This window comes from Brugia malayi, assembly GCF_000002995.4.
Source record: "Brugia malayi strain FR3 genome assembly, contig: Bm_v4_Chr4_scaffold_001, whole genome shotgun sequence".
In the NCBI taxonomy this organism is placed as follows: domain Eukaryota; kingdom Metazoa; phylum Nematoda; class Chromadorea; order Rhabditida; family Onchocercidae; genus Brugia; species Brugia malayi.
In genome coordinates, this window is record NW_025062478.1 from 628545 (window position 1) to 692439 (window position 63895).

General features: G+C 25.4%; 8 protein-coding genes across 8 annotated transcripts; 3 read left to right on the forward strand and 5 right to left on the reverse strand.

The window, feature by feature from the left end:
• Positions 1-1454: 1454 nt before the first annotated feature.
• On the forward strand, positions 1455-5794 carry Bma-fut-8 (Variant SH3 domain containing protein; the record flags this gene model as incomplete). The annotated part of the gene is made up of 11 exons (XM_043081199.1): positions 1455-1575; positions 1899-2182; positions 2397-2510; positions 2584-2729; positions 3021-3219; positions 3518-3700; positions 4002-4083; positions 4347-4539; positions 4818-4934; positions 5263-5396; positions 5598-5794. The coding sequence occupies 11 exons, from the start codon at positions 1455-1457 to the stop codon at positions 5792-5794; spliced, it is 1770 nt and encodes a 589-aa protein (XP_042937133.1).
• Positions 5795-14091: 8297 nt separating this feature from the next.
• Bm2312 (Uncharacterized protein) lies at positions 14092-17110 on the reverse strand (the record flags this gene model as incomplete). Its single annotated transcript, XM_043081200.1, has 7 exons — positions 14092-14206; positions 14333-14550; positions 14784-15045; positions 15219-15385; positions 15758-15850; positions 16184-16327; positions 16841-17110. The coding sequence occupies 7 exons, from the start codon at positions 17108-17110 to the stop codon at positions 14092-14094; spliced, it is 1269 nt and encodes a 422-aa protein (XP_042937134.1).
• A 7786-nt stretch (positions 17111-24896) lies between these two features.
• Positions 24897-28577, reverse strand: Bma-hif-1.2 (Uncharacterized protein; the record flags this gene model as incomplete). The annotated part of the gene is made up of 4 exons (XM_043081201.1): positions 24897-24935; positions 25116-25267; positions 25735-25925; positions 28561-28577. 4 exons carry the CDS (start codon positions 28575-28577, stop codon positions 24897-24899), a joined length of 399 nt encoding a protein of 132 aa, XP_042937135.1.
• A 2905-nt stretch (positions 28578-31482) lies between these two features.
• Bm9032 (Uncharacterized protein) lies at positions 31483-34108 on the forward strand (the record flags this gene model as incomplete). The annotated part of the gene is made up of 10 exons (XM_043081202.1): positions 31483-31575; positions 31660-31779; positions 31907-32053; positions 32171-32245; positions 32583-32676; positions 32918-33024; positions 33101-33240; positions 33530-33597; positions 33684-33757; positions 34004-34108. 10 exons carry the CDS (start codon positions 31483-31485, stop codon positions 34106-34108), a joined length of 1023 nt encoding a protein of 340 aa, XP_042937136.1.
• A 773-nt stretch (positions 34109-34881) lies between these two features.
• Positions 34882-35416, reverse strand: Bm9059 (Uncharacterized protein; the record flags this gene model as incomplete). The annotated part of the gene is made up of 2 exons (XM_043081203.1): positions 34882-35091; positions 35411-35416. The coding sequence occupies 2 exons, from the start codon at positions 35414-35416 to the stop codon at positions 34882-34884; spliced, it is 216 nt and encodes a 71-aa protein (XP_042937137.1).
• Positions 35417-41034: 5618 nt separating this feature from the next.
• Positions 41035-46547, forward strand: Bma-jmjc-1 (LD40453p, putative; the record flags this gene model as incomplete). Its single annotated transcript, XM_043081204.1, has 16 exons — positions 41035-41164; positions 41460-41554; positions 42034-42193; positions 42673-42869; positions 43173-43326; positions 43419-43608; positions 43687-43786; positions 43872-43985; positions 44113-44219; positions 44552-44694; positions 44764-44864; positions 45131-45345; positions 45557-45684; positions 45931-46042; positions 46211-46313; positions 46392-46547. The coding sequence occupies 16 exons, from the start codon at positions 41035-41037 to the stop codon at positions 46545-46547; spliced, it is 2205 nt and encodes a 734-aa protein (XP_042937138.1).
• Positions 46548-47069: 522 nt separating this feature from the next.
• On the reverse strand, positions 47070-48866 carry Bm6504 (O-methyltransferase, putative; the record flags this gene model as incomplete). The annotated part of the gene is made up of 5 exons (XM_043081205.1): positions 47070-47252; positions 47352-47485; positions 47700-47879; positions 48113-48260; positions 48759-48866. The coding sequence occupies 5 exons, from the start codon at positions 48864-48866 to the stop codon at positions 47070-47072; spliced, it is 753 nt and encodes a 250-aa protein (XP_042937139.1).
• Positions 48867-50293: 1427 nt separating this feature from the next.
• On the reverse strand, positions 50294-54146 carry Bm5575 (Phospholipase D. Active site motif family protein; the record flags this gene model as incomplete). Its single annotated transcript, XM_001902206.2, has 10 exons — positions 50294-50508; positions 50830-50976; positions 51184-51353; positions 51501-51640; positions 51916-52116; positions 52409-52494; positions 52731-52887; positions 53064-53247; positions 53804-53907; positions 54126-54146. The coding sequence occupies 10 exons, from the start codon at positions 54144-54146 to the stop codon at positions 50294-50296; spliced, it is 1425 nt and encodes a 474-aa protein (XP_001902241.2).
• Between the last annotated feature and the right edge of the window lie 9749 nt (positions 54147-63895).

A 63895-nucleotide genomic window follows, 5' to 3' on the forward strand; every position in this document is an offset into this window, starting at 1 on the left:
TGCTAACTAAAAAAAAAAAAGAAAAGAATAGCAAACAGATATAGTATAATAATAATAATAATAATCATAATTTTATCATAATCATTTTAAGGTGAAGAACCAAGAATTTTCATCTTAAAGAATATTTTTAAGTTTGGGTAATTCCTTTAAATAAATAATGAAGCTGTTAATTTAAATTTAAATGTATTGAAATTTTATGTTTGCATAATTCATATCTTTTGAAATGATAGTGGAAAGGCGAAAAAGAAAGGTTCATACTATCATATTTCCTTTTTTTAAACTTCAAAAAAAAAAAAATAAATAAATATATAAATAATAACTAAAAAAGGGAAGGATTCAATCTGTTTTGAATTATTTCAAATTTTGCAAAATAAATATGTTTATAATATGTTGCTATTAATATTTAATCCTCTTTCTCTATTCTCATATCAAAAGCGTAATGAACACAGTGATGAATATAATAATAATGAACAGTGATGACTGTCCATTATTATTATATTATTCATGACAAGTAACAATGAACTTTTTTTAAAAAAAAAATGAACTAAATTTCACCTTTATTCTTTTTTTTCCAAATATCCACCATTAATTTTGTTAATCTACATCGATGATTTTTTTTTTTTTTTTTTTACTTTTTAATTTAGTTTTTATTTTTTGATCCCAATAATTTTTTTAAAGATTAATTTTAATTAAAGAATAAAGGAAAATTTGAAGTTGGTAATGATTTTAGATTAGCATAAATAGATAATTTGGTTGTAGTGATGGGAAAAAGTCATTGTTTAAATGACTAATTTTTTTTGCCCGAAAAATTTTTAAATTTTTTTGCGAAGTTTTATTTTTTTAAACAAAATTTGCATATATATTATGAATAGGTGAAAAGTTTTCATGTTAATGTATTATACTTAGAAATGAAAAAATCATTGCTTGAACATTCTGGAGAATTCTGGAAAATCTATCTAATATTGATAATTTAATTTGCAGAAAATAAAATTGCTTAATTTTAAAACTTTATAGATCCCTACATTACTAGTTAGCCATCGCTATGCTAGAAAGTAAGTTGTATAAGAGGAAGTATTATAAAATTCTTCACACGTTTATTTCAATAATTTGCATAAAGCAAATAAACCAATTAAAATTGAACAATTTGCAGAATCAAACTGATATCAAACTTACATTAAACTCTCATCAACAATGACAATTTATAATTTGTAAGGCTTATATTCCATTACTTCAATGATATTATTTCATGTTAATGTATTATACTTAGATTCAGACAATTTTCATATTTATCAGAGAATTCTGTTATAGGAAAAACAATTAGAATAATTGACTAATCATTTATTCATATCATTTCTTTCTCTAGCTAAAATGTTTAAGTATATAAGAGAGTCATAGTTTAAAATGATTTATTAAATTTATAAAAATTTATAGACATTCGTGAGGACAATAAAATGATGAAACTGCGACGAACAGTATGTCCGTGTTCGATGCATTGTATTTTAATTAGTGCAGTGGTCATTTGGTCATCAATTTTCTTTTATCTTTCATTCAATCTATATGGTTTACAATCAAAAGGTTGGCTTACTCTATATCAAAAGAACGAAATGATAAAGCAAAGCAAAAATTTACATACAAATAATAAGCAGAGAGTAAAAAATTTTTGTAAAAAAAATACAAATAACAAGTTAAAAAAAAAAAAAAAAAATGTTGATTTCAAATTTTATCCAAACAAAGCTAATAGTCTTCTTCCATTTGTAAATTTCCACCAAAACAGATGACTATTTCTTGTTTGCAAAATTTTGAAAACAATTCTTACTTACTTTCCACATGAATAACAACCTTTCTCTCTCTCTCTCTCTTTCTCTTTCTTTCTTACTATCAAATTAATTATATTTCAGGAAAAGATATTAATGAGGAGCGAATTTTGGCATTGAATTATGAACGAGCTTTGTTGGATTTAGCAGAATTAAAGCATGAAAATGAAATGCTTCGAGAATTATTAAAAGATGAAAAGATTGAAATTGTTAAGAGAAAGAAATTAATTATGAAGAAACAGAATGATAGTAATGCAACGCGTATAAAAATAAACAACAAATTTGGGAAAGGGACGAAACGGATTGAAAGAGGAAAGAGTGAAATTTTGAATCTTTTGCAATCGAATGGTTTTTCTATGAAACATGAAGTAAGTACTTTGCCGGATTTTTGATGTAAATTTCACTCACAAAATCTTTGATGCATAATTCAGTTAGTAGTTGAAATTTAATTTTCATTATTTATTCCTCTACATTTCGATATGTTTTTAGTTTGCTTTTTCTTTTCTCTTCCTTTTTTTTTTTTTTTTGAAAACTTTCGCTGTAATTGTTCAAAGCATGTTGGTTAGATGAAAATATTTTCAGATAGCGAGACGTGAATTGCATAATTCAATATGGGAATTATATTACTATCTCGATAGTCAACTTATATCAACTCACAATAACAATTCCAAATTTATAAATCATATACGAAATCAAGTAGAATTCTTTTTTTTTTCTGTTTTTCTTTTGTTTTCTTTTAGAATATTCTTTGTAGAGTTAATCATTGCAGTTACTTTCTTTACTTGGTCAAGCAGCAGCTTTCAAAAATATCGATTCAGCGGAAAGTTGGCGAGCAAACGCACTTGCAAATATTTCGGCAATATTTCAAAATCATTTCAACAAAATGCAAAATCCCGATGATTGTAAAACTGCAAGGTTTGAAGTTACTGTTCATTAATTTTTCAGCTCGCATCGAAATTAAATATGCTATTGGATTTGAAAAAAAAAAAATTTTTTTTAAATATAAATCATATCTCAAAAATATCCGTATGAAACCATTATTATCACAAATTTGATAATTATGCATTAACTTTTCAAATATTCGTAACTGCTATTAAGTGCATATCTTTAAAAATGAATTCATATATATTTATTCCATTTTAAAATAACCTTCTGTTTTTTATATATTTATATTTGATGTATTATCTTTTAATTTTGATGTTTCAGAATTTTAACATGTGATTTGAATAAGCAATGTGGTTTTGGTTGCCAGTTGCATCACGTTACGTACTGTTTTATTGTTGCATATGGCTCAAATCGTACACTTGTCTTAACGGATGATGGTCGTACGTGGAATTACGCTGCAAACGGTTGGAATGCTGCATTCCTTCCAATTACCAAATGTTCATTTTCGGAAATTTTCAAGGTTACAGTAAGATTTCTAAGAGATTTCTCAGTTTTTGCATATCCTTTTCATTTAGAAAGTATTCAAAGTTGCTGATCTAAGAGAATTTTACTTCTTCTACTGTCTACCTACATTTATATTATTTTAGTATGTAAGTAGAAGGGATTTCAAATTAAAATATAAAGTGTGGTCTTAATTAATGACCGACATCATTAATGAAATAAATGGTGAGCAAATGAAAAAATATAATTTTCATTTCGATTAGAATTTCAGTATGTTTTTGGAATTTTGAGAGCTTCTTTAAAAATTGAATTTTCAGCTGAATGAAAACGCTGATGATTGGGGTATTGGTGAACATTACAAGGATAAACGGATAGTGAAATTACCGATTATTGATTCACTCTCCCAGCGACCGGCCTATCTTCCTCTTGCTATTCCGCAATTATACAGTGCTGAACTACAGAAGTTGCATTCTAATTCTCCAGCATTCTTCATTTCACAGGTTTATTTTTGCTTATTTAATATTATGCTTTAAAAAAATTCGATTAACTGATTCAGTGTCTTGATTTCTTTTGATTTGAAAGATTGCTTTCATTACTTATTTCTCCTTTACTTGATAAGTTTGAATTTTTTGAGGATAAGATAGTGAATTAATGCTGAGGTTAAGAGCTTTTGTTATGTTTTGAGTTATGTTGAAGTTGATTTCATTATAAATTAAAAAAGTTTGTATGATTGATGAAGTCGTCTCTTCAGAGTCATTTTGATAAGAACTCATTGAATGCAATGATTAAATCTGTTTGCAGTTCATACGATATCTAATGCGTCCATCAGCAGTATTTGCGAAAGAAATTGATCTAGCCGTAAAGAAAGTACCATTTGATAAAGGTTTGAAAATTACTTGAGGAATGATTTGTGAGTTGTTTAGCATTATTTGTATGTGTCCTAAAGATGTACAATTTGCAGAAGCTTTTTGTTATTCTTTACCAAAAGTTTTTTCATGTGTACACACACTGTATGCCGAGGTAGATTATTATCTGAACTAGTTTATTTACTGAATGAAATTCAAATTTATGGCTCAGAGGCTGATTTATTATCATGAATCGTAAGTTTGAAGTCAATTCATGATATCAAGTTACAGTTTCATTTAGGACCAATCGTTGGTTTGCAAATTCGTCGAACGGATAAAATTCACACGGAAGCATCTTTTCATGATTTGGATGAATACATGAAATGGGCAGAAGATTGGTTTCAAATCGAAGAATATCGCACACGCTTATCAGTTAAGAGGCGAATTTATATTGCAACTGATGATCCGGAAGTTTTCGATGAAGTTTTGATGAAGTTGGTTTCTTTATTTTATCCACTGGGTTTTTGTATTGATTATTGTTTGCAGTGTTAATAATCGGTGATACTTGAAAATGACGATTGTTGATGCCTTATTTTAACATGAGATTTCATATGTTGATAAAGAAAAATCCAGCATATATGTGACAGAGAAAAGAAATCAAGCTATTGTTTGAAATAAGCTAGATGTGAATGTATTATATTAAATTAATTTGGTATTAAAAGATCAAATTCAAATTAATTAAGAAATAAAATATAAGAAAAGAAAGTTTTAGATATCCAAATTATGAGATATATGGTGATCCAAAAATATCAAATATGGCTCAGGTTCATTCTCGCTACACTGTAGAATCATTAATTGGTATTGTGATTGATATTGAATTATTATCAAGGTATATTTTACTCAGTTTTTTCATTCCTGTACTTGACAAATTAATAAATTCTATGGTTTCATATATTCGTACTATGAAGAAACTAGAGGATGTATCAATTGAATAAAGCAATTGCATAGATGAAAGGAACTAGTTGGATGATTTATGTTGTTCCCAAAATTAATGGTAAGGGATATTGCCAGCTATTGTTCTCTATCAAGACAAACCTTGAATTGCAGATCTAAATTGATTTGATTTGTTGATCTACATCAGATTATTGTAGTTCAACTCAAAAAACGTATGCACACTGATGATAACTCTTTTTATCTTATCTATGCTTTGATTTCAGATGTATATATCTTGTCTGCACGTTCAGTTCGCAGGTTTGTCGTATGGGTTACGAATTAATGCAGGTTCGTTTTGGTGACGCAGGTGATCGATTTCATTCCTTGGATGATATTTACTATTTTGGCGGCCAACAAGGTAATTTTTTTATAGTGTCAAAAGTCATTTGTAATTGAAGATATTACACTGAGGGTGTTGTAGAGTAAAGAAAGAATTTAACAAAGTATTAAAAATATGTATCCGTTTTGTTTGTATGAATGTATGTTTAGCTAAACTGCTTAATGCTCAGTTATTACACAGCTACAGCATTTCAACCAAATTGGGAAATATAAATTTCAGCTCACGAGCAAGTAGCAGTTGAGTCATATCGTGCTGAAAATGATAATGAAATAGACCTAAAAATTGGTGACATTATCGGAATTGCTGGTAACCATTGGGATGGTTTCTCGAAAGGTACTAATAGGCGAACAGGCAAAAAAGGTCTTTATCCATCTTACAAAGCTCGTGAAAAGTATATCACCTTAGACTTTCCTTAATTTGCATACTTCTAGTTTAGAAATTTTCATGTAAAACGACAAATTTGATTGAAATTGTTATTTTTCCATGGAAATTTTCTCCAGAAATATTTGATCTCTTATTTTCTTAAAAATAATAAATGATAACATTAAATTTCTAATAATTTGGTGCTTATGATCTTCCATTTCAGATTTATTTTATTTTTTGATGACGATTTTACTATGTTTTTTGTTTAATATTTAAACGCTATTTTTTCATGCATGTCTTTTATTATTCAAATCGAACTATTCTCAATGGAAAATAATCTACTACAAGTTTTGGAGTTATTTCAACTCCTGGGATAGTGAGTTCAAACTGTTGCATTTACGCTTGTCCAAGTGGAAAGTATTGAATTTCTTAAAATTGATAAGTTAACATATTAGCTTTTCAGTTCGTATAAATGCAGCATTTAGCTTTCTTCTATTTTCTACCTGAATTGTTGAATTGACTTTGTTTTCTCTCCTAATTCTTCCTTTACTTCATTGGTTTTCACTCACCCAATTATGTAATTATTGCTCAAGGCTATACTTTCATGATAGCCATAATAATATTATGTCTTTTTTATTGTGAAACTAATTCCTTCTTCTTTTGCATTTCACTTTTATTTAACTTCAATATGCTCTTGAAATGATCGAATTTTAGCTTTGTTGATAGCTATTTTTTATGGTTCAATAATGATTCTAATTATAAATGGCTGAACATTTGATTTTTTTTCTAAAAAAAATTTGTTTAGTCTACTAAAACGTTGTATAAAAATTTAATGCTCTTCGAGGAATTAAATTAGATAATCATATAGACTAAGAGTTAGAATTAGAAGTAAAGCAATCTCAATTTTCTGAATTCATTTTGTTACAAATCAGGTCATATATCAGCTATTGTACTTGCCATATTTTTGACTTCAACTGGTTGAATATAGATTTCTCTAGTCAGTTCGGTTCATCCGTTCCATTCTTTTTTACTTTGCTTGTTTATTATGAATGTTTTTTTACGCGTACATAGTTTCCCAGTGATAATATTAACTTACAGCAATCCGTTATTGCCAATTTTCGTGTTTTTGTTATCGTTATTACTGCAAAACTGATTTGCTGCAATGTAATTGAAGAATTAATGCTGTGATTTTTAGTTTAATAAAAATGTATGATTCAACTTTTTCGTGATTGATCATGTTGAACAGTAATTGTGGTCGACAAAAGCAGAGTAACTTTAAATAATGAATGATATTTGTGATTCTTCGTTGCAACCAATTATAACTCAGAGATACCGATCGAGTCAGTTGAAAGCTGCTTGAAATAAAAAATAAAATGAAATAAACGAAATTCGAATGTAAGATATTTTGTAAGAAATAGCAATAAATACTACCTAAGTTACTTGCATCCGACATCCTTGTTTTGCTACTACTGAAACTTCGAGACATGGTTTTGATCACTTTATCATTTTATCACTATTAATTTACGTATAGATGTTTGACGGAAAATTCTCAAGTAACAATTCGAACCATTTCTCAAATCATTATTTATTTAAGAAATTTCGACAATTTTTAAAAGTTTTTATATATTACTTAATTCTGTTTCAGTTAAATTCTGCCAATGCTGAAAATTATAATTCATTTAAAAATGAACATTTATTGAGCTTAATTGATTACTTTTATTTGCATTACACTTGATCTGCTGACATTTTATCGATCATTTTTGTCATTTTATGCAGAAGAAAAGTTTTAAAAATTAACTTCAAAGCAAACTCTCAATGCAGAAACTAATTAAATTTGCAATTATAAATGATTTCGATTATTTTTTAAACATCAAAATTAATTTTAATCACAATTCAAGATAGGGTTATTTAAGAAATTTCGGTATAGTTTTTTTTTTTTTTTTTTTTTTTTTTTTTAAATATAATTTTATGTGATTTAATTCGATATTCATAGCATACTTTATGGTATTTTATTAGACATTCATAAAAAGAAGAGCAAAAAAAAAAAAAAAAAAGAAACAAATGAAAGTAAACGAAAATAAAAGAAAGTTTCTTTTCATTGTTTGATATCTGATAAAGATTGTAAGAAAGTAGAGAATGAAGGATAATTTGTAAATATGATCCATGGAGATAAGATAAACTACTGCTGTCGAACAAATGAGGAAGAGGAAGTTTCAAAGTCCAAATTCAATTTTGTTCATTTCAAAATTTTGAAGTTCATTTTCTTTCTTTATACACATACAGCTAGAATATTTAACTTAACAAAACATTTTCCCTTTTCTCTCTCTCTCTCTCTCTCTCTCTCCGTTTTTTCGTTTTTAATAAGCCGAAATTTTTTATCATGTTTCATGATAAAAATGAATATCCTTTAATCAATGATTTGATAAGGTTATTAATGGGTTAAAGTATATCTGAAGAAGATTTGAGACAGAGCTTTTAAACAGAAATGTATTGTTAACTGCTAATGATATAATAAAATATCCCGAAAATTTCATGTGTTAACTGTTGTAAAGTATTTTTGAAATGTATTAATTGTCAAATGTCAAATGTTTATAAGTTATTACTTTAATTATATAAAGAATTAAATTAAAACACTTCTATTAGTTATACTTTGAAATGATAATATAATAAATGCTAAAGATAAATTAGCTTAAGTTACTACTTAGCTTTTTGTCTTCTCATCTTGGCTTCTTTTTTTGTATTCCTCAATAACAAAGAAATTGACAAAAAATAGGTAGATAAAAGAATAAAACTAAGAGAAATGCTGATGGAATATTCATGGCAGTATGAAAAAGATAAGTGAAACTAAGAATCAATAACTGAGTAGCAGAAAGATATCAAAAAAATGAAGCACTTAAGGACATTTTTAAAAAAAAAAGCTGTTTCTTGATGTTTAAAATGAACAAATCTTAAATTTAAGTTTTGAAATTGCGAAAAAAAAAATGGAAATATATCTTATTGGATAAAAGAAAAGAGAAAAAAATTTGCTTTTACGAAAATCTTTTCTGCAATTTATTCATTTTTTCACATTTTTTTTTTCTTGCAGAAAGAATCTTGGCTGGAGAATTTCTTGTTATATTTCAACAATATTCTAGCATTATTATTTTAAGTTTTGTAATTTTAAAATTAAAATTACAACTTGTTTTAGGATTACAATAGAATTATAATCACATTTTATTGAAATGAAAAAGAAAAAATATTACTGTGAAATTAAAATTATCACTCTCAAAATTTTGTGAAAGCAAAAGAAAAAAAAAAAAAGAAATGTTGAATATTTATCAGAGATAAAAATTTTCATTGTCAAAGAGAACTTTCATTAAAATGGTTAATATGAAAATATCTTTTCATTTCATTTTTCTTTTCTTTTTATCTTTCCATTTGTCTGTCTCATTAGCTTGCTTACATTATTATTAAGCATTTTTTGTTAGCTAACATTTTCTTAATTTGTATTTTATTTTATTTTATTTATATATTTTACATATTTATCATTGCTTGATTTAAATTGAATTCCACAATAAAATAAAAAAAAAAAAAGGAAAGTATGGGTACTTGAAAAAAAGAAAATTGCAAAAATTTGACTAAACGGAAAGAAAAAGTGAAGAAATCATGGAAACTGTTTAATATTTGTAACTTTAACCATTCATTTTGTAGGTAGTAAATGAAAAAAAAACTAGATTTTATTTGTACACCATGGAAACATATTAGTTTAGTGCACTTCCGGTTTCCTGTTGATATTACTTACTTACTTACTTACTTATTACTACCCGGAAATGAATCAAACTTTCAGTTATGTCGTGGCAAGTGTATTTTATGAATTTCAAAGAAAAATTCCTTTAAAATAAACATTGAAAAATAATTATTTACATTGATAGTAACAACTACGTAATAATAAATTTACTTAAATGATGTAATGCACTTGAGATGAGTTACAGTTGTAAAAACAAATTTTAAATTTCATAACAAATCACTTTTCAAATTTTTATTTCTATTGCTTCTTGGTATGTTTGCATAAATTCTTTAGAGGAAAAAATAAAAGTTTTATTTTAAAAGACCAAAATTAAGAAATGAGACGAAAGGGTGGGATTATAGAAGAAAATTTTTATCGTATAATTTTATTGCCTAATTATACTTTAATTTCAAGGTTATCAAAGTTATACTAAAATCTTATAGTATCAGAATAAAAGCAAAAAAAAAACATAAATTTGTGAAAAAAGGAAAATTACGGTAAATTTAAACTCAAATTTCACTGATATGATATTTTTTTTCAAGCGATTTAAATAATTTCATCCTAAACTATTAATTTTATTATCACTATTAGCGTATACTTAATGAGTTATAATTGCAAAACAAGCATTTTTCACATTTTACAACTTATATAAATGCGTATTTTATAGACGTAATTAAATTATAAATAAAAACAATTTGATGGATGCAAAAAAGTTGCTACAATCTTTTTTTTTTTTTCAAATTTTGAATGCGTCAAAGAAAAAGGTAAAAGTTAAAAATTTAAATGAAATCTTTCTTGAGTACATTAAAAATTTTAGTGCAATCCTTTTATTGCAAATTTTTGCATCTTTATAATTTAATGAAGCTATTAAAAATTCAACTTTAGTATATCTTCCTGTTTAATTTTGGAAAAAAATTTAAAAAATTCTTGAATAATTCAAGTTGTCTACTGCTATTATAGTTGAAATATTTTCAACAATTTAATTTTAGTTCATCTACCATCCCTGAAAATCGGTTGAAGAAATGAAGGAAATTAGACAAAAGAATGATGCAAGTAATTCAGGGATAGAGAGAGATCAATGTCAGAGGGCAATAATGATATTTAAATTAATTTAATTTAAATTAAAAAGAGAGTCTAACATGATTGAAAGGGTTGATTTGATTGTGAAAAATTAAATAACTGAGAGAATATGAAAAAGCATTATGAATAGATGTAATTAATTAATTTTAAATTTTGTATCGGTTTTAGTCGAACTTTTTTTTTTGATTTCTTTTTTTTTTTTAATCAATGAACTATGAATTTAAATTATTGTTTAAAGTTCGACTTTGTTTCGATTCCTGCAAATCGCTTGTAGTTGCATTATTTTAAACATTAGACAAATGCTTTCAACTTTAAATTGATTGCTTCTAGTTTTTGATTTTTCATTTTGTTCTGAATTTAAGTTCATTTTACAAGAGATTTTTATGGAAAAAAAATTTTTGGTATATTTAAAAAAAGAAGAAAAAAAATTGGAAATTTATTTTATATTTTCTCTTGTCAAACAAAAAACTTGGCTGTTGTAAAAATGATTAATTTAGTTGAAAATTCGATTATTTGTGAGGAAAATTTGCAGTTTTATGATTGCTTACTTTTCACAAAAAGTATTTAAATTGCTGATTTTTTAGTTAAATCATTTAATTTGAGCTTTTTTTTTCAAATAATTAATAATCAAAATCATTACTAATTGGATTGATGATAATATCATACATAATCATTTTTTATTTTGCATATAAATTTCTAGTAATAACATTAAATTGTTATACTCGGAATGAACTCAACAAAAATAACTTAACAATAAGACAAAATACCCGCAGTAAACATAACAAAAACAAATCTCTAATTGAATTTTAACAGTAAACATTCTCTAGTATATGCTCACTACTACTAATAGTTTACAAATTTTCTTATATGTAGCAAAAAAAAAAAAAGTATTACTGAAAAATTCAAATTAAAATGCATCATTTGATTCACTGATCATAAAATATGATCAAATTTCAAAAAAAAAAAAAATTCCTTCATCACATCGTTAATGTGCTACCGTAGTCATAACAGTGTCGTCACAAACTTTTTGTGTCATTTTAATTCTATGCTGAAATTGTTTTTTCAAAAATGAAAAAAAGAAGACTCATTGTAATTAGGAATGAATGTTTTGTTTAATATTAATTTTATTACATCATATCTTGAGAGGACATGTCACAAAATAATTTATCATCTTGGGAACAGCTACGAAATAATTTGTAGTATTTTGAGGACAGTATGGAATAAATCTCAGATTTTTTTTACTGAAGTTTTTTAACTTCTCACATTTGATATTCATTGTTTTTTTTTCCCTGTTTCTGAAAGAACGCATGGATTTTATCATTAATATCAAACAAAGGAAAAATTTTTATTCTTTTTTCTTTTCCAAAAAGTAAACGTAGCATTATAATTTCAAAACTTTTACTTTTATCATCAATTAAATATATGAAAAAAATTGTTTCATCTTTAACAGTTTTGCTTAGAATTTCACTTTTCAGTTACGAAGAAGTTATTCATGTGATAATGAGATTAAAATGTTTTATTTTGTAAAAAGTTTGAATTACAATTAGTTGCAAATAATTTTTATTGCTGTTTGTCATTTGAAATCACTAATATTAGCTTTTTAAAAAATAGAAAGTGGAACTGTCGGAATCGGAAGTAAATATCAGTACCGTTAAAAAAAAAAAAAATCACCATTAACTCTTTGTTTCTTCTTCCGCCTATTAATTTTGATTTATCTTATTTCAAATTTATTTTTTATCTGACTTTAGACTCCTTAACTTCATACCAATAAATTTAATTGACTATTGCATTACAGTTGTTAAATGTTGCATATTTTGGTGGGAAAAAAAGATAAATTATTAAGCCGAAAGCAAAATATCATAGCTCAAAGAAATATAACAAAAAATTAGAATCATTATTGATTGATAGACGTGAAGAATTGTCGATCATCCAATTTATCAGTTGATTCATAAAATTTTTTCAATTAAACTTATTAATTATTAATTATGCAAATATTTGTTATGGATAGATTCAAGGAACATTTAATAATTTATTATTATTGAAATGTTGATAACAAGAGAAGGAAGAAGAAATAGAAAATATAAGTTATTAGAAGTCTTAGTTAATTTTTTTTTCCTGATCGATTTAAAAAATTGTAAATTTTCTTGCACAATTTTTAAATACTTCAATTTTGATCTGAAAAGGTAGCATTGAAATATATATGAAATTTCATTTCAGATGCAAGGTTTAATAATGATAACTGCTCAATTCTTACATTCTAACTTATTTAGTTTATGAGTTCGAAGCACAAAAATTCTTCTCAACAAATTTATAAATTTAAAAAATTTCATAGATGTTTTTCTCTTGGTGTGTAAATGGGCTAACATATTATTGTCGAGATTTGTATTATATCGAACCACATACAGTATCGATTTAATTCCACTTTTTCCTACAATTAAAAAAAAAAAAAACAAAACAAATTTTACTAAATTTTTGAAAAATACGTGAATTTTATGAGTAATTCGGCAAATTTACAAGGGGTGTTTGTATATTGCTATAGAACTCCAAATTTTATTTTTGATTTCAAACATTTCTATCAGCAAATGAAAATTTCATCATTACTGTGTTAAACTTGTTAGGTATCTATTATAATAAATCATCTGATAAAAGTTTTCTACCAAAGCGTGTTATCATTTCATGACTTATTACCTTTCGTGTGCTTCTTGAAATGAATTTACATTCATACTATGTCCATTAAAGACTTGCATGGTCATGGCTCTCTCATAATAAAATTACACTTTATTGACATGAACCAGTAATTTCTGTTGCAGTCATGAAATATTAGTGTTTAGAGCTCTTGTAACTCTATGTGGAAAAAAATGCGCATTTTTTACAAAATGGAAGAAATAATCAGCATTAATCAACACGATAAACCACTTCACTAGTGAAACGAAAGTTTTCCTGGAATTCCAGACCATCAAGTTTTTGCAAATGCTAATTTTTCAAAAAATATTCGGTCAGTTGCGATATTTATTAAAATTTCATACATTTTTCTTCAGATTATAATAACTAAACTGGACAAAAATAACACTTGGTAAAATGAATATCTCATATCTCTTAATAAGTAAATATTTTTTGATTGTAAACTTCTGTATATAAAATTGTTTTATATTAATTTTTTTTTTCTCAACTTTAAATTCTTTCAAAAACTGTGTTTTGGATTCTTAGGAAGTTTAGAAATTATTAACACTATGGCACTTTTCAATCAAAAGTTTTTTTTTCCATTTATAAAAATTTCAACGATGTTTTGATAATTAGTTAACGTGGCATGAGATTGAGGTAACGTGAAACAATGATTCATAGATAAATTTGTTGAGAAAAAAAAGTGTTGAAATATGTATCATATGAGAAAGAAAGAAAGAATAAGGAAGACACTGTAGTTTTTCAGTAATTCAATTTGACCAACACAATAGTTTCTATCTGATTTAATGATAAAGTAGAGCAAAATCATTTCAATTAGTAAATCTATAGTAAAATGTAATCACTTTTAACATTGATATGACTGAAAATCCATTCGTCTTCATCATTTAGCGCTTTCCAACATAGATGATATGGAGCTTTACAACCATACATGCGCCATCTATAAAATGAGAACGAAATTTTATTAATCAAAAAAAAAAAGAATGGATGTATGAAACAATAAATGCATATTTATTACTATAATTTATTAATATTGCCAATAAGGATTTAAAACTGGAGAACTTACTTGGAAGTACATTTCTCAATTTTCTTAGAAAGAATTTTCCAGAAAGGAACAAGATTCCAATCTTGCCAAAGTACTTGTGCTATCATTTTTTGATACTGATTGTTTAGATCAGTAATGTATTTGCGGAAAATATCCGTTGGATGAAAAATGGAATCGTTCAGACTTGTGAAAATCCAATTAGAACGTGCATGATATAATAACCCGTCATTGCTATTTATCTGAAAGCCATTGCATAAAACAGGTAAAAAGGCCAAAAGCGAAAGTTTTCGTTCCGATTGCTGAGAATAAAGAACGATTAAAATGATAAACAAAAATGTATTAGTATCGTATTTGCACATATTTGTAAATCTTTCAAACAATTTTCATGTTTTTAATGTCATCTAAAATTAATTTCTTACAGGAAGCTCAAAGTCGAAAAAAATCGAGGGGTAAGTAAGCAGTGCGAACATACTTTGAATGACTTATATGGTTTGAAAAATTCGCGCACTTTATGGGTTACTAAAATTTGCACACGTTCAGGCATGAAAATCGTTTTTGATGGGCCTTCTTGAATTTGAAATTCAGCATTTTTTAGCCAAGCAAAATCAAATTTTCGTTGTGATTTAAATAGAATCCAGCCCTGAAATCGTACTCGAGCATGCTCGAATACGAAACTTCCAGCTGTATCATTTAAATTATGCATTTTGCGTAAAAATGGCAGTAACGTTCCAGAACTAAAATTTAAAACAAAGTTGAGAGAAATAAAAAATTCCAATTCTAGTATTCTTATAGAAGAATGAAGGAATAACAGAACAATAAATAATGTGAAAATACCAAAATTTATTTTAACAATAACTTATAATTTGGAAGAAAACGACCAGGAAAGCTAATTGCTAATTACACATACTTTGGAATAATAAATTCATCGATGTCGACCAATGCAACATATTTAGCGAATGAACTATGCAAACAATCATTCATGCTAAGCGTATGACCAAAACGGTAAATCCATCGATTTGGGTCAATCAGTTTTGACCGTGGCAACATTTGCCAATGAATTAACCGAATAATTCCCTGCAAAAGTATAAGTGGAGGAAATAGAGAATGAAAATTGAATGAATTTGTACTGCTGCAATAAAAAATTAGCAAAACAGCCGAGAAAGAGTCTTCAGATAAATCACGAAAATGCGGCAACAATCTAATTAACTTTTATTAAAATTAAATTAAATGAAATGCTCTGCAACGTTCATTAGTATCAATTTGCAAAGTGATATTCTCAAAATAAAATCAAACATTTCGACCAGAATCAATTTTTCTCGCCTTATTCCTATAATTTATTGAAATTGGTATTGAAATTGCTATTGAAACAACTACACTTTTTTTAAATATTTGGACTACAATTTTGTACATATGTACTACAATTTTCTTTTCGTTGAATTAATTTACCACTTTTTCATAGATTTTCAAAATATCCATCATATGTCTATTGACTGATACGTAATAAATGTAAAACATTGTAGCACCTTGCTTTCTCCAAATCTTAAAATGAAGTTGCTATTGAAATTATATTGAAATTGCTATTGAAACAACTACACTTTTTTAAATATTTGGACTACAATTTTGTACATATGTATTACAATTTTCTTTTCGTTGAATTAATGCATTAATCTGATACATCCAAATGAAAAACGCCTAAATGTTTTTATTAGATCAAAAAGAAGAAATGGGACAGAAGAAAGATTTTAGAACTTAAAATAAAATTTGGTTAAACCAATAAACTAATATTTTAGTTTGGTTCAAAATTTGCAACATCAAATTCTAAGACAGAACAAATTTTTTATCCTAACTAAATGAAACATAGAAATTGCATACCTCAATGAATTGTATGAATGCAACATAATTCCAGTACCAGTATAGAGGTGGCACACAAACGTGCAAAGTATCTTGGTATTTCCGCGGGAGCAATTGCAACGGGATAGCAACCATTCGATTTCTTTCACTTACCAATATTTCTTTCTAAATTTTTTAGCAGAAAAATACTTTTAATACTCAATTTTCTTTATCATTTGCTGCATTTATTATTTTTTTATTCTAAGCATACCACAATATTCGTTGCATTTCTAACATCAAAGAACATTTTGCGCCAAATCTTATATCCAATATAAATATAATGCAAAAGAAGAAGAAATTCTTACTCATTTTCACTCAAAATATTTCCAAAAGTAATTTATTTTATAAGTCCAAATTATTTAGAAAAAAGTAATAGACTAGGTGCAAAATTCATTTACAACAGAATAAATAGATGAATGATAATCTAATTTAATTTTGACATAAATCTTAACATAAAGATTTTCAAATATTTCCAAATATAATTTATTTGATGTGTTTACAAAATTTAATAACATTTTTAAAAAATTTAATAAAAAAATTTAAAAAAAGAATAAAAATTAAGATTACAGAAGCGCAAAAGAAAAAATTAAAAAATAGAGTACATTATGAAAATACAATTCCATATTGTAAAATACTTACTGTATTGATAGAGAAATTGCTATTTCTCATATTGAAAATGAGCATAAAGGAAAACCATTTACATTCGGGTACCCATTTCCACGGGCAATCATATTCTATTGTGACATCTTTTGCTGATATACATTGTAAGCCATAATGAAGGATTACATTAATATCGCGACACTGACTGAATGCCAGAATTCGTATTAACGGTTCTTTTCGGCGTAAGTCCAAAAATGCTTTATAGATAAATAAGGTATCATCTGTCACATCTTCTGTGTAATTCATCATTGATGGAATCTTTTGAAATTCCGACTTCATAAACAAATCCCATCTTAATGATGAAAACGTTTCTTGTGCAAAATTTAAAATCTGCTTAATGAATATTTGAATTTGATACAGTATCTGATAAGCTTTCATCATTACATTTTGCTTCCCTTTACCCGAAATTCCGGTTCTGTTTTGAGATGTTACAGTATTTAATTTTACACTTTTTGATAGTTTATCATAAAATGATACATGACCGAAATGTATTATGCAGCACAAAGTCATTAAAGATGTTAAAAATAATGAAACCAAAAATAGTTGGCGAAGTTTTCTGTTAGATCCAAATTGCATGTAAAAATTTCTAATCGATCGAGTGCAAATCGTATTGCTGATTACGAGGCGTCGTTGAGAATTTCGTTGTAACATCAATTAGAATTGCTTAAAACACTGTGAAAGTATGGTTGAAATATGAATCAAATTGATCGATATCACTAAAAAGTTGCTAAGTTTAAGCTTAATTCTATCATTTATCTTATAAATTTGCATAAAACGAGAGAAAATTACCATATGCATAAATTAGCATTTATCACAATATTTTATCGCAATTTAGCATTATGAAAAAGGCAACATCATTTTGAGTGAACAGTCAGTTTTGCAGTGGAACTAATTATTCATGCATGACACATGCATGCAGTGATTGCGTGCTACTAGCATGCAAACATTAATCGAACAATGTTCGCAAGCTATTTAAATGAATTTGGACGGAATAAAGAAAAGAATAATTTTGGCTACCAATAATTTCTTGCTTCGGATTTAAAAATGAAATTTATTCAAAGCAAATAAACAAATAAATAAAAACACTTACCAAATTAACATATGGAAGCAATAATAGATGGAATGTAAAGATTGGCAGAAACAATTAGCGTATATTTGTGTAATTTCTGTGCAAGCATTAAAATGCTTACATAAACACTATAATTAGCATTGTATTTAGCAGATTTCTTCATAGAAATGAAATAGCGCATTTTGTTACTCTCCAAAAATAAATAAATAATTTTTTTCTTTTAAAATCCTAAATGATTATATTTAATAATAACGCGTTTTGGACGGTCTAACAGTGATCATTATTATCAATTGATCATTTGTAATTGATTTAAGTTAACATATTAAACTGAAATAATCAGCTGTGATTTCATTAATGATAATGGGTGATATTTCAGAATGCTTATAACGGAAAAGAAATGAAAAGGAGGGACAAGTAGGAAAACTTTAACAGGAAAGTAGGAAAACTATTATAAGAAGTGAAATTTTTTGGTGATATTTAGTGATCATAGCAAAGCTATACTTAATATGCAAATTTTCAAATGATTCATTATGCATACTGCTTGAATCAAATATGTATAAAGCAATATTATTAGTGATAAAATTCTTATAAAAATTTTTTCGCATATTGTTTAAAATGTATTTTTTGATGCATTCCAATTTTTGCATTGATTCATTTATAAATTTTTAAAAGCGGAAATGTAATTAGCTGTTTAAACAATTCGTAAACTAACTATAAAATCTATTTATTGATCAAAATGGCAGAATTAAAAATGCCATGCTTTTTTCAAATAATCTTTAACTTCTCAAAACTCAAAACCAAGCATCAATGATTAACTAATTTGCAGCATTTTCTTAATAACGAAAATTTAAATTTGAGTAAAAAATTAATTTTAATTGCAATAATGATTTAAAACTATGACTAATTAAAAATTTAATCAATTTTGCTATTGAAATAATGTTTAAAATTCAATTATTATTGTTTAATTTATTATTCAAGTTGAAAAATGACTGCACCGAATGTGACCAGTGCAATACAGAGCAATGAAAATAATCAATTAAGTTCAAATTATGTCTTTTTTCTAATTAAATTATATTTTTTAGTAGTTGAAACATTTAACTAAATTGAAATTTGCTAACCAGAACTTAATTTTAAATTCTATATACAAAAACTAATACAAATTGCAGCATTTTCCTAATAATAAAAATTTAATTTTAACCGCAAGAATGGTTTTAAACTATCACTATTTAAAAATTTAATTTATTTTGCTGCTGAAATAATGTTTAAAACTAAATTATTAAAATTATTTAAATTGAAAAGTGACCACACCGAATGTGACCAGTACCCATACAGAGCATGGAAAACCATCAATTAAATTCAAATCATGTATTTTTCAAATTAAATTATATTTTTTAATAGTTCAAACACTCAATTAAATTGAAATTTGCTAGAACCAGAACTTACTTTTAAGTTCTATATACAAAAACTAATACAAATTGCAGCATTTTATTAATAATAAAAATGTAAATTTGAATTACAAATTAACTTTAATTGCAAGAATGATTTATTATTTTTGAACTTAATTGATTATGTTTTATGCATTGTACCAGAGCTGGTCATTTATTGTGTGGTCATTTTATAGTTTAAATATTAAAATACGCTTTTGTAATTGAGTTTTACGTAAAAATTCATCAGCAAAATTAATAAAACTTTCAATTAATCATGGTTTCAATTCAATTTAAGAATTAAATAATATATTCAATTAAGTTCAAAATATTGCTATTTTTAGTAGTTTTGGCACTTTATTAAAATTAAAATTGGTAATTTAGAACAAATTTCCTTGTTTAATGTAAGAAAACAATTACAAATTTTTAAATTTTTAAAAAAATCAAAATTTAAATTTGAAATAAAATCCAATTTAAATCAATTAAATTTAAAAATGGTAATAATTATAAATCATTCTTGCGATTAAAATTAAATTTTAATTCGAATATAAATTTTTATTATTAAGAAAATGCTGCAATTTGTATTAGTTCCCTTATATGAAACTTAAAAACAAGTTCTGGTATTGGCAAATTTCAATTTAATTAAGTGTTTGAAAAACTTAAAAACATAATTTAATTAGAAAAAAAGACATAATTTGAACTTAATTGATTATTTTCTATGCTCTGTATGGTCACTGGTCACATTCGGTGTGGTCACTTTTCAATATAAATAAAAAATTAAACTTTAATAATTGAGTTTTAAACATTATTTCAGCAGCAAAATTAATTAAATTTTTAAATAGTGATAGTTTTAAATCATTCTTGCAATTAAAATTAAATTTGAATTCAAATTTAAATTCTTATTATTAGGAAAATGCTGCAGTTTGTATTGGTTCCTTTATATAAAGCTTAAAAATAAGTTCTGGTTCTAGCAAATTTCAATTTAAATAAATGTTTAAGCTACTAAAAATTATAATTTAATAAGACTTTAAAAGTTAACTTTAAAGCAAACTTTCATTGCAGAAATTAATTAAATCTGCAATTATAATTGATTTCAAATATTTTTTAAATATTAATTTTAGTCACAAATCCAGATAGGATTACTTAAGAAATTTCGACAGATTTTAAAAGTTTTAATTTTTAAGTTTTATATAAAAGAACTAATTCAAACTGCAGCATTTTCCTAATAATAAAAATTTATATTTGAATTAAAATTTAATTTTAATTGCAAGAATAGTTTATAATTATCACTATTTAAAAATTTAATTAATTTTGCTGCTTAAATAATGTTTAAACTCAATTATTAAAATTATTTAAGTTGAAAAATGACCACACCGAATGTAACCAATGAGCATAGAAAATAATGAATAAAGTTCAAATTATTTCTTTTTTTCTAATTAAATTAGAGTTTTTAGTAGCTTAAACACTTAATTAAATTGAAATTTGCTAATACCAGAACTTATTTTTAGTTTTATATAAAAGAATTAATTCAAATTGCTGCATTTTCCTAATAATTAAAACATAATTTTGAAATAAAATTTTGATTTTAGTTGCAAGAATGGTTTAAAACTATCACTATTTAAAAATTTAATTAATATTGCTGCTGAAATAATGTTTAAATTCCAATATTAAAATTTTTTAAGTTGAAAAATGATCACACTGAGTGTGACCAGTGACCATACAGAGCATAGAAAGTTTTCAATTAAGTTCAAATCATGTCTTTTTTTCTAATTAAATTATACAAAGTCATTAAGTTCGAAATATTCATTTTAAAATGAATTATATTTTTCCAGCATTGGCAGATTTTAATTGAAACAGAATTATAAAGAAAATATTAAAACATTTTTAATATTCGATTTAATAAAGCTTTTAAAATCTGTCGAAATTTCTTAAGTATCCCTATCTGGATTTGTGATTAATTATTTAAGAAATATTGAAATTAATTGTAAATGCAGATTTGATTAATTTCTGCAATGAAAGTTTGCTTTAAAGTTAACTTTTAAAGTCTAAAGTTACCATAAAATATCAAAAACAGTCAAGCAGATCAAGTTTATAATCTATTTTAAAATTTTATTAATTTTGCTGCTGAAATAATGTTTAAAACTCAATTATTAAAGTTTAATTTATATTTTTCTAAGTTGAAAATTGACCACACCGAGTGTGACCAGTGACCATACAGAACATAGAAAATAATCAAGTTCAAATTATGTCCTTTTTTCTTATTGAATTATATTTTTTAGTAGCTTAAACATTTAATTCAATTGAAATCTGCCAGAATTCTTTTTTAGTTTTGTATAAAGGAACTAGTACAAATTGCAGCATTTTCCTAATAATAAAAATTTAAATTTGAATTAAAATTTAATTTTATTTGCAAGAATGGTTTAAAACTATCACTGTTTTACAAAATACTTTATTCAAATTTAATATGATATCCTTTGATGATTCATTTTTTTTTTTTGTTTAATTTCTTTTGCATGAAAATATTTCATTACTAATTTAATATTATTTAATCGTATTTATTGGAATATATTTCATTTTATTTCAATAGATTAAATGAAATCAATGAAATGACTTTATATTGATTTCACATTTTAAATTATAATTTCTTTCTACTAATTAATTAAGTTTATAATCAGTTTAAAAAGCTAAATTTCTATGCATTCCAAATTTTCATATAAACCTAACAAATTTAATTAAATTTCTCTTTTTTCCTAGTTATCTTCTTGAGTTATCTTCTTACCTCCTAGTTATCTTCTTGAGATATGAACCGTAAATTAATCAAAATTTCTTTTTTTGTAATTATTAAGATTTAGTTGAAAATACTTTACATAGATATAATGAACACATTTTGCATCATGTACTATTACTAATCATTATTAATTTTAAAAAACACAAATTTAATAAATATAAATCTTCTTTTTGCTATCTTTCTCTTCCCGTGCAAAAAAAAAGAAAATTAATTGTAGAAGAATGAAAAAGATTAAACGATTAGTTGAGTATTTAATTACTTCCATAAGTTTTGAAGCAAATTTAAATTACAAATTTAATTATTATTACCTTCTTTTTAACAATCTTATTTATCTATGAATAAAAAATTAGTATATTTCTGTAATCATTGCTCTAAATTAATATTTATTTTAACACATTTAAACATTTCGATATTTTATTTTGTTAGTTTCATTTCCATAACAGAAAAATATGTATAAAAATAGAATGAAATTCATTAAAAAAAAATTTTTGTTTTTGTCTTGTTGTTACTGAAAGTAATTTAGAATGGAATAATTTGAATGATGCAAAATTTTGATAATTAATTTTTTTGCAGATGTAATTTTTATTAGATAATTAATTTTGAATTAGTCGATTAAAAACATCGATAACTATTTTCTGATGCTAATGCTTTTGTAACAAAAGTAATGGACCTATGCAGTACGCTTCTCCCATCTATCTTAAAAGGTTTTCATTTTCTCATTTATTTTATCACTAGTTAATTTTTATTATTTAGTTTATTTATTCAAATATCGTTTACAATCCTAAATTTAATCTATATGTTAATTTAAAATTTTACTAAATACAAATGATTGAAATGAAGATTAATTGATTTTCATGTTCATATAAAGCAATCGTATATTTATTTCATTCAACAATTTGCAAACGTAAATTCTTCATAATGACGTTTATCCGTGACGTTGATACGTTATATACGTGCAGATCACCGTATTATCTTTATCGACCGTATCAGCTTGAAATTCAACGAACAACAATTCCTAACAATTCAGCAGTGCTTCATCGTACACCAAATCTTGATATCTTATCAGAAATTAATCGACGATCTAGACGACTCGAACGTATTGTTTCTTATCAAAAAATTTTAACAGTTACTCAGGTATTTTCGTTTTTTGTTTTGAATTTTTGATAAAAATTGAATGTAATAAGTTTTACTTTTCGAAAACATTTGTAATTAATTTAAGATTTATATGAGTTAATATGAAAATTGAAAAAAATCATAAATTTTTTTTTTCATAATATATTTGGATTTAACTTTTACTTAAGAAATATTTTCAATATTTTCAATTATTTCGTTTTAAAAATTAGTGATAACTACTTACCTGTCAATTTGAATTTGCCATAACATGTTGAAAATTAAATTTGAATTTATTATAAATTTTTTTTACTATTTTTTTTTTTTTGTTAATTTTTGCTATAAGAAAAGTAAAAACAGAAAATTCAAGTTTTTTTTTTTTTTTTTTTGATAGTAATTTTTCCTAAAATAAAAGAACAAAAAACTTTATAATTTAAAGCATAAAAAGCAACTAAATTATTAATTATTTGTGTTAATTTATAAATATCAAATGACAGCATATATACGAAGGGTTAAATTTTATATGTTATTTTTCAATTAAAATAAATTACAAGAAATAATTTTCGTTTTTATTTCACATTTTAAAAAAAAAAAAACAAAAAAAAGGAACGATTCTTTTAGATGTTACTTTCACTACTTTTGATTATAATGGAAATGACAAAAATTTTGTTAATATGGGAGCATTTCAATAATTGGGAACAAAAATTTGTCCTCGTAAGTTTAATCATTCATTTCATTTAAATAGCATTTAAATACTAATAAAATATACTAATTTCTTTTTTTAATCTTTTTTTTTTTTTTTTGAAAGTTAAAGTATTTGCAATTGAAAATTATGTTCATTTTGCTGAAAAGTTAGCGACAGAAAATTTTAGAAAATAATCGAAATAATAGAAAGAATTCAGAATGATAATTATTGATAATTTCAGATATGCGAAATGTTTCAACCAATACTTTTTGCTACTATTGCATTTATAACATTTTATAGCGTTTTGCGACCAACAAAAAGTATCACACAAATCGCTATCGCATCACTTGTCGCAACATTAATACCATTATTTCTGTTTCCCACTCAATCGCCATTTGTGCTCAGTAAGTTAAATTTTTCAATTTCAATTTTTAGTTTTTTTAATGATAAATTTTATTATCAATGAAATGCTCGTTTAAATGACAAATTGGATTATTATTATCAATGCAACTCAATTTATATAACTAAGAAAAAAAAATCTGCAGAAATCATTTATAATCCATAAATTATTATTGTAAATTCTAATTTCTATTTTTAGTGATAATCAGAATTTTAGCGTTAATTTAAATTCAGTGAAACATTTTTTCTATTTTGTTCTTACTAAATTTGAAAATTTTCTTTCACTCTTTTTTTTTTTGATTTGATTTAAAACAAAAGTAGACAAATTCTTTCAGCAAGATTATTTTCTTTTAAAATAAGTTTTATCTCTTAAAATTCACGACTGCTTTTTAATCGAGTTTGAAATTTAAATTTTATTAAGTGAGTTTTATAAGAATATACATGTGCAAGAATATACATTAATTTTATTAGTTTTATAATTTTATACATAGTTTTATATGAATATATATTACAAACACAACAGACAATCGCTGCACTAACAAGAAGTAGAGAGAACAATTTCATAAAGTAGAAATGCTTTCTCGAAAATCGTCACCCATCTGATAATAAGGGTTATTGAGGAAAAACTTTTTTTCTCACATTTATGATGTCGTCTTCAATACAATTTTCAACAGAAATAGTAGGCATAAATTTTTTATTTCGTTTAAATCAATCTATTTAGAAAAGCGGAAAAAAAAAAAAGAAAAACTGTGTTTGAAAAAAAGGAAAATGTAACATACTTGCGTAAGTCCGAGGTAGATGGAGACACTTTCACTAACGTATAGGATGATACCATCCAGGTCAACAATAGCCAGAAAACCATCTAAACACTCTAGCAATGTTGTTTCAGACCATAAACATCGATGTTCCTCAGTGAGATTAGTTTTCAAAACTGAAATTTATTTTTATTCCAAAAATTTGAAAGATTGAAATTATTTAAATTCAAAAAAAAAAACTTTTGAAGTTCCAGATAAAAACTATTTGGAATATTTACTGTCACATAAGGTATCCAACAAAGAGATCGAAATCTGAGCATCAAAATTGAAAATTAACATCCAGTAATTTCAAGGAATCTCTTTCCGGCATTTTCAAATAAAGCTAAACAATATATTGGGAAGATTTATTACTCCCACTAATTCTAACGGCTAGATTCCAATGATGTTTTTAAATAACCTGCTTGCTTACGCTGCAACTGGTGTGCATTTCAGGTTTTCATAGCTAAAGTTGAAGAAAAATGAATTTGCCTAATGTTTGCAGATGCAAGAAAAACAATTCTTGCATTACTGTAAGCTGTTTATTATGAAAATTTACATAATGCAAGATATCAATAATTCTTGTTAACAAAAAAAAAAAAAATACATTTCGTTGCAACTTTTCGTAACCGGCAAAGAGTCAATGCAACCCGCAATATAGCAATCCGATCCACATGTGTAACTGTTGCTTCATCAACAATTGGTATCACTACTTTGAGATCCGTAAAGATATCCGCTTCCTTACCACGTCGATCACGTGCAGCAAAACGAGATGACTCCCGACGTCGGTCAAGATTTCTAAAAAAAAATAAAAAAAAACTAGTATTTTCAGATGCATACAATGAATGCAAAAACAAATCACCTGATAAATCCCTTCTATTTCGATTCAAAAGATTTCATTCGGACAATATTAGTATAACTTAAAGTAAAATCAATGGTGAAAACAATTTGGTGGTTGGTAATTATTAGTTTTTTTTTTTTCTTTTTATCAATGAACTATGTCAATTTGAAAAGAATGAATAGAATTAGACTGTGCAATTTATTTTTTTTTATGTGAAATAGAATTACTTCATTGATACAGTCATTAAAATATTAATCATTAAGAATTAACTGATAGATTACCTATTAATTCAGCAATATTATTTCCATCGAAATTTTATTTAACAATTGGAATCATCTTAACAACAAATTCTTAAATTATTTCGCATCCGAACTATTCAACAATTTGTAAGCATAAGTTAACAACTGATAAAGTTCGAATTACTTTGCTGTAATGCTAAGGAACGAACATTGCAGTAAAAAAAAGAAAAAAAAAAAGAACCCATTCGAACTTGCGACTAACACATCGTGTAAAATAATTATCATATAAAATAACAGATCGTATAAAATAATTCTGTCCTGCTGATAAGATCACTTATCAGTGTCATTTGCTTTCTAAACAAGCAGCTTATTCCCTTTTTTTTTCCTCATTATTTGTCATTTCACCCTTTTCCATCTTGCAATTTCATTTTGTTACTTATATTTAAGTAACACTTAAAGTCATTAGCAATAAATTTTTTGCAACAATTTTATAAACATAATTAATTAATTACTCCGATGACAAATGATAAATGTAGAAAAGCAAAAACAGCTTAATCTCATCACTCTTCTATGATCGATCATTTTTCATAAAGTTAAATATGCAGTTAAAAGAAAAAATAAGCGACAATTGTAATAAAAAAATAAAGAATAAAACTTTCCATCTCTTAATTCAACCTATTTGCCACAATAATTTTTCTATCTTTATCATAAAATATCCATCTTTTTGATACATTCTTCGCAGCACTAATTCATCTCTTTTTTTCCTATCATAGATCATTCAGGCAGAAGTTGTTAGCTCAATTAAATCTTCTCTCATACTTCTTATCTTTCAATAATAAAAAAAAAAAAACCATAAAGATATATCGATATAGAGTAGAGCTAAACTAAAAGTAATCATTATTCATATTTTAAATATTACACAAAAAATCTTAATAGAAATTGTATTCCTTATAAAATATATTTCATATCAAAAATATATTTAAATTATACTTTCTAATTACTGATTAAATAATTATCATGAAATTAATCTCATCCATTATATATTCATAAATGATACAAATCAAAATAATTGATTCAAATTATCAAAAATGAAAAAAATAAATTAATTAGGGATTATGTTACACAAATAACAATTCAAAGAGAGAGAGGGGAAGAGAAAGAGAAAGAAAACATAAATTCTGAACCATAAATTATAACAAAATCGAACAATAATTCGTAGAAATATATTTTAGTACAATTTTATCCTTAATTTTTAGCATTTGCATAAGAAAAAAGGGAAGTAAACATAATTAAGAAACCAAAAAACTTTGAAAATCCGCCTTTCCAGGGTGGCATTAATTTCACTAATCGGAATTAGTCGCATGCTGCACCCAAACCCACTGCTAAATGATCCTTTGAGGGATTTATTTCGTGTGATTCAACTTAGGATAAAGTTATTTCCGTTACTCAGAATTCTCTAATTATCTTCCCAACTCTCTATTTTTATTAACTCTCATCGTCTTTCTCACACCATAAATACACTCTTCTCACTTCACCTATAATCATTAATTAGTTAATTAATTGCTATTTACAATTAATTTTATCTTCTGAGCATTTGGTAGAATTCGTTCGAATATTCTAGCCTATATCATAACAAATAAAAAGATGTCACCAGCATGAAGGTAGGTTATGAAGGTGGTTTAATAAAAATGTAATGTTAAACAAATAAGTTCAAATGATTTCATAATGTTGATCGAACCTAATCATTAAATTCGCTGTAACTCAAAACAATATTCACTAAATGAATTAATCATTTTCAACGTACATATTTATACTTAAAATTCATTTTTGCATTTAAAATGAATTAAAAATGATTAGATGGGATCAATTACTTTTGATTTTATTATTTATTAATATTTCAAAAAATTCTTTTCACAATTTTCTGCCGTGATAAACAAAGAGATGATACTAACATGAAAGAAAATCATGACCATGAAGATGGCGTATTGCCAGTAAATTCAAAATACTTTTATGACGTTGATTAATTTTATTTTTGTAACTTCATTAGTATTTTAAAATTTACATTTTCGTTAAATTTATAGTTTGAGCCATTAAGAATGTTGTTAGCTCCACTAATTCAAATCATTTTGAATGCATGGATTAATATTTTCTTACGTAATTATGTAAATCACTTAATTGAGGTCAATTTTTGGGATCAATTTTTTAAAAAAAATTAATTTATTATTTGACATGTAATGACTATCTGATTTTTTAATAATAACTAGAAATATTATTCGAAAATTGCTAAAACAACAAAAAATGAAATAATTTAAAATGAGATTTAAGAGAGAAAATGCATAGAAATTAAGCATACCGTTGTCCCGAAGACATAAGTTATAGCAGCATCTCACTGAAATGCTTTCTAGTTTGAATAGCATATGGCATTGAATATTGATATGCTTGCTTAATCGTAAGGAAGCACTGCAATTTATAAACTATATTTGATTATTGTTTATGAGAAAAGTTCACTTTGAAATTAGGTGAAGAATAAATTGTAATAAATAAATTGGAAATATAATAACAATAAGACATTATAGTAATTTAATAACACTACTACTAATAGTAATAACAATACTCAACACGCATGCAAGAACAATGTTAATAGAAATGAATGAAGCCAACAAAAAAAGCATGCACTTCAATATAAAAAAATGTCATAATAACAAATGGTATGAGTAAAGATACAAAATGCTGTAGTTAATGGAATTAACCGAAAAATGCATGCAAAAACAATGTTAATAAAAAAAAAAAAAAAACGATGAGAACAACGAAAAACAAAAGCATGCAATAAATAGAAAAGAAAAAACGCTTTAATAATAAATGGTGTAAGTAAGTTTACAAAACACATGCATGTTAGTAAAACTAACCAAGAAACGCATGCAAAAACAATGTTAATAAAAGAACAGCAAATAGTATAAAGTAACAAAAATCATGCAGTTAATAAAATTAACCAAAAAATGCATGCAAAACAATGTTAATAAAAAACGAGTGGAAAATAAAAGCATGCAATAAATACAAAAGAAAAGAGTGTACATCTTAATAATAAATGGTGTTAGTTTACAAAAAACATGCATGTTAATATAACTACCCAAGAAACGCATGCAAAAACAATGTTAATAAAAAAACAGCAAATGGTATAAAGTTACAAAAAGCATGCAGTTATAAAATGCAAAAAATGTAGGTGTTAAAAGCAAAAATAAAAAAAAAAAAAATAAAAAAACACGCAATTTGTAGAAATAGCCGAACACATGCATAAACAAAATATAAACAAAGAAATGATAAAAGTGACAATTTTTGAAACAAAAGAAAAAAAGATAGAAATTAGTGGTGATGAAACAAAAATAAATTAATACTAGTAGAATGAACAAAAGTTAGCAAAAAGCATGCTAGAGACAGTTTTAATAAAAAAAAAAAAAAAAAAAAGAGAAAAAAATGAAAATCGCAGCAAAATAGATGAATGAAAAAAAAAAAAAAAAACATGCAGTTAATAAAATTCAAAAAAAATTTTTCAAAAAAAAAACTAAAAAAAAGATTCCAAAAAGAAAATCCGAATAAAACAGAACTAATTTCAAAAAAGATTTTAACTCATTTCAAAAAAAAAAATTGAAAACGCAAAAATTAAAAAAAAAAAAAAAAAACAAAAACTAAATATTTTTGAGATCTTTTTAAAGCTTAAAGTTCTACCAATTCAAAAAATATCCTTAAAAATGAATAGAAATCAAAAGTTTTGAAATTTATTCCAGATTTCAGTAGGTCCATCTGAATTTCAAAACCATAAATTTTTTCTATATGCTTGGTTAATGTTATACTGACGAAGGAAGGTATAATTCTATACCTCCCTTCGACTATCCCTACCCTCCCTCCCACCACATACACACAAAGATAATTACAGAGGTAATTACAAATTGATATCAACTTATGATTTAGCTCAAAATAAAATTCAAAAATTAGACCTTATTAAATCCATCCTCTGTTGATTCCATCCTCTGAAACATTTAAAAAATATTTGAATTCAATTATAATTGCAGATTTAATAAATTTCTGCAATGAAAGTTTGCTTTAAAGTTAACTTTTAAAATCTAAAGTTAGCATAAAATGTCGAAAGTAGTCAAGCAGATCAAGTTTAATGCAAATAAAAGTAATCAATTAAGTTCAATAAATGTTTATTTTTAAATGAATTAGTAGTTCAAACACTTAATTAAATTGAAATTTGTTTGCTAGAACCAGAACTTATTTTTAAGTTTTATATAAAAGAACTAATACAAATTGCAGCATTTTCTTAATAATAAAAATTTAAATTTGAATTAAAATTTAATTTCAATTGAAAGAATGATTTATAACTATCACTATTTTAAAGTGATAGTTATAAATTATGACTTTGATGAACGGTCCCTTATCGTATGAATAGTGTGAGCAGTAATATTAGCACCATCAATAATATCATCCTTATATCTTTCTCTCTCTTGACCCCAAGTTTGGTTTTTTGATTAAACCAGCAACATTTATATGCATCTTATATTTATATGCAACATTTTATATGATATTTCGATCTTCCAGGCGCAGTTCTTCGATATTTCGATGTCCCAGGCGCGACATTCTTTTATTATTTTTTTCTTCCATTAATTCCATTCCTTTAGGCATATTATTTGAGTTTGGTGTAGGTGAAAAAGGTGGGAATAGAGATATTTGGAGGATTATGTTAGGAAGGCTATATAGATCGGTCGTGTATGTGTGTGTGTGTGTGTGTTTGTGTGTGTATGTGTATGTGTGTATGTGCATGTGTGTATGTGCATGTGTGTATGTGCATGTGTGTATGTGTATGTGTATATGTGTATGTGTGTGTTTGTTTATGTTTATCGTCAGGATGAACTTAGCTGATGCGAAAAGGAGAAGGATGAAGGGTTACTGTACGTATTTTTCATCTGTCACCAACAAAATGACATACTCGTTTCGATTTTTTTCCATTTCTCTGTCACACACATATAACTAACAAACATTTTAAGTGATGTCGTTTGTCTACCTCTTTAATAGGTTTTCTCATTCACTTTACGCATTAATTGCATCTTCTCCTTTTGTTGAGGTATCCATGACCACAGATTTTATAAATAGCGACGTTTTTGAACATTTTTCACCTTCTTTACAATTTGAAAAATATCTTCAAAGATTTAAAAAAAAAAATTTTTTTTTTTAATTTGGTTATGATATTTTTAGGAAAAAAATAGAGGATATCGGCAGAATGACAGCATTATCACAGGAAGAGATCTTACAAAGTACACGTACAGTTTTACAGGGTTTGGAAGCACTGAAGGATGAGCATGAATCGATCAAGGTAAATAGACAAATATTCCGATGATTTTCTGAAAAAGCGATCTTAGAATTCGTTTACTTTTCTAAACAATAGTTAGCATTACAGGGTACATTGGTGAGTAGTATTCAAGGATTGCATGCTGATGAATCGGCACTTATTGAGGAAAAGACACATATTGTGGACAGAAATTTGGAAATGTTACGCTTAGGCATCGAAGAAGCTCAGGTTAGAATTTAGTTTTTTTTTTTTTTTTTTTTTAACAAAAAATAATATTTTTCTTTTTTATTTTTTATATCTATCAGCAGAGTAAGTCAGTAAAAGTTCGGGTTTAATTTTATTAAAAATAATTTAGGTTATGATGGCATTAGCTGGTCATCTACAGACAGTAGAAGCCGAGAAACAGAAGTTGAAAGCGCAAGTACGAAGACTTTGTCAAGAGAATGCATGGCTTCGAGATGAATTAAATTCAACGCAGCAAAAGCTGCAAGCCACTGGACAGGTTTGTTGACTGATATTAATTGATATTAAAGGACGAAAAAAAAAAATTCCTTTTTTACGATTTTTTCTAATTTTTGAGCTTTTCTCTGGCAAATTTTTAACAATAATTAAATTACAGCAAGTAGCACAATTGGAAGAGGAAAAAAAGCACTTAGAATATATGAATTCGATCAAGAAATATGATGACCAACAGGTTACTGCATTTTGGTTTCTTATAATTTACGCAGCAATATTGAGTCTTCTATAAATAAGTATTAGAAAAGCATGTTATATGTTCGATATATAAAAATCTGTTAATATAATAGTCGTTTGTAAGCAATTATTTCTTTCGATAAATAGCTAAGAAATCAAGTTGATAAGTAATTTTGCTGATAATGCGGTATTCAGTAATGCAAGGAATTGGAAATTTTAAAAACTGCACAATGTTAAGCATTTAGCAAAATTTTGCTTTTAAAATGTTTCTTAGTTAGAAAATCCTTGAATCTGTGTTTAATGTTAAAAATATAATCTAAATTGTTAGATGAATTCAGGAAAATGACAAAACCATGGATCAGAACGACAATCGTAATGACAACACTCTTCAGGATTTAGGTTTTGGTCCAGAAGAAGACGAGGAAATAAGTGGTAATGCACATTTTTGTTATTTGCTTTCGTTACTAATCAATCCATTTAGTTATCAAGCTTTATCATTATTTTTTCACACATTCCTTATGAATACTTAGTTATACTCTGTATGCATTAGAAACTTACTAAAATTATGTCTTAATCTGATTTCCAGTTATACATTTTATTACTATTGTTTATAAGCTGTACTGTTATAATTTAGTTAATGAATAGAACAGCGATAGAATAAGTTGAGTTATAGGACACATGTCTGGGCAATTTGCACATCCCACACCTGCTCATTCGATGGCAGCAAGTGCATCTGCTGGCTATGAAATTCCAGCTCGTCTTCGAACTCTGCACAATTTGGTAGATATTTTTTAAATTAATTCCAACAGTTTTTCGAAATGATCATTGAGCTATTGATTTGCTAATAATTTTATAGGTAATACAATATGCATCACAAGGACGGTATGAAGTAGCAGTACCTCTTTGTAAGCAAGCTCTGGAAGATTTAGAGAAGACTAGTGGGCACGATCATCCAGATGTCGCAACTATGCTTAATATTCTAGCTCTTGTTTACCGGTAATTCTTTTAATTAGCAAAAGACACGATGTTATTGACTATTAATATGGTTTTGATTAAAATAACTATTTCCATTAAGTTATTTGTGAAATAAAAACGTTTGAATTGTTTTCCCAGATTGACTTAGATTATTTCGCAAAAGATATCATGGGAAATATTTATATGAATTTTAGATCTTAACATAAAAGTGCAGAATAAATGGTAGATAATCTTGAAAAGATGTATGTCTGTCTAATATTTTAATATATGTTTTCTCGTTATAACTAGATTCAATATTTTTCCTTTTTAGTGATCAAAACAAATATAAGGAGGCAGCTAACTTACTAAACGAAATGCTTCGTTTAGATGCTTCGTTTAGTAAGTTAGCTGCCTCCTTACATTACGTGAAAAATGTCTTGGTGAAAATCATCCCGCTGTTGCGGCAACACTCAATAATCTGGCAGTGTTATATGGGAAACGGGGTAAATATAAGGATGCAGAACCACTTTGTAAGAGAGCTTTGGAAATCCGAGAAAATGTTCGTTTTGTAATTGGGATTTCAAATTTTTTTTTCGAAAAAATCTAAGATTTCATCATAAATGTAGAACCTTTTTGCGAAATGCCAGGATGTGGCTAGTAAATTATTCAGTGATGAAGGACGACATCATTTAAGTGTCATTTGTTATTTAAGCATTTAAGTATTTAAGTTCATTTTGCTATTATTAAGCTATAAATGTACCTTTTAGAAGTACTGGTAATTGTCCATTACGAATACTTTTTTTAGGTGCTGGGCGCCGATCATCCAGATGTTGCTAAGCAATTAAATAATCTTGCTTTGATCATTTCTTCCGAATATGGTAACTTAGATTATACCCGACTTAGCAGATAAGATGGTAGCAACATCAATGGTCAAAGGGGACAACTGTGAGCTATGTAAAAGATTTAGCAATATATCGTATAAATAGAACAGTTAAACCACAGTTCTCTAAAATTTTATACAGAAGCCAAATTGGCAAAAATGAATCATTTAAATTCTTCGTACTGTAATTAAATATCTTATGAGCATTACAAAATTCCCTACAAATAAAGAAATATCAACTTCAGATTTCTCTACAAACATAGGAATATCACACTTCAGAGAAATTGAAAATATACATAAAAACAAATCGGCATACATTCATTTACATTTTTATAAAAAACCTAATAAAATCAGCGACGAAATTGGGACTTACGAAAATTAACTAAAGAAATAGTGAAAATAGTGGATGCAACTTTAATACTATTGAAATTCTAAAGTAGTGAAATGAAAGTAATGGCATGAGAAAAGGAAAAATAGTTAAGCTAAAAAGAACTAAAAAGAAAAAACACTTTTTTAGAGAAATCAAAGTTTAAAACTTGGGTACAAAAATGAACAATGCTGTAGTATTTGAAATAAGCCAGCTCTATATTACTGCAATTTTTCCATCAAAATCCATAAAAAGCAAATAACCACCACAAAAAAAAAGAAAAAAAAAAAAAAAAAAAAGTAGTAAATAATAAAAAATAAAAATTCACAAAAAATGACGAAAAAAACGAAACAACAAATTAGCATTTAGCAATACAAACCGAAGGAAAAGAAGATCCAGGTAATGATTAAGAATTTTTTTTTCTTTTTTTTCAATATTAAGTTTGTGGTGGTTGTTGTTGTTGCTGTTGTAGACCAAGTGCATTGAATAAACGTGATTTTAAACCAGATGATGATTGTGATTGAGTCATACCACGATGTATTTGTGAAGCAGTAGCAGTAGTAGTAGTAGGTGACATTAACGAATCATCCGCATATGTACTAGTAGCTGTTAATGCTGACTGATGACCAGACACAGGCGGTTCATGCTGCAAATAATCAAAAACTATACACTACATTCACTTGAACAAACAATCATTAAGTTTTCTTTTCTTTTTTCCTTCTATGAGGAAAAAAGAAACTTGCAACAAGATAAAACCAAATAGAGAGAAAGAAAAAAAAAAACACATCTATGATATAATCTCTTTTACGGGAATATCGTATTCAGCAAAAAGAAAAAAAAATAAAAAATAAATTTCTAGAGATAATTAAATACCGAAAAAGCTAGAATAATTTCTGATAAAGCTTGATGTATGCTAAGAAGTGTACTAGTAAAATAATGATTACATTACGGTTCCAAATACTCACATGCATCTTTCTATAAAGGACGCGCATTTGAGACTTTTTATACTCATTTAAAATTAAAAGACTAAATTTTCGTAAATACAAAAACTATATTAAACAAATTCAATTATAAAGGCTTAAAATGACAAGGCTTGAATCTTTTCTAAAGTAATACAAAATTAAAAGCTACTATTTTAGTGTACGTTTTAAACGAGACCTATATTAATCTATCTAAGTTTATTTTTACATAAAGGTAAAAATCCTAACTGTGATGCTTATATATCAGTCACTCATTGATAATAACACTACTAAGTAACCAAATAAATTACTTAGCTTCATTACCTCTTTTACTGAAATTTATAATACCAATGCAACATTAAAATATGTTCAACCATGTTGAAAAGCACTGTCGTAGAAAAAGATGGCAAATAGCAGTAAGCAAAATAAGAATAAATTTCATCTTTTTTAGTCCATAATTCGGAACATACAACTTTAGGGAAAAACTTTCAAACATCTAGAAAAATCTTGTATAATCGATTAGATAAATAATTTAGCAATAATCAAATGGAAATTGGAAAAAATTCGAGATTATTAAACGATTAGAAATTAATGGTCAAAAATAAAGATTTGTTCTGAAAGAAAGAGAAAGTAATATTTACAGCTTGCTGAACTGCTGTAAAAATGTAATTACAGAACGATTGAAATGATTAACAATTTCTGAAAAAAATGATAACGGTAAAAGTTTTAAGCAATAAGCTAATAAGAAATTGACGTATAATATAATATGCACTCTATATCTATAGCTTTTTTTTTTGCAGCTAAGTTAAAAATTAAGTTAAATTAAATTAAATTAAAATATATACCTTATTTCAACACGGTATATGCAAAGAATGAAAAATGAAAGAATAATAATTTAGTGAAGAGATTAAATCAACTTCATCATATTTCAATGATTGAATAATTTTGAAACTATCTTTTAAAACATGGAATTTCTTTTCATATAAATATTATAAATAACATCCAAAAACATCTTCCTTGTTCATATTTCGACAAATCGGCAAGCATAATAATGACAATGAAGCAAATTTAAAATTTCTACAAATTTAACTAAGAAAATATATACTTCATTAAAAACAAAATATTGGACAATCAGATGCCTTTTTATAGAAGAAAGTAATGAAATCAATAGTTAATTGATCTCCAAATCAAAAAAGAAAGGAAAAGAAAGGACAATCTACTTATATTACAAATCAATGCTACAAGCTTTTTTGCGCTCAAAATATGGCTATCAACGTTGAAAAAAAAAAAAAAAGGAATAAAAGAATCAAGAAATATAAAATGGATTCAAATCCAAAAATAAATTTATTCAAAAAAAAAATCTTAATTCCTCAAAAAAAGAAACTCAAGTTACGGCGTACAAATAACTATTCAAATAATGGCCGTTGGATTTTCCTTTCCTACGGTATAACAATACTGTGGTTAGTTCAGTGATATTTGGTGTTGCATGTAATATAGTATTCCTGCATTTGCGCTAAAAAAAAAGTCCGCCTCAAATTGATTGCAGATTTATAAAATTAATAGTTATTTGTACGCCGTAACTTGAGTTTCTTTTTTTGAGGAATTAAGATTCTTTTTTTTTTTGAAGAAATTTATTTTTGGATTTGAATCCATTTTATATTTCTTGATTCTTTTATTCCTTTTTTTTTTTTTTTTTTTTTCAACGTTGATAGCCATATTTTGAGCGCAAAAAAGCTTGTAGCATTGATTTGTAATATAAGTAGATTGTCCTTTCTTTTCCTTTCTTTTTTGATTTGGAGATCAATTAACTATTGATTTCATTACTTTCTTCTATAAAAAGGTAGTGTTATTATCAATGAGTGACTGATATATAAGCATCACAGTTAGGATTTTTACCTTTATGTAGAAATAAAGATAAACTTAAATAGATTAATATAGGTCTCGTTTAAAACGTACACTAAAATAGTAGCTTTTAATTTTGTATTACTTTAGAAAAGATTCAAGCCTTGTCATTAAGCCTTTATAATTGAATTTGTTTAATATAGTTCTTGTACTTACGAAAATTTAGTCTTTTAATTTTAAATGAGTATAAAAAGTCTCAAATGCGCGTCCTTTATAGAAAGATGCATGTGAGTATTTGGAACCGTAATGTAATCATTATTTTACTAGTACACTTCTTAGCATACATCAAGCTTTATCAGAAATTATTCTAGCTTTTTCGGTATTTAATTATCTCTAGAAATTTATTTGTTTTTTTTTTTTTTTTTTGCTGAATACGATATTCCCGTGAAAGAAAGAGATCATATCATAGATGTGCTATTTTATTTCTTTTGGTCTTCGCCACAACGACCCACAGCGTTACATGGTGCCTTAAATGCTGATTGATTCCAATAATGTATTCCAAATCGGGGTCTCATATAATTTCAACATTCTTTCATTTCTGCATAGGCTTTTTTTCATGTTCATAACAATTATTGTAATTTTAATATAACTATAAGGTTTCTTTTCTAATCTTTCAAATCCAACTTTCTGTTCTTATATGATCTTTTGCATCCTTTTCACTTCCTTTTCTCTTTATAATGAATAATAATAATAATTGATAGTAATAAATAACAATAATTATAAATCTATTGAAAAAAAGAATATTGAAAAAAATTTAATTCAAATCATTAGTTAACTAATCGATGATATCTGTCTTGGTACATCTGATTAATTTACAACGATTGCAGTGAAATGTTATGATATGATCAAATTTCAGAGGAGATTGAACAGAACGATAATTTAATCGTTGAAAAATAAAGTGAGTGAAATGTGATCTGAAATTATGTGCAAATTTAAGAGTGCTTTTCAAAATTTATCCTAGTACTACTATCACTTGAATACTTCTCAAGTTTCTTCAAAATTTTTTTATTTTTTTAAATAAAAACTCTTTTAATAAGTGAAGTTACTCTCTTAAGAAGTTACTTTGTTAAGAATTTGCTATAATTCATAATGAATGAATGAATGACTAAAATACAAAAATAAAATTATGCATTTTTCAATTAAACTAATATTTTTACTAGCGATGCTATTTGTCTTTTTTGTATCACTGAGGAAAATTTTTACATTAAAATAAATTTTAGAAATAGAAATATTAGAATAAATTTTAAGGATTAATTTTGAAGAATTTTTTCTTTATATTCTAAATTATTTAGATTACATTATTCACACCAATTTCTATACTAAAATTTGTATAAAAGCCTAAACGATTCAAAAATAATTGTTTTTGTTTTTTAAAAAATGATTTATAAAAAAAAAATGATTCATTTTAAAATATTTTAAATTTTCAATTAATTTTTTGCAAGAAGACAATTATCAAAAGTAAAAATATAAATTCTTCCATTTTGGAAGAATTTATATTTCTCTTTCTCATCGACAATTTTCAATACTGTCAAATATAAAAAAACAAATATGAAAAAGCGAAAAGCAAAATGTCAAAAGAAAACAGAGTGACACAGTTTGAATGCAGTGAAGCATACTAAACAATAACATGCGGATTATTGGCTAGCTTTTTGCCTAGCTTCTTGGCTATTATCTTCTTGGCTAACAGTTTAATATATACTAAAGAGCCAAATGATTATTGAGAAGAGCTAAATTAAAATTATAAAAAAAAAATGTCTCTGCTTTAGAATGAAAGCTAATATGAAACCTAAATGAAATTTTATTGCTATTTATAGAAGTAATTTTAGAATATAGCTAAAAGGGATTAACTGTTAACTTTCAATAAATAAATCAATAAATTTCATTTATTGATTTTCAATAAATCAACAAAAAAATTTCATTTATTCCAATTTATAATAATTTCTTCTTAAATACTTTTCAAAAGACAATAACTAATCTTTTTGGGACTTTTTAGTTCTTAAAATACAAAAATTAATTCTTAATACTTGTTTAAAAAAAAAAATACACAAATACAAAAATTAATTTTCTCCGTAATATTTGTTTACTCGCAGATGAAAAACTAAAACAGTACAAAAAAAAAAAAAAAAAAACGGAATGATTATAGCGTATATTCATGATAGATTTTTAATTCAACATTACTTGAAAATAGATTATCATTAAAGGTAAACATCCTTCTTGATTTTATTGATTTATCATTAAAGATAAACAATTTTCTTTTTCAGTATAAAATAAGCTAATCAATTCTTATTTTAAAGCTAATCATTTACCTGATTATGATAGTTCTTATTATGGAATTCGAAAATATAATTATGTGATTAATTATTATGTGAAAAATAAAAAAAAAAATATTCGATCTAATTAATTTGTATTAATGAATTTTATATCTTGGATGATAATTTAAAGTAATTTTCTATTACAATGACAGTTGACAATTCCTGAGTAATGTTAAACCGTCTAACAAAATCAAAAAGAAACAAAATGAACAAATTCAATAAGTACAATGCGCTTGTCAACTAGCGCCTCCTCACTATAAACTGAAGCATTCAATTCATTTGTCACATTTATTTTGAATGTGACATTTTGTTCATCCATTGTTTATTTCTCATAAAACGATATAAAAAGGAATTGCATTTTATATAAAAATTCAATTATGTTATTATTTTTGTTAAAAAAAAAAAATCAAAAAAAAATGTATTTATTTATTACAAAGTGATTGTTTGCTAATTAACGTGAAAAGTTAAAAATGAAAACGTGAAATTATGTATAAAAAAACTGCTGTGTATAAAAGCAATGATAAATGTTATCAATGATATCAAGCATAAAAATAAGTAATCATTAATGATAATGATTAAAATATAAGAAATATTGAGCGCAGCTACTATTATCTAGTTTCATCTTAAAATTTTAGTTCGAAAATAGTTGAAAAAAAATTAAACTTACATCTAAATTTATTTATTATAAATCAATTCATTTTGAATAATTGACTGATGATATTGATATAAATAATGATAATAAAGTATTCTCATTTCTCATTTTAGTCAATATTTTTATCACTCGAATATTTTTGTATCATTTGATAAAAAGTGATATTAATCCATAGATGTAATTTACATATTCAATGCTACAATCATTTGTATTATTTACTACTGATACCAATTAATTGATACTGATATGGGTTAACTGATACTGATGCCAGTTAATTGATACTGATACTAATTAACTGATACTGATACCAGTTAACTGATACTGATACTGGTTAACTGATACTGATATTGGTTAATTGATATTGATACTGGGAACTGATACTGATATTGGTTAATTGATATTGATGCTGGTTAATTGGTACTGATACTGGTTAATTGGTACTGACACTAATACCAGTTAATTGATACTGATACTATTCAACTAACACTAATACTAGTTAATTGATAGTAACTGATGAGAGACTGATACTAGTTATTTTCACAGTGACTCAATTGTGCCGGATTAGGAAACTGAATAGTTAGTTTTCCTGAGAGACTGGGGACGAGAAGTATTGGAGGGTAAGAGTTATAAAGTTATAGGATCGTTGTATTTTGGCTTGTGGAAAGATGAAATATAAGAATCATAGAAAGTTGTTTATGTATTTTATTTTTATTTATAGTTTTTTTTTTTTTTTTTTTATTTATTTTGATTTATTTGTTTCAGATATGATAAAAGGAAAACGTTCATTTCCAAAGCGTCAAAATAATGTTAGAGTATTAAATTCATCACGTGTTGAGGAATTTGATATATCCGATCATAATCAATCCATAGATAGCATAAATGAACTTTCTGCATGTAAAAACTTCTATTATTTGATGTTAACTTTTTAATATTAACTAATTTTTTCTTTTTTTTTTTTTTTTGATAAGAAAATTCTGAATTTTGAATATACAGTAATAACTAATTATTGAGAACTAATGAAATAAGTTGGTTTCAAATTGGTAGTATTAGTTGTGTTTCAAGTTTTGCTGTAAATTTGATCCTACGACAAATTTTTATTGTATTGTTGATTCAGAACAACGAAGAATTTATGATGATGGAAGCTTTGTCTTTTTTCTAGTTTTTTAAATTAAAATGTTGAAATTTCTAGATGAAGTTTTGTCGCTTAGAAAAAAGACAGAAGATGGTATTAAGTCCAATTTGAATGAAGAAAGAGTGGCATCAAGTTTAACTAGTAGAGCAGAAGTCAGTTAGTTTTTATTTTGATCTTTTAATATATATTACTTCAAAGAATCAAGAAGACTTAATTTTTGGAATTAAAAGAAAACTATGATAGATGCTAGTAGAAGCTATGTCTTGATATCATCTCGTTGAAGCGATAACAAATTAGACAGGGAATACTTAATTTGTCAAAAAATGAAAAAATAAAGAAAGACTGAACACAGAAAAGACAGGGATAAAACTATACCAAGTTTTTCTGTTTGTTGAATATTGCAAATGTTTATAATTAATCCATGAGTTAAATTTGAAAACTGGAAAGGTTGCTTGTTAATTCTGGTTTGAAGCCCCATATTATTGTATTATTATACCGTTACAAAGTTTTCTTTAACTATTAATTTCTTTAACTTTAACTATTTTAATTATTAATCTTTTCTGTGGTTCAGAGAAACAGAACTATATGCAAATATCGCATTTCTATTGTTTTACTTTAAGAAAAAGTTTAGGACAATAAACCATGCAGAGATTTCGTTAAAAGCGATAGAAACGTGCTAGCGTCGGATTTTCTGTCTAAATACGGTGAGGAAACGGATGAAATGAACAAAACTAAGAAAAAGCAAAAAAAAATAATGAAGAAGGAGATTCGAAAGAGAACTAAGCGGAAACGTAAGTTAGTTCATCATATTCTTTCATTGATTTATCAACAATATTGCACGTAAATTCTTAATCCTTTATGCTAATAGAAATAGCTATACATGTTGAAATAAATTACAAATATATTCCTAATACAAGTGAAAAAGTCGAGTTACTTGTAACTACTATTAGTTTATCTAGAGGGTTAATCAAATTTGAAGTTTTCGAGACTAACCTAATGAGTTGGACTTTAAGCCTGACTCACCGATTTATATCGTTACTCCAGGGATGCTTTATTGAAAGAATAAATCGGGGACTGTTTCTTGAAATTTGCGAATAGCTCCTTCTGCTACGAGCGACCCATTGCAGTTTAAAATGAAAAGTTGCGACTATGTTCAATTTATCTCTGAATAATTTGTATACTAAGATGTTGGAAAGTTATTTTTACTGCATCAATAATGACGGATAGGTTACGGTGCAGACGTCACCCATTTATAAATATTATTTTCCAGGTAAATCAGTTAATAAAAGAGAACTAAGTGGTTCAATTAAAACATGGATACCGACACATTCAGGTAGTAGCGTCTTCAGCTCATTATTTAGGAATTGTGATGATTCGAAAGAAATGCAGGATTCAGTGAGCCAAAACATATCTGACAATGCATCGCAAAATTTTGAAAAAAAAAGAAAAAGGAAAATGCAAAAAGAGGTTGAAAAAATATATTCAGTTATTTGGAAAATATCAGATTCAATTTAAATTCTTATCAAACATTGTTCTGAAAAGTCAAATGCAAGTGCTTTTCATAGGATTTCATAATCAGTTAAAGAAAGATAACAAAACTAATCTGATATATGATTTTTTTAAATTAATTTTTGTAGGAAAAGAGGAATTAAATAATTTTGATTTTCATTACTGAAAGCTTTACTCTCAGTGATAGTAGAAGTCGTTTTGGATAGAAAATCTGCACTTTTATTACTTTGTATGGTGTTAACTTGCAAAATAATTATGCAGATTGTCGATTGTTTGAGTGAAGGAGAAGAAATAGAGGAAATTAAAATCGTAAATCTTTCGGATTCAAGCCATGGAAGCTCTTTTGAAAGTGACGAAATTAATGAAGACAAAAATATGGTGGATGAAGAAGAGAATGATGAAGAATTGATTGATGGTGAGATTAATTTCAATTTATTTTTCGTTTTTTCAAATCTGAAATATGTACACTATTCAAATGCAAGTAATATTTACCGGATTTGCTTCCAGAAAGAAGTACAAATAGTGCGGTTCGTGAAAATTTTGTAAGGTGTTACGGAAAAGAAAAGGATGAAGATGCCAGTGACGTAGTAATCGATTTTGAACAGAAGCCTTTCTCAACTCATTGTGATTCAGTACAAAATGGATTGGATGCGATCCAATGGCTTATTGATCCCTACGACCTAACACAGTTTTTCAAGTTTGTTGTTACATACTTATTGAAATTCTGCCTGTCGAAATTTATTTAAATTGATTCCTTTCATATGAAATATTTCAGAATGGTATTTCAAAAGAAAGTATTTCATGTTTGCCATAATAACCCGAATTACTACGGCAATTTATTTAGCACAGCGAAATTTATCGACATTCTGCAAACGGTTCGTATGTTAGATTTTAATTATTAATATTTCTTACTTGTGATTTAATAAATTTTAAAATCTTGTAAAAAAATTGAAAGTTTAGGATTATGTTGAATACGGTACCAATGTGAATGTTGCTATTTACAAGAATCAGCAAAGGTCAACTTTAAATGGTTCTGGAAAGGTTTATCCTCAAGCAATACAAAAAAGTATTAAGGTATGAAATCGCAAATTTCTGAGAATTATTGTTTTCGTTTTAAGCGAAGAAGCCAAGCAATTTCACAGTAGCAGATATTGAAGTCTTTTATATAATTTTCTGGGTAACATGCTTTTTTGTGTTTTAGGCTGGTTGTTCAATACAGCTTACAAATCCTCAAAGCTTCTGTGACAATGTTTGGTACTACTGCGATTTGTTACAGGAAGTATTTGGTTGTTTTGTTGGAGCGAATATGTATGTTCTTTTTCATTAGTTCTTTTTTTTTTTTCTTTTTAACAAGTTGAACTGCTTCATATTCTGTTTGAAATCTTAAAGTATTGAAGGAAAATGAATATGCATCAAGCACTTTAAAGAAATAGAATTAGAATTGTAAGAGTGCTCTGGAATTAGACAGTAAATATAATTGAAATGAAATTAATATATTTGATGCATTTAATAAATAGTTTGTTTTGTATCTGTTTCTAAAATGTTTTCTTGAAACTCCATTTCAATTAATTGCTTTTCAAATTCCATTTTCTTAAAAAAGTGGTTATTTACTGTCTCTTTTTTATTTTTTAACCTTACAGTTATATAACTCCCGCAAATACGGCTGGCTTCGCCCCTCATTGGGACGACATCGACGCTTTCTTGCTTCAATTGGAAGGGCGAAAACATTGGAAAATATATGCACCGGATAGTGATGATGAGATGCTTCCTCGATTACCCAGCGGTCTGTATTAATTTTTTTGATGCATGAAAACTTGTAAAATGATATTGTACAATTGATATTCTTGTTTAGGTAATTTTACGGATAATGATGTTATTAATCGTATGCTTGTTTTTGATGATTGGTTGGAGCAAGGCGATATGTTATATATTCCGCGAGGTTATATCCATCAGGTTAGTAGATATACTGAACAATTTTTTATTGTGAAATACTGTTGTGCAATTTTATCGATTTTTTTCTTTTTTTTTTAGTTCAGTTAGTGTTACTATTTTGATATTAAATTATATAATTTCCTTAAAACATGTGTAATAAATTGATTGATAGCTATTTCATGATATATTTTACTTAATAGATTTTTCTTATGGTAAAATACGATGCATATTGAAATATTTCACTAATTTATATGTTTGTGCTGTTATTTTATTCATTAAATCTATAGGGTTTCGCAGACAAAGATGTTCATTCGTTGCATCTCACTGTTAGTGTTTGTCGCAATGTCACATATGCTGATCTCTTGGAACGTGTCATCCCTCCTGCACTATCTAATTTTGCTGAGCAAAATGTAAACATTCGTAAATCATTACCAGCTCGTTATTTAGATATGACAGGTGTATTGGAATGTGACTATCCACTATTGAAAACTGGTACTATGAAGTATGCATTTCATGAATTTTATGTTTAGCAAAAATATGAACTTATATCATTAGAATGAAAGACAAATTTTAAGTAGAAAGGACTGAATTTGATAGCTTAGGAGGTATGACATCTTAAAAATTCGTCCATTTGAAAATTTGAAATGTGTTTAATACAAATGAAATGAGAATCATGTATTTGTTGTATAATATAATAAAAGGCAAAGTTTAAGATTACATCGATTTCTGGATAGCATCTTTTCAAATTTCTGCAAATATATCAAAGAGTTAAGTGAACCGGCTGTTGATATGATGGCCAGGGAATTTATGAGAACGGCACTCCCACCTGTACTCACTAAAGGTAACTAGTTTTAAACTCAGAATTTCAATTCTATGTGTTCCTATAATGAAAACTAAACAATCTCGTCTGTGCTTGTTGTTCAATGTTCAATCTAAAAGAATTTCCGTCACACCATAATGTGTTTAGTGTAAATAAAACGTAGAAATTAGATGTTTTCAACTCCTCATGGCTATAAAAAATTAAAATTTACATAGTGTTAAATTTGAAATTCTCATCTTTTTTTAATTTCCTGTTTATATTTTAAAGAGGAGAAAGATATGACAGCGTTATGCGTTGCCGGTTCATCGTTGTATGGTGATAAGGAGCATATTTTCACAAAGAATACGTCAATCAAACTTTTAAGAAGACATGGTCAAAGGTGATTTCTACAGTTATTCTAGGATAATGTTTGACACCAGTGGTGTCATGATATAGTTTATCAAAACTGTCGTATCATGGTATCTAGAAAGATACGATATCAGTTATTCTTCTTTACTTTTTGAAATGAAATGTTACTGTAATAATCATTTACTAACCTTTTTTCCAGACTTATTTATGAATCGGAAGAACGTTGCTTTATTGTACACCGCATGGCAAATTCAAGAGTTTATGAGGGAAGACCGGAAGTTTTATTTGATCTGGATGTAGAAGTAAGGCTTTATCTTATTCATAATATAAGGTTGGATTTCTGGTTAGGTTGCCCAAGTTATATCAAATTTGATTTTCAGCTTGCCGAAGGATTTGCAAATTTAGTGAACGCTTATCCTCGCTGGTGCTTAGTATCGGATTTAAAATGTAATGATGCAGCCGACAATATCAGATTGGCCGAACTTTTATATAGCAATGGATTACTTATGGCTGAATTTCGAGAAGCTATGAAATGAAATTAGATTATTTCGATCAATTAAAAGATAGTAATTTGCTTCCTTGCTCTATCAATGTAGCAGCTAGCATATTGTTTTTGATCTTAAGCGAATTTATCGCATTCGCAATTCTTTACAATCGTTTTCTCAGAGCTGTAAATGGTCTCCTTACTTTCCGTTCCTTACAATGATTAGATTTTTTCTCCAGTTAGCAGACTGAATGAATGAAAAGTTTCATTTACTGCACAAGTTGTATTTTAAATTGATTACGTAATCGAATTGACTATATTTCACATCGTCAAGTTTACCTGTTATTGTTATTCTTTGGGTTTAATAACGAAAAATATCATTTTATGATGTTGTTTGGCTAACTTTATCGTATTATTGGTATTAGTTGGAATTCTTTATATATTTTGTTGAGTGAAATATCATTTTTTTTTCTTTTAATTTGAATGAAAACTTTATCTTCCAGTTATTTATAAGAAAAATTTTTTGAATCAGTTTCAATAGTTGTTTAATTTCGATGCACATCCTGAATTTCATTTAGGTGTTTTTCCCTAATTTAGTATTCTTTTTGAAAATTACATGTATGCCGTCGGCAATATTCATCAAATAATTGTATACGCGGGGATCTTTTGAAGCTTTCTGATTTGTTTCATCGACAGCTGCCGTGTTGCGATCTTTTATATAACCAGATCCTTTGACTACACTTCCACCCCATAAGGCCTGGAAAATCAAGCTTTCTGATCTAGATTATAAAATTCAAAATTTGGAATCGAAATTTACAAATTACAGCAATGTTTCCACAAATTTCGGTAGACTTACATTATCAATTAAAATAACACCTCCAGGTCGCAGTAGATTAACCGATTGATCATAATATCGTGGATAATTAATTTTATCAGCATCGATAAATACGAAATCCCATTTTCCAGCTTCTCCAGAAGCAAGCATTGCATCTGAAAGCTGAAAATTAAAAATTGTCTTAAATTAGTTTGTTGTGATTCATACATTTTGGAAAGAAATGAAACTAGTTTTTAGAAGTCTGAAGTTTTCCAACATACCATAAACATTTTGAACATCAACTTCTGTTAATGTTGCTAGAAAATTGTTGTTCATTTCTTGCATTTTTGCTTCAAAATGGTCAAATTTTCATTTCAAAAGTATGCTTGCCTAGTTTTTGCGCCGCTAATCCAATATGCCGTTTGATTTTTGGATAAATATCTGGTCTAGCTTTAATAAAATCACGACTGATGCTATTATAGCTTCCCGGATAGATATCGATTGTTAGTACTTCGCTTCCCTTGGGCATTGCTAAGGCCCAGGCTACTGCTGATGAACCAGTATAGGTACCTAGAAAGTATCAATTCTGACCTACTTGGCCAAACAAAACACAGTAAAACAAAGATTGTAGTGAAATTCGGAGGGAAGTCTGTGATAACAATAAAGTTTTATCTATAGATGAAGAGATTTGCCAAATATGAGAAATTAACTTTAGAAAAATTTCGAAAATCTAAAAAATTTGGACTTCCAAGCTGAGAATAATTTTGTTAGCTCGAAGAATTTGTAAACGTTGATGTTTACACCTATATCGATAGCTTTTTTAGCTTGTATTAAATGTATAAGATTTTGGCCAAGTTGAAGCACTTCTGGAGCTCCAATCATTCCTCCATCTGGTAGATTCAGTGTTCTTTCAAAAATAATTTTTTGAATTGGATCCATTTTGACTGATATCTGAAATATAAATATATAAATATAAATATAATGAAATATAAAGACAAAGGTGTGATTATTAGTTCCAATAAACTTTTAAATAATTGATAAATTAAAAAGAAAAATTCAATTCATAAATATCTTATTTGATAAGATATGTAGCTCTTATGTAGTAGCATCATCAAGTTTGTTTCATAAGAAATGAAATTTTAATTTGAATTTAAATTTAAATGAATGAAATAAATTTCTTTTCGTATTTTTCTTCCTCTTACTTCAATTATCATTATTAGTTCTGTCATCAAAAATGTGCTACAATTTGCTGACTTACTTGTAATTTTGCACTTCTCTTATCTAATATTTAATTTAAATTTTACACTTTTTTTAAAATAGAAAATAAATATTACTAGAATTAGAAGAAATTAAATGATATGAACTAATAGTGACATCATGAATATCTTTGAAAATGTTTATTAATTAAAAATAAGTATGAATGATTACAAAAATGCTATTAGCACTTACATTGACGCAGTATCCATAAATGCTATTACTACGCCATGGAATTATACTTGCAAAGCTTATCACAAAAATATTTGATAGTATCACTAATATACAAATAAACCATTTCATTATTAAGATGTTGTTGATTGGTTTGATCATTCTGGAGGAATAGTTGTTCGTTTGAGAAATTGAAATAAAAAAAAAATTTAATCGATTTTACCATATACAATTCTGTACTTCATTGCCATTTAACTTAACTTTTGCACTTTTTGAAATAGGAAGTATAGGCAAAATAGGAACAATAACTGTTAAATTTGCAAAGATTTTCTTTTTTCTTTTTTGTAATAACTGTTTTAAAATCTTTGATGTCAATTTTGAAAAATGTTTATAACAGCTTATTAATCAAAGCAATTATTAAAAAAAAAAAAATTTTCCTCAAAAATTTGATAAATAAAGTGATGAATTTTGATATGATTTCGAGAAACTTAGATCCTGTAAATAAATATAAGTCATTAATAATATATTATTTTAGATTATCATTGATAACACATTATTTTAGAATGTATTTTAGAATCTCTTGCAGCCATTCATTAATTTTTACCTGTGAAATTTTCATAGGTAGAAAATTTCAGTGAATTAAGTAAGTGAAATAAGTGATATTTTAGCTTCTGATAAGAAGTTCTTATCTCTCGAAAGTTTAAGAGAGCATTTTTAAATTAAATTAAATTCCATCCATTGCTACCTTTATATGATTTCTTAAAAGCATTGCTTTACTTATTATACTAATACTAATATCATAGTAACATTTATAATACTTATACTAATACCATTAACAAACTTGCTAATCATATTTTTTTGGAACTCTGATAAGACTATCAGAGTTTATCAGGCAAATCACATAAAATTACCTTAAAATCTCAAGTGATATCACAAACGATCTATCAGTTCTTGACGAATTACCTAATATTAAGATCAAAAAATTCATAAAGTGAACGGAATATTAACGCAAATGTCTATTTACCCAATGACGTAAACATTGTAATAAATGTTGTAAATCTGTCAGATCGAATTGATGGTAAGAATATCACTTTTGAAATTCCTTCGAAATATACTCACGTGATATGTTCAAAACTTTTTCAAGTTTTCAGATGTGTAATCTTTTCTTTTTTTCACTGACCGATATTTCATTTTTTTATTTCACAAAAAGAATTTTAACAAAGGGCAGATTTAGAAAAATCAAAATAACATATATTCGTTGAGTGAATTAATATACTACAAGTATAGTATGTGATAAAGCACAAACAAAAATTCACTTGCAATGAAATTTTCTACTTTTACAACGGTTATACAAAAATTTCCTATGCTCTAGATAAACTATGGAACGATATAAATTATTTAAATTAGAAAATGAGGTGAATATTATTCGTGATACATCACTGTTAAAAACAATGATAAAATATTAGAAAAAAAATTTAGGGCTAATATTTCTTAAAATGAAGGTTAAACATAAAAAAAAAAAAAATTCTTCCAAATTCAAACCAACATTAACCAATGAATTAATCTTCAGGAACTAAAGTATCATTTTTCATTCGATAACCTCTATCATCAAACTCTGATAGGGATGATGCATAAGTTGAATTCCAATCTCGCATGAAAATTTTTTCATTTAAATTAAGAATTATTTCCGAATTTAATGTCGTGTTATGTTGTCGAATTACAACGCTGGCGCCTGCAGTATTGATAAAGTAATCAGCTGACCAGTTCGATGTGCCTATAATAGTGATAGAATGCAAAAAACTACGAAAAGTACTATAGCACTTTTATTTTGGCAAGAATTGACTAATAGAATTCTACTTTCTCAAAGTTAACTAATTCAAGTTGTTCGATTCATTGCCGTGCATAAACGAAAACTTGTTCAAATTTTCTATACAACCGAAGATTATGTAAGAGAATCTAAGGTGTCATCTTTTAACAAATGATAATTGACGAATACAAAATACATTGCTCAAAAACGAAGACAATGCATAGGTAATTTTTAAGAAATTTTTCTCAGAAATTTTTTTACACATTTTAGAAATTAAATAAAAAATACCAATTAAAGCACTGTTATCAGTAACCATATATTTTGCATGATTTACACGAGCGTATGGAATGTTTTTCTGATCGCCTATCGTTGGTACTATGAATATACGTACTTCAATAGAACCCGTTGTATCCGGCACACAAATTAGCTTTCTTTCTGCAACTTCAAAACTTGCCACAAAAATTTCATTTAAATAATTCAATATCACCGACTTAAAATGCTCCAATTCTTATTTGTTGCTCGGAAACGCTTTCGGAAAAAAAAAAGTTTTTCATAGATCCAGAATTTCACAGATCCAGAAGATCCAGAAAAAGTTTTTCACAGTTTAGCAGCAAGATCCAGAATTCTTTTTAAAAATTTTACTTTTTGTATCATAAGTTCGTTTGCAGGGTAAAGTTGAGGTAATGACTGCTAATGACTTCAAAAAAGCAAATAATGACGGTCGCGTAGTTTTCCATTTGCTTATTAATAATTTCACTTTAATACCATTGTATGCGGCTTTTCGCAAAGCATCATCGATAACAGGCCAGTATCTGCCAAACAAAAACCAGAAATCAAGAAAGTACCTTTCAAAGGAAAAAAAAAATCAACAAAAAAGGGGAAAAAAAAAAGAGAAAAGGAAGAAAAACGAAAGAAAGAAAAAATTGAAGAAAAAAAAATCAAAGTCAAAAACTACATACCTATTATTTGCTAAATATAAGGTAGTCGGGAAGTAATCCATCACTGATATATGTATAAATTTTCGAGCAGTATTGATAACATGCAAAATTGCACTAAGATCATTCATACGACCTCTGGTACAAAAAGCTGGTGGTGCACTCTGCAAAATACATTCGTCTTTTGGAAAAACAGAAAATAAAGAAGAAATTAAAATAAATAATATATTATTGAATTAGCTCAAATACTTATTATCAAATATCAGAATAATCTTTAATTATTAAAAGATTAAAAGAACGTAAAAGATGTGATACACAGAGATAAAGCAATGAATAACATAATTATGAGTTACTTTAGGGCTGAATAGGTTAACCTTACTATATAACCATCTTGTTATTTCATTTGAAATGATTGATAACTGCAACATGGGAAAATTACCGAAATGTAAACATTATTTTGTTCACCGTTAAGCGTAGTTACCATCGGATTTTTAGCGTTATAAGGAGTTGCTAGCTCGTTTGGCCATGACGATGGTAATTTCTTACCTGGTGCACCCATTTCCCAATAAACATTCATCACTTTCATTAAATCTTCTGCTAAACGCTCACAATTGAATACGCCGACACCAAGTTCTTTCACCTTAAAACACTAAATTCAAACTAATATAAGACATTTCTAAACTTTTCTAAATTTTTATTTCAAAAAGAAAAATCTCCTTAGAACTTATAAAAACAGTGTAAAAACCTTCTCAGTCCAAATATGTCAGAGTTCATAAACTAATGAATTTTTGCTGATCAATAAGTAGCTGCGTCATTTTAGTTTTCTCAAAATTTTCGAGTGTGTCGATAAAAAACAATATTTTTGATTCACCATAAAAATTTAGCTACACTTATCCTTATCCTAATTACTATACTACAACAAGTTTTAAGACCTGTGTTAAAGATCTCCAGTCAAGATTAGCCGATCCCAAATAAAAATGCTTCGAATCGACTATCCAAAACTTCGTATGTAATACTCCTGCAAAATTATGAGCTAAATAAAATGAATTTTAAATGAATGAATAACCCAGTAAATTTAAGTGCCTCAAAATTGTGTTATCTTAGAACTTGTGAAATTATATAGTAATTTTATGAGTTTTTTTATTAGTGCACTTGATAATTCAAGTAACGATTTATGGAATCAGCTATTTTAATGTTAATTTAAATACAGAACGAATAAAATTAAGTATGTCAAAATTTAATTTATAAACTTACCACTACCAAACCAATTCGAAAAATTTAAACTGCGCACTTCAGCCAGTTTCTCACTTTCTAATGTTCTGGTCTCATTATTATTTTTTGCGTCTTGAACAATTCGCAATTTGATGCCTTTTTTTGCTGCTTCAATCAATGCATTGTATATATCAGCACCCTTAAAAAATACATAAAAATCAAAGAATATAAGTTCGACAGAATCTCAAGGATTAAAATAGCACTCCAAATTTTGTCTGTAATTTTTCTAGATGTGTTGAAATTAATTAATATGAATAGTTAGTTATTTGTCTAATAAAAAATTGTTATTAAACATTATTAAGTTTGAAAACAAACATCTTGAGTTGATGGACCTCTATATGAGCCAGTATTTTCTGAAAGTAAACTCCAGTAAAATGATGCGATATCAATCGACTTTTCAGCTGAACCAATTAATCGTTTCCATATTTCAGTTGTTGAAGGAAAATTTGACTGCACAGGATAAGTCATATTTTCGGGTATTGATTCCACAAAATGAAATCTAAAATTTATATTTCCTCAATGAAATAGCTAAAAATAATTTTTGCATAAACTTAATATGAAAAAAGCAATGATTTATCCTACATTTCAAAAAAAAAAAAGCTTACACCACCTATATATACATCTCTTAATCCTAATATAGGTTAAAATTTCAGCAACGCATCAGCTTTTTTCAAACATTTATAATAAAAAACTACCATTATCAATCTCTGTCAAATTTCAAATTCAATTCTTTTAAAGTGGACTTTCTATTTTTTTTTTTATAGGAAATGTAATAAAATTAAAATTAAGTTGAAAAATATTCCGAGAAAAATTTTTATGAACATATGGAAAAGTATAGTGACAAATTATCACTTTACATGATTTAATAACTTTTAGTCAAATTAAAATTACAAGTGTATCATCATTAAACATTCATTACCTAAATACATTATCAGTTGTTACTCATCGACTGTATTCTATGACAATAATTTAAGTAAACATTTTATACACGAAAATAATAAATGAAAATATTGAAAAAAAAAATAAATAAAAATAAAAATGGAAATAAAACTAACTCGCAATTTTGTTGGCATGACTTATTGGAAAAGAGAAGCTTGGATGATGCTCCGGTCCAATTCAACGATAAGCCATATTTACTTGATGCCAAGAAGAGAAATACCTAAATGAAATATTCAAATTATACACAATAAGAAATTTAGAATATTTGAATAAAGAAAAAAAAAAAAAGAAAGAAAAGAAATTATTTTCAAAAATGATACAATAAATTTTGTTATAGTTGTAAAAATTGTGCAATTAATATAAATAGGAAAAGAATATGTGAGCAGTTTGAAGAGAGTAAAAAGATTGATAAAAATTTGAAAGATTAATAAAACTTACCTTTGTACAAAGGGTACACATTCCGGATAACTTTCAGAATATTTCCATTTTACCGTATAACACCATCCGGAAATGAATTAAGCCATTCCCATTGTTAGCAATTCTTCATGTTTAAATTTCAAAAAAAAAAAAAAAAAAGGAAAACTCTAAGAAAGCAATATTTGCAATCATAATAAACTCTTTGAGATATTGAAGTAACAGAGAGCAGGTATATGAAGAGAATTAGAGATTGTTCGAATAGGAGAGAATGGTAGGCTTTGATAGAATTAGTGAGATAATATGTTAACTCTTGTTATAGTTGTAAAATTTGAATAATCATAGAGAGGAAAATAGTATGAGTAATTGAAGAGAGAAGAAAGACTGATAAAAAATTGAAAAGATAATATTGGAATTAAATGGTGGTTATTAATTATGATAATCATTAAGAGCGAAAAATGAAGCATTTAAATGTTACTTTTAAGGATTTTTAAATTAGTGAGAAGAAAACTTTAGAGTAAGTATGAAAGTATAAGTTAGTTCTAAGTAATTAAGTTTAGTAAATTATCAAAAAATAAAATAAATAAATTAATTAATTAAAATTAATTTACATAGTGCTGCTTTAAAATTGATAAGGTTTGGCCTATCTCATAACAAAATTTAGTCTATTTGGCTTATCATGTTTGGCCCTATCTCATTGACTGTTATCCTAGCCAGAAGATGGCAACTGTCACTTGGATGAAAAAGCATGGACAATAGCGCAAATAAAGCGGTAATTGCACCGAACCATTGAAATAATATATCTTTAGTATAATATCTGCAATTTTCAGTCTTTGATTTTCTTTTTTTCCATCTTTCTATAATAGTTGCTAGGTGAGATTTTATTTTTTAAATATCCAAGAAGCATAAAGTGCTTAGGTGGAGGAATATTTTGAAGCTTAAAGTTATAATCGTTATTTTGAAAACAACTATGTATCCTAGCCAGAAGTATTCTAGCCTCATTAGCTTGATTATCAATAAAATTAATGAAATTCTAGACTATTTTATTATTATTTATTTTTTTTTTTGAACTAATGAGGCTAAAAAAAAATAAGCCTAAGCCTAGTTAAGTAGTGATTACATGAAGTATTTTTTTATTTGTGCTTCGATAACTTTACATTACTTCCTTTTTCATTTTCCGACTTTCATCTTTTTATTTATGTATATCCTTTTACATAAGTTTTTTCATATTTTAATGAAAATTTTTAAACAATCAGATTTAATTAGTCAAAAATTTATTATTCAATTTCATTTCAAAAAATTCCCACTGAAAAGACTTAGAATCTCTTCTTTTTGTTGCAACAAAAAAAAAAAAAAAAAAAAAAAAACAGCAAATTAATTAATTAAAATTTATTGCAATTAGAAGATATGAACAGAATGCAATCATTTGAAATGATAAAACAGTAACTATCATAAATTATAAGTGATAATGATAATAAAAAATTCTTTTTGAAAAATTAATAAATCCTTCAATTAAATAATTTTTGTAATTTATAATAATTACAAGCAATATTTATCAGTTGTTTGAACAGAATCTATTAACAAATGTTATTAAAAAATAAGTGAAAAATAGTTGTAGATAAAAGAACTTATCAGAATTCAATAACCATCTGTTACTTTGAAATCTTTTTATTCGAGAATCAGTGATAACATCATTGTGATAGCTAATCATTTCCATCTATTTGTTATCATTTTAACAGTGTGAAGCATATCTTTGCAGTGTTATATTAATTCATATAATCTTCATACTAACAATTACTTTTAATTAAGTTAAGAAAAGAATCAATCAAATATGCTAATTAGTGAAAAAAAAGTAAAAAGACAGTTATTAATTAATAAATTAGAAAGAAAAATGACTAATCCATTGGTGATTAATATATATTACTACAAAAATGTCATTTGTTAATAAAATGTCATAATAATAATAATAATAATAATAATAATAATAATAATAATATTACTAAAAAATGTCTTCTAAAAAAATGTATATATTACTACAAAAATGTCATAATAATAATAATAATAATAATAATAATAATAATAATATATTACTAAAAAATGTCTTCTAAAAAAATGTATATATTATTACAAAAATATCATTTGTTAATATAATCATAATAATAATATGTATTACTAAATATATCTTCTAAAAAACTCATTTCAAAATTGTATTAGCACTGAAATTGTCCCCAAAATGTCATCAAAACCTTTATGACTTATTTGAGTAAATGACATCAATAAATAAACAATAACTTATCGATTAAGATATATGCAAAATCCAAATTTTATTCCATAAAAATAAAAACTATTAAGAATATAAAGAAAAAAAAAACGTAAAAAAAACTAAGCTGAAAAAAAAAATAAGCTAAATTAAATTTAATGAGCTGAATTAAAAATGATTGAAATAAAAAAGAAATGAATTTAACTATCATTAAGTTTTAAAACATTTTAACATTCTCTGAATGTCAAATTTACAATATATCACATAAAACTGTGTAATCTACTTAAGGTATAAGTATTAAACTTCATTTTAGCATTTCATTCTGAGAATTAATAAAGATATTATTAAAGCTATTTAACTGGTTGTAAAAAAAGAAAAAATTCCTTTAAATTTAGAAAAATTTCCGAAAAATTCTCATATTTTTCATTGATCTTGTAATAAATATTCTCCAAAAAGAATGAAACTCGAATAATAAAACTTAAATAATGAAATTTTATTAATCATAATAAAATATGTCAAACTATGCTCAGTTTGCTAAAATGATAATTTGTTTACATTTTATTTTATTTTAAAAGAATGTGTTTCGTTCATGCAGTAGTAGTTTTAATAAAAACCACAATAATAATAATAGTAATAATAATAATAATGATAATGATAATAGCAATGATAATAATAATGGTTAAAAAATAATAACAATAATAATAATAGTAATAATAATAATGGTAAAAAAAATAATAACAATAATAATAATAATAATAATGGTAAAAAAAATAATAATGACAATAATAATAATAGTAATAATAATAATAATGACAAAAAATAATAATACTAACTAATAATAATGAGAATAAATATTAATAGTAATAGTAATAGTAATAATAATAATAATATGAAGAAAAAAGAAAAGATCATCTTATATTAGATTTTCAAAAGGATACGAAAAAAATTATTATTTGGTATAATTACAACATAATATAATTTTTCAATGATATGAAAATATATTATTGATTAAATCGATCAATCAAATCAATCAATAAATTATATAAATCATTGTTAATAAACAAACTATAATGAACAACAACGAACAGATAAATATGATCTAAAACAATAAGGTGAATTATATTAAAATTATTTTAATTTTCATTTATAGAAATTATATATTTTCATTGTTCACTTCGAGTAATAATTGCATTTCTCTAATTTTCATTTTCAAATAAACAAAAATTTAAAAGGAAAAAAAGAAAAACAATATTTTAGATATTATCATCTTCTGATGAGAGGTATTTGATAAACTAACAGATAATTTAAAAATGATAAAATTTTTTACATTTCAAAGTAATATTAAAATTAAAAAATCTAACTTTTAAAAGTTAAGAAATGAATGCTTAAAAATATTACACTAAAACATTTACAATAGAGAGAGAAAATTTAAAAAAAAAATCTAAAATTACTTTTTTCTATTTATTTCATCTTTCTCATTTTTAAAATAACAAACTTCAAAGTTATCTATTTTCTTCCTTCCTTTCTTTTTTTAAATAGCAATTGTGAACTTGAAATTTTCAAATTAAATATTTGAATGTGGTGGTATTATTCAGGAAAATTTGTCAATCAGGAAACCAATCAGGAAATTGAGAATTTTATTGCTATCTATAATGTAAATCATCTTTATCAATTCATGGCAAAATAATATTTCATCAGGTAATTATGGATGTGTTATTCGGAATTTCGGAATGCCATCGTTTAGTTTTAATTCAAGTGATTAAAGGTTGAATGAGAATTCAATTCGGTTTATTTCCATTTCTGAAATTAATAAATATGAAAATTTTTGAAATGAATAAATTTTATTAAAAATATCTTGTAAACAGCAATTTACTGCGTAAATTAAAATGAAATTCATTTCATGCAAATATAAATATTCATGAAAATAAAAATTGTATTTTAATTAAAAATAAATAATATACTAATTTATCTTAACCATTTCTAAATTAGATGGTTTATTTCAAATAATCAAACTTAGGTAAATTACTAACTTTGGGTAAATTACTACCACTTGATGAATTCCATTTCTGATAATTTCAATTATTTCATTGTCTATTTCAATTATTTTATGCAATTTATTTTTCAGAAAATTAGACGAAAAATTAATTATTACCAATGGCTCATTGAGATATAAGCGCAAAAATACTCAAAAAAGTTGCGGGTAAGTAATTCAGGGCAAAACTATCCCAAAATATATTTGAATTCAAATAATCAAATATTAACAATTACATTTTCTTTATTCCATGCACATTTATTTATTTATTTATTTATTCCACGTTTTCGTTTTTTTTTTTTTCAACGAAATTCAAATTTAATACCTTTAACATTAAATGAAAATTATATTATAAAATGTTTCATCAGAAATGATTGAATAATAATTGAGTATTTTCAATTTGAATTTCAGTCTTATCCTAAAAAAAAAAAAACATAATAAATGTTGGATAATTTCTTTTCTTAATTAATTTATCTGATTATTGGCTTCAATTTATTGAAATTTAATTTGAATCTCGTTTAATCTGTCCTACAATTTATAAATCATACAATTCTATTAGAAATTATGTGGGCATCTAAATTTAATAAAACACTTTCATATTTAGGCGGTTATTGTCACTATTCATTATCCGCCTCTTTTCTTTTTTTTTGTTTTCATTAGGCTCGTTTTCATTTAGTAATTAATTATATGATAAATTTTTATTTGATAATTAAATAGAAAATGATAAAGGTACCTTTTATTTTAATAATTTTTAAACTAAAGATACGATGTAAATGTAGCATTTGAGATAGTTCGTTTACTAAATCATAAGAATTAAATTTAAAAAAAAAATTGTTTTAAAATTGGAAAGATTTAAATTTAAAAGTTAAAATTAAAATTAATAAAAAATATGCTTAAAAAAAAATTGAAAAAAATATTGAAATAAATGTTCGATCATTTTGTTTTTAAATTAATTTGTTCAATACAGAATCTATTGGTTCAGAATCTATTGCTTCAGAATCTCTCATTTTCAAAATCCGTTTCGTTTCTTTTATTTGAATAATATTCTATTTATCATTTTCTGATAAAAGAAAGGTAAGAAATAAAATTTTTATTAAAAAATTTTAAATTTTAGTTTAATTAATTTGTTTTAAAATTATTTCTCTGTTTTCATTAAAATTTCAATTTTGAATTTAATTTTTACCTTTATTTTCTAATATTAGCATTTTGTGTTACATTTATAAAATAATCAAACATTTCATTTTATTACCACTACTTCCTTGTCTACTGCGAATAGATTATAACTTAAAAAATAAATCTTTAATTACTATAAATTCAAATTAATTGTTTTTAATTTAAATTTTATATATTTAAAAATTTTCGATCAACTAATTGAATTATCAATTAATACTAAATTTTCAACTTTTAGAAATAATAATAGTGAAGAATGAAAAAAAAAAGACTGATTATTAAATAAAGCTAAATTAAAATAATGAAATTTTAATTAAACAAAAAAATGTATGAAATGATGAAAAAGGATTAAATACATTTTATGTATTAATAATTTTGGAATATTTAACCAAAATATTTAAAGTTTGATAATTTTTTTTTTTTTAAAAAATTTTAACAAGCGCATTTTATTTATCACTTATCAGTGATTTTTGTTTTTGAACAAAAATGATTAAATTGCAAAGAAAAAAGACTAAAAAGCCGAAAATATCGGATTCAGATTCAGGTAAAATTCCGGATTAGGAATAATGCATGATGCATTTTACTATTGAAATTCATTTATTTAAAAGAAATACGAAAAAAGGAAAAAGAAATTTTTAAGTTAAAAAATTTGAATGAAAAAAAAAAAAGGCAAAAATGAAAATTTGATCATATTACATGCATTTGCAATGAAAATTTTCAATAGTTTTAAGCATTTGTTGATACTTTTAAAAATTTTTGAAAATGATAAATGTGTTAGCATTTCATAAATATGCAAATATTTGCATAAAGAATTTATGGCCAGCAAATCAATAGTAAAAATTTTATTGTTTATATAAAATTTATCAAATGTAAAATGTTGAGCAAATAAATTGTTCAAATAATATTATGTTACAAGTTAAAAGCTATTAGTTGAAATTAAAATTTATAATTACTTCATGGTGCGTAATAAATTTAATTTTATATCCTATTTAATTACTTAGTAATATCGATCTAATCAATCAATCAGTTAATCAATCAATTGATCAATAGCTGAAGTATTGTTATCAGTAGTATAGTAAGGAAAAAATTATGATATTGTTGCTTAATTTTACTGCTTATATTTTATTCGGTATCAGGTTAATTTAATTATTCAATTGGCTAATCAATCAATCAATCAACCAATCAATCAGTTAATCAGTTGATTGATTGATCACTGTTACTAAAAAAAAAATAGGAAAAAATGGAACCATTCAAAATAAATTATAAAAAAAAATTTTTCTTTTCGAAAATTAAAATTAAAAAAAAAAAGGATTCCATATTTTGAAGTTTTTATCACATTACTGAAGTGCGATAGTTCAATTTTAATTAAAATTTCTGAAAATTCATATGTAATTTTTTTTCCTTCTATCACTTTTAACAGAGAATTTCAAGTATTTCATCCAGAAATAGTCATGCATCATGTCATTTCAATTTTTTAATTAAATATTTAAGTTTTGATTTTTATTTTCTGTGTGAAAGAAATAATTAATTTGAAACCTCATAATATATTTAATTGATGAATTGTTTCTGTTCTAAAATTTCAAAGATAATTTTAATAGGTATATATGATGCGGAATAAATGAGATATTTCAATGTTATCATATCATACTCTCAGGTCATACTTTTATATTTTTTAGGTTAAAATCAACTCCATAATTATAGTTTAATATGAAATTACTAAATACATCGATTGATCAATAACTTACTTAGATATAATTTACTTTTAATAAATTTTTAAAATTTTCAAATTTTAATAATATAATATTGATTAAAAAATAAAAGTGTCACTTTAGCACTGCAAAATATTTCAGAACTTCTTAAGCAATTCAATAAAATAGTGCAAATTTTATAAAAACTGAATGCAATAACCGGAAAAACGGTTATTTTTGGAACAGCAACCATTCAATCAATAGCATTTATCCTGAAAAACAAAAATACGGAAAAAGCATTCATTGTAATCAAATATCATTTATTGACATTTATCGAATTACTAATTAACTAATTACTACTACTACTACTACTTCAATACTATCATTGATATACATGCAAGAGAATAAATTCAAAATCTTTTATAATCATTTTAAATTCAGAATTTAACAATCATATAACCGGTTTTCAATGCAAAAAATTAAAAGCAAAAAATAAAAAATGGAAAAAAAAACACTAAAAAGAAAGAATCAATTATTAATCAATAAGATATCAAGCAGTAGAGTGTTTATATTTGAGCTAATTAATCAATTAATAAAAAAAAAAAAAAATTTTTTTTTCACCTTTTTTTATATCTCAAATATTTTGCATTTATATTATATACAAATGATAAAATTTAAATTATAATTAGCAAAAAAAGAAAAAAAAAAATGAAGCAATTATGAATTACTAAGTATTACAATGATTGTTGTAAAATAAGATTAATTAGCCCAAACTAAAAAGAATTAATTAATATCAATGAAAAAAAAAAAAAAAAAAAAATTGAATATCACCAATACAATTCATATAAAATTTTGTAAAAGAGTGTGAATATTTTTTCTTTTTAAATAAAAATTAATAATTTCTAAGTAAATTTTACTTTCAGAATTTCACACCATTAATTTCATTTTCAAATATAATTAAAAAATGTAACATTTTTGTAGGTAAAAATTTTTTAAATTTAGTTATAACTAAATTTAGATTTAAAAATAAATTTAAGTTAAGATTTATTTCATATAATAATATATATATTTTCTGTTTTCTTTTAATGCTATATTTAATTATTGGAATAAATTACTACTAGTAAAGAACAAATGAAAAATACAAAAAAAAAAAAAAAGCTATAGTATTCTTATTAAAATAACTGAGCATTAAAAGGCATAAATTTGAAATTTGTATATGCAAAAAAAGGATAAATAAATTATATCATTAATAAATAATAATACAAGAATAAATAAATAAACAAATAAGAGAAGATGGAATGTTTTGCAATTGTTTACAAAATAATGCAAAATAAAATTATGAATAAATTAAAATAAATAATTTTTAAAAATCAAATATATTTATTAATTTAAAATTAAAAAAAAAAAAGAGACATTTAGAATTATTATTTTTTTTTTTAAGTAAATATTGAAGAAACATTCCATCTTTTATCGAGTATACAATATATATATATATATAATACCTCTTTGTATTAATTCGTACGTTTGATGATCGAATGATAATATTATCATTTGATAAAAGTTGCAAAAAATTTATTCAACTAATAAAAAAGAGAAAAAAAAAATCAAAAAAAATAAAAAATAATCTGCTTTTCTCTTTTTTTTTTTTTGACAATTTAAAAAAGGCACTATGGTACGTACTATCAAATGAAAAAATTGAAATATCAAATTTAACCGGATGAATTTATCACAGTCAGAAAATAAATTGTAATGCAAAAAAAAAAAAAAAAAAAAAAATAAAAAAGAATTTTTTAGCAATCAGGAAAAAAAAAAAAGGCAATATTGATATCAACCGGATTAAAAGAAACGACACCAACCGGGATAAATTTTATCACGAGGTGTGTAAATTTGTTGAGAACGTAAATAGATGAAAGCTGCAGATAAAATGAATGAATGAAAAAAATACATGTAAACAATTCAATTCATGTAAACAATCTATGTATAACCAATTTTTTTTTTTTTTTTTTCATTAATTAAAATTTGAAATTTTAAAAAATAAAAAAATTTAAAAAAAAAAAAAAAAGAAAGAAGAAAATCCGAAATTTTACAAATTAATTTTGAATGATTAATTTTTCGTTAACTTTTCGTTTCTTTTTTTTATTTTACTTTTTTTAGATAAAGAAAAAAAAAAAAAAAAAGTAAAATTGAATTTTAGAAAAGAAAAAAGAAATCGAGTAAATTCTCCCTTGAAAATATCTTTTTTTTTTTTCTTCTTTCTTTTTCAAATACTGTTTAAAAAAAAAAAAAATGAAAATAGTACAATACTTTAATTGGAAATGTCATCCTATTTCTTGTTCCGTCTATTAATATTAAATTTTCAAACTTTTTTTTTTTTTTTTTCTATTTTCCTACTTTTTTTTCCTTCCTTCCTTCTTTTTTTTTTTTTTGTGTGTGTGTGTGTATGTGAAATAATTAATTTTTTAATGAATAATTGAATTTTCTTTTTTTTTTTTTTTTAAAAAAAAAAAAGAAAGACAGTGGGAAGGAGAAAGAGAAAAAAAAAATAGAAAGGATGGGAAAGAGAAAAAAAAAAAAAGACGTATCACATTTTCCTGATAAAAAACAAAAACAAGGCAAGAAATTGACTTAGATCAAAAAAAGAAAA